At 45.6% G+C, this 72,089-nt stretch overlaps 3 protein-coding genes across 3 annotated transcripts; 1 reads left to right on the plus strand and 2 right to left on the minus strand.

Moving 5' to 3' along the window:
- Positions 1 to 22,265: 22,265 nt before the first annotated feature.
- Positions 22,266 to 26,957, plus strand: LOC109758537 (uncharacterized). The gene is made up of 2 exons (XM_020317397.4): positions 22,266 to 26,240; positions 26,367 to 26,957. Exons 1-2 carry the CDS (start codon positions 22,799 to 22,801, stop codon positions 26,720 to 26,722), a joined length of 3,798 nt encoding a protein of 1,265 aa, XP_020172986.1. The 5' UTR covers positions 22,266 to 22,798; the 3' UTR covers positions 26,723 to 26,957.
- A 115-nt stretch (positions 26,958 to 27,072) lies between these two features.
- On the minus strand, positions 27,073 to 30,378 carry LOC109758538 (uncharacterized). Its single transcript, XM_020317398.4, has 3 exons — positions 30,154 to 30,378; positions 29,536 to 29,673; positions 27,073 to 27,300 (listed from the first exon to the last, which is right to left on the minus strand). Exons 1-3 carry the CDS (start codon positions 30,242 to 30,244, stop codon positions 27,284 to 27,286), a joined length of 246 nt encoding a protein of 81 aa, XP_020172987.1. The 5' UTR covers positions 30,245 to 30,378; the 3' UTR covers positions 27,073 to 27,283.
- A 30,099-nt stretch (positions 30,379 to 60,477) lies between these two features.
- Positions 60,478 to 65,268, minus strand: LOC120973867 (protein FAR1-RELATED SEQUENCE 5-like). Its single transcript, XM_040400138.1, has 3 exons — positions 65,144 to 65,268; positions 60,786 to 61,168; positions 60,478 to 60,671 (listed from the first exon to the last, which is right to left on the minus strand). The coding sequence occupies exons 1-3, from the start codon at positions 65,266 to 65,268 to the stop codon at positions 60,478 to 60,480; spliced, it is 702 nt and encodes a 233-aa protein (XP_040256072.1).
- Positions 65,269 to 72,089: the final 6,821 nt, after the last annotated feature.

Below are 72,089 nucleotides of genomic sequence, written 5' to 3' on the forward strand. Positions count from 1 at the left end.
CTTGTCTATCCCACCATGGCCATCCCCCATGAAGGACTTGCCTCACTTGGGTAGATCTTCACGAAGTAGGCGATCTCCTTGCCCTTACAAACTCCTTGGTTCAACTCCACAATCTTGAAGGAGGCTCCCAAGTGACACCTAACCAATCTAGGAGACACCACTCTCCAAAAGGTAATAGATGGTGTGTTGATGATGAACCCCTTGCTCTTGTGCTTCAAATGATAGTCTCCCCAACATTCAACTCTCTCTCACAGATTTGGATATGGTGGAAAGATGATTTGAGTGGAAAGCAACTTGGGGAAGGCTAGAGATAAAGATTCTTGTGGTTGGATTGGAATGTCTTAGTCTCAACACATGAGTAGGTGGTTCTCTCTCAGAAAATGAGTAGTGGAAGTGTAGGCACGTTCTGATGGCTCTCTCCACGAATGGAGGAAGGGTGGAGGGGTATATATAGCCTCCACGTAAAATCTAACCGTTACACACAATTTACCAAACTCGGTGGGACCGAATAGTGAAACTCGGTCAGACCGATTCAGTTCAAAGTGTGAACGTTAGGCTTTTCGGTGGGACCGACATGATCAACTCGGTGGGACCAATGTGCTAGGATTAGGGCATAACTTGATCTCGGTGAGACTGATCACATGAACTCGGTGGGACCGATTTCAGTAATAGGCAAACAGAGAGTTGGTTAGGCAAACTCGGTGGGACCGATCGCACATTTCGGTGAGACCGAAACGTTATGAAAAGGAAACAGAGAGATTGCATTGCGAACTCGGTGGGACCGATCGCTCATTTTGGTTAGACCAAAACATTACGAAGGGAAACAGAGAGTTTGCAATCCCATCTCGGTGAGACCGAGATCCCTATCAGTGAGACCGAACTGATTTGGGTTTCTGGCTATGGCTATGTCAAATGAACTCAGTGGCGCCGGATAGAACAAATCAGTGGGGCGGAGTTTGACTTTAGGTTTAGGACATATGTGGAAATGAGAAAGTGGTTGAGGGCTTTTGGAGCATATCACTAAGCATTTTGAGAAAGCAAGCCATTAAGCAACACCTCATCCCCTTTTAATAGTATTGGCTTTTCCTATGGACTCAATGTGATCTTGGATCACTAAAATGAAAATGTAGAGTCTTGAGCTTTTGCCAATATGTGTCCTTAGCATTTTGAGGGGTCCACATCTCTAGTCCATGCCATGCTAATCATTGAAATTTCTGAAATGATCATTTTGAAAGAGTATTAGTTCAATGAGCTATATGTTGTTAAGAATTACCAAAACCACACAGGGATTAGTTGCACTTTCACCCTTGCGCTTCACGTCCTTGACCTTGGCCTTCTTATCTTCTAGATCTGTCCCCGGGAGCTCCAGGAGGGAGAGGCGACCCTCCTCAGCTCTCGCGCACTTGGTTGCCATGTTGAACATATCCAGAGCCATGCATAGGTCCTTGTGTATGGCGAGCTCTTCCTTCGTCTTGACGTCACGGACGTCATCAGAAAACGCTGAGATGATGGCCTCGTTTGAAACCTTGGGGATCTTGAGGCGAACACTATTAAAGCGTTGGATGTACTTCTGCAAGGTTTCCCCTGGCTGCTGCTTGATGCGTCGCAGGTCACTCGCAGCCGGTGGGCGGTCGCGACTTCCCTAGAAGTTGGCGACGAAACACTCGCGCATCTCGCCCCCTAGGAAGAGATCGATCCCACGGGCAGGTTCAGGAGACACGAGCGCGCGCCATCTTTGAGGGCCATGGGAAACCAGTTTGCCATGACCTTCTCGCCGCCGTTGGCCGCCTTGATGCTCAACTTGTAGAGCTGTAGGAACTTAGCAGGGTCGGGGGTGCCGTCGTAGCGTGGAGGCAGGTCAGGCTTGAACTACCCCGGCCAGACGACGTTGTGAAGCTCCGGAGTGAAGGCTCAGCAGCCCACGGTAGTCACGGGAGCCCGCCGTGGAGGTGGAGCCTGATCTTGGCGCTCACGCGCCACAACCACAGGCGGTGCGCGGTCTTGACATGGTGGTGCAGGGAGCGTAGGAGCATCTTCTTGTGGCCGTTGTACCTCCTGATAGCTTTCTTCTTCACGCGTGGGCGCCCTGCGCGGCAGGTCACGCCGCAGGGCCGCGCGCCTTGGTCCGAGGGCGACATCTTGACGGGGAGGTGGAGGAGGTGCTCTGTGAGCTACGTCGCCCACTGCAGACGGCGGGCGAGGCAGCAAGAGAGACACTGCAGGAGAGCCCCCAGCGGCGCCGACAAGCTCGGCGATGCGGTCCAGCCAGTCTTCGTAGAAGTCGTCGACGGGGCGGTAGTGCAAGAGCTCGCGCGCCATGAGCAGCGCAGCCTGCGCGTCCGCCAGCCCGCGGCGAGGGTGAGATGACGAACCAGCCGGAGTCGGCGATGGGGTGGCCGTGCGTCCATCACGCCGCACGGTGGGGTGCAGCGACGAAGCTTGCTGCTCGTGCCCCGCTGGGCCGGTGGCAGCGTTGGCGGCAGGCGATGGAGAACGATAGGGAGGCCCACCCACAGGCGCCGTCTGGGCGACGCGAGCGGCGAGGGCGGCCCGACACTCAGCATGGGCTCGACGGGCGTCAGCCATGGAAGCGGTGGAGCGGTGGCGGGTCGACCGGCGGAAGAGAGGCTCCGACGCACCCCTAACTGGCGTGCCAAATGTCGGATTTCGGGTTCTGCGGACCCTTGAGAGGTTCGAACTCTGGGGTGCGTGTGAAGAACTCGTCCTCCCTATTCTGCCCGCTCGCTAATCCCACGGCCTAGCTCGACGAACCGAATGGACAAGGGATACAGCAGTTTACCCAGGTTCGGGCCACCTTGCGGTGTAAAACCCTACTCCTGCTTTGTGGTGGATTGGCCTCGAGGGGCTGAGGATGAACTAGTACAGTGGAGAACAGGCTCAGGAGGAGAGGTGTTCTTGAGCTCGACGAGCTGGTGGGTGTGTGGATGATCTAAATGATCTGTCCCCCGCTATGGTGGTGGCTAAGTCCTATTTATAGTGGCATTGGTCCTCTTCCCAAATGTAAGGCGGGAAGGGATCCCACAACGGCCAAATTTGAAGGGAGACAACTAGTACATGCTATCCAGACAAAAGTAGTCTTCGCCTGCCAAAAGCTTCTGGTTGTGACGCCGTGGTGGGCTCGATGATGACCTCCGCTCTGCCGTCCTGGCGGTCTTGGTCTTGTTGCACCGGAATGGAAACCTTTGCTTGATTCCTCGGGACTCCGCGCCTGTGCTTGCCTCCTTAGGGCCAAAGAGGAAACTGGTACACTGCGCCCACTGGCGCTCGCCTGGCCTTGGTCGTCACGGCTCACGTCATCTGAACCTCGCGAGGTGCACCTTGCATAGATATCTCCGCTCCTCGGGGGCCAGCCTGGGGAGGCCGCCCTTCGAGGAGGTCTTGGTGTCGTCCGCCTCGCGAGGCTTGGCCCCTCGCGAGGGTCTTGAGCTGTTGATGTTGAAGCTGGGCTGTACCAGGCCGTTGATGGAGCCACGCCATGGGCCGCAGGCAGGCAATTCTGGGTACCCCCAGTCCCAGGACACCGGCACAACCCAACAAACACCTTCGGAGATACTTGTAGAGCATCTTTATAATCACCCAGTTGAGTTGTGACATTTGATAGCACACAAGGTATTCCTCCGGTATTCCGGAGTTGCAAAATCTCATAGTCACAGGAATATGTATATGACATGAAGAAAGCAATAGCAATAAAATTTATCGATCATCATGCTAAGCTAACGGATGGGTCTAGTCCATCACATCATTCTCCTAATGATGTGATCCCATTCATCAAATGACAACATATGTCTATGGTTAGGAAACTTAACCATCTTTGATCAACGAGCTAGTCTAGTAGAGGCTTACTAGGGACACTGTGTTTTGTCTATGTATCCACACATGTATCAGGTTTCCGGTTAATACAATTCTAGCATGAATAATAAACATTTATCATGATATAAGGAAATATAAATAACAACTTTATTATTGCCTCTAGGGCATATTTCCTTCAGTAACAAGTGTAGAAAAGGTGCAGCAAGGTGGCCTAATCCTTTTTATAGCAAAGGATAAGCTTGGACGAAGTCTTGTATAAAGCAAAGCGCTCCCAAGGACACATGGGAATTACTCTCAAGTTAGTTTTCATCATGCTCATATGATTCGCGTTCGTTACTTTGATAATTTGATATGTGGGTGGACAAGTGCTTGTGTGATGTCCTTACTTGGACAAACCTCCCACTTATGATTAACTCCTCTCGCAAGCATCCACAACTACGAAAGAAGAATTAAGATAAATCTAACCATAGCATGAAACATGTGGATCCAAATCATCCCCTTACGAAGCAACGCATAAACTAGGGTTTAAGCTTCTTTCACTCTAGCAACATATCATCTACTTATTACTTCCCAATGCCTTCCCCTAGGCCCAAATCATGGTGCAGTGTCATGTAGTCGATGTTCACACAACACCACTAGAGGAAAGACAACATACATCTCATCAAAATATCGAGCGAATACCAAATTCACATAATTACTTATAACAAGACTTCTGCCATGTCCTCAGGAACAAACGTAACTACTCACAAAGCATGTTCATGTTCAAGATCAGAGGGGTATTGAATATCATTAAGGATGTGGACATATGATCTTCCACCAAATAAACCAACTAGCATCAACTATGAGGAGTAATCAACACTACTAGCAACCCACAGGTACCAATCTGAGGTTCTGAGGCAAAGATTGAATACAAGAGATGAACTAGGGTTTGAGAGGAGATGGTGCTGGTGAAGATGTTGATGAAGATTGACCCTCCCTCGATGAGAGGATCGTTGGTGATGACGATGGCTTCGATTTCCCCCTCCCAGAGGGAAGTTTCCCCGGCAGAACAGCTTCACCGGAGCCTTAGATTGCTTCTGCCCAGGTTCCGCCTCGAGACGGCGGCGCTTCGTCCCAAAATCTTCCTTATGATTTTTTTCTAGGTCAAAACTTTTCATATAGCAGGAGATGGGCACGAGACGATGGTCAGGGGGCCCAAAAGCCCTAGGGGCGCACCCTGTAGGCCGCGCCCCCCAGGCTTGTGGCCACCTGGTGGGTCCCCTTCTTTAAGTTCTTCGCCCAATATTTTTTATATATTCCAAAATAATTCTCCGTAAAGTTTCAGGAAATTTGGAGTTGTGCATAATAGGTATCTCAGATTTGCTCCTTTCTGGTCCAGAATCCAGCTGCCGGCATTCTCCCTCTTCATGTAAATCTTGTAAAATAAGAGAGAAAAGGCATAAGTATTGTACCATAATGTGAAATAACAATCCATAATGCAATAAATATCAACATAAAAGCATGATGCAAAATGGACATATCAAGGGGGTAGCTAGAAGGAGATGGTTAAGTGTGAGTGTGTGTTTTAAAGAAACCCATCCAGATGGAGGTCATGTGCACACAAGAGGAGAAAGATTCGATGTGGGGTGAGGGTTGAAGGTAATTAACTACATATGGAGACATATGAGACCTTTGAACGTGCATGTGCGAGAGATATACATACATGGGGTGTGTGTGTGTGCATGCATGATAGAGATAACAGAAAGGAGACATAAGTCATAAGATCAACGGGATGGGAGATATGGATCGGTATGAGTATGACAATATGCATTCATGTGAGAGTGGAGGGAAGAAGGCCCGGTGATTGAGCATGTGTTTTTTCTTTAAGAGAGAGTGTCGTGGGCTAGAGCATGCATCTATGGCGAGGAGAGAGAGCGAAACACAACGTGTGTGCAAAACAGATTGACATATAGATGCATGTATAGAGAAACACATATAGTGTGCGTGATAGGAAGCAAGAGTGCGTGCGAGAAAGAAAGGTTGACAGAGAAACATATAGATAGAGAGATAGAGATGCTAGCTAGAGGGATATCGGCTAGTTTGTGTGTTAGAGATAACAGTCGAGTGGTTCAAAGGGGTGAGTTATGTGTGTGAGAGAGAAAGATAAAAAGAGGGTGCATGAATGCATGTAGAGAGAAACAGATATAGTGTGTGTGATAGGAAGCAAGAGTGCGGGCGAGAAAGAAGGTTCGTGGAGAAACAGATAAATAGAAAGATAGAGATGCTAGCTAGAGGGAGATCGGATAGTGTGTGTGTAACGCCCCGGATTCGATGCACCAGGTGTCTTCCAGTTATTCCCCATCGTTGCCATGTTGTGTGCTTGCGTGTTGCATTTTGCCATGTCATCATCTGCATTGCATCCTCAAGTTTTCGAAACTTGCATCCGGTCCTTTTCCCCGTTGTCCGTTTCGCGATCCGACACCCCCACACGTGCCTGTCGCCCCTCTCCGACCTTGTTTCGTGAGCGGGAGAAAAACGTTCTCGGAATGGGCCGAGATTTTCCGAGTGGCCTTGGTATAGAACCGACAGACCGCCCGTCAAATTTCGTTCCATTTGGAGGTCGTTTGATGCCCCAACGGTTAACCGGGTAACCGTAAAACCCCTCTCTTTGCAGCCCAGCTCCCCTCCACCATAGCCCATGAGCCCATACAAACCCCCTCCATGCTCTCGGCGTTCGATCATGATCGTGTGGCCGAAAACCGCACCTCATTTGGACACTCCTAGCTCCCTCTACCTATAAATATGCCATTCTCCCCCGAAATTGCGGATGAAACCCTAGCCCATCTTCTCCAACCGCGCCGGACATGTCCGCCGCCCACGGGACACATCGCCGCCGCCGCCCGCAACCAACGGGGGCTTGCCACGTGGCACGCCCGCCGCCCCCGCGCCGCCGGCCTGCCAGGCCCGGTACGGGCCCCCGAAGCCCGCAGCGCCCCACGCCACCCATCGCCTCCCCCGCCGCCCGTAACCGCCGCGGCGCCTCGCCGCCGGTCGCCGCCTTGCCTCTCCGCCGGACCTCGCCGCCGCCCCGAGCCAGCGCGCCTCGTCGCCGCTGCGGCCCCGCCGCCATGCGCCGCCGCCGGCCGGCGCGCCTCCAGCGCCGACCCCGCCGCCTCGGACCTCGCCACCCTTCGTCGGCCCCGCCCCCGACCTCCGCCGTCGCCACCGCCCACCGGAGCCTCGCCGCCCCTGCCCTAGCTCGCCGGCCCGATCTGGATCCAGATCCAGATCCGCAGGTCGCCCCCCCCCCCCCCCCCCCCGAATTTTCCCCAAGTCCTTTTTTTAACCTTCTGGTGCATTATTCATCATGCTATAACTCCATGTGTGCTGCTTCTTTTCATGCATATAATATGTAAAAATATTCATCATGAGATACTCTTCATTTTGTTCCATTGTGTCATGTTCATTTGAGTCCATCTTGATGCCCAAATCATCATTGCAAGAGTGCTATATGATGTTATCTACTGCCTGTTAACAGAACTTGATGATTTGTCTTTTTCATTGCATTTTGTGTGTGCATCCTATGAGCATGAGCTCTACATGTGTTTTGTACGACATCATGTCATCTTTACAGAGGTTCTTATCTTGTATTTTTGTGATCTATATGGTGACTAGCACAAGCATGCAAAGTAGCCTCCATGATGTTGTTGTTTTCTGTGACTAGGTAATTTCTGCTAAGTCTGTCTGTTATATTTTGTTGTCATGTAAACCTGCTGCTACCATGCGTTCTATGCATAATCTGGAGATGTTCACTAAGGTTGTTTTGTTATAATTGTTATATATCCATCCATGCCTTGGTTTGCATTTATAGCCTGCTGTAGCTTGTTGTTATCATGCTCTAAACTTGCTAAATAATGTTGCTGTCAGCCTGTTAACATGAAGTTCAGTATTGCCATGTCTTTTGCTAGTGATACATGCACCCTATAACTATGCTATTGCCATTCTTAGCTTCATATTTATTCCATCTTACTGTTGGTCACCTTGTCATTCCTTGTATTTCTCTGTGGTGGGTGGTTTAAGCTCACTTACATGCCTACTTATCGTTGTTTCTGCCATGTACTGTTATTTTCACTGTCTGAATCTGTCATATTACTTGCCATGGTTGCATGGATGCTACCATATTTTCTGTTGATCTTTAGAATTATATCAGTAAGTGAGTTTTGTTATCTGTCTGTAGTACTAGCATGCCATGCTTAAGTTTGCCATGATAGCTTGCTGTAACATGTTGTTTGATAGCTCTAAACATTGCAACCTGATGTTATTTCTGTCATGTCCAGACATTTTCTGCCAAGTCTATGAACTGTTATTATTTGTAAGCTTGCCATGTCCTTTTGAGCATGTTCTAGTGATTTCTGGAGATAGCTCAGTGTTCATGTTTTGTCATGCTTTACCTGTACCTCATGTCCATGCCTTTTGTTATCATGTTGGGGTGTTGTAGCATATTGTTTTGATGCTTTCAAGATGCCTAGTTGCTGTTTTGGACAGATTGTTGTTATGTCTTGTTTGGAGTGTATGTGTTGCACCGTTGCACCGTTTTGAGCATGCTATATATGGAACTTGCTTAGAATTGCATGCAGCTTCCTATTATCATGTTGCATCCTTGCTTTGAGGTGTTTGCTTGATGTTTGGATGCATTTTGCATCAATGCCATGTTTAACTTGTTTTGCTCATATCTTCTAGGCCGTAGCTCCGAACTAAATGAACTTTATATGTAACTTGACTAGAATTTCGTGTAGATCATCTTGGTGCAACTTAACTTGCTGTTTAACAACTTGAACATAAGGTTTATTCAGATCTGAACCAAATTCTAAATTTGCATATGGGGTCTTTCCGGATTTGTTATATGTTGTTTCCGGCCTCATTTAAACTTGCTTTGATGTGTTGCTCTTGTATGCATCATCTCTTGCCATGAGTAGCTTCATGTAGCCTTGTCATGCATCATACTTGGTTGAGCATCATTCCTTGTTCATGTGTGGTGTGTTTACCATGTGGTGTGATTCTTCTCGATAGTTCCCGTTTCGTTGCGATCGTGAGGATTCGTTCGTCTACGCTTGGTTCGTCTTCGTGGCTTCATCTTCTTCATGTACTCGTTCTTCTTCCTAGCGGGATTTCAGGCAAGATGACCGTCACCTTGGATCTCATTACTATCATTGCTATGCTAGTTGCTTCGTTCTATCGCTATGAAGCGTTACCTATCACTTGCTTATCAAGCCTCCCAAATTGCCATGTCAACCTCTAACCTTTTCACCCTTCCTAGAAAACCGTTGTTTGGCTATGTTACCGCTTTGCTTAGCCCCTCTTATAGCGTTGCTAGTTGCAGGTGAAGATGAAGTTTGTTCCATGTTGGAACATGGATATCATGAACTTTGTTGGGATATCACAATATCTCTTATTTAATTAATGCATCTATATACTTGGTAACGGGTGGATGGCTCGGCCTTATGCCTGGTGTTTTGTTCCACTCTTGCCGCCCTAGTTTCCATCATACCGGTGTTATGTTCCTTGATTTTGCGTCTCTTACGCGGTTGGGTGATTTATGGGACCCCCTTGACAGTTCGCTTTGAATAAAAAAATTCCAGCAAGGCCCAACCTTGGTTTTACATTTTCCTCACCTAGCCTTTTTTCCCTTGAGAGTCGCGCATCCCGAGGGTCATCTTTATTTTAACCCCCCCCCCCCCCCGGGGCCAGCGCTTCTCTAAGTGTTGGCCCGAACCGGGCAGCCTGCGGGGCCACCTCGGGGCAACTTGAGGGCTGGTTTTACTCGTAGCTTGACCTATTCGGTGTTGCCCTGAGAACGAGATATGTGCAGCTCCTATCGGGATTGTCGGCGCATCGGGCGGCTTTGCTGGTCTTGTTTTACAATTGTCGAAATGTCTTGTAAACCGGGATTCCGAGACTGATCGGGTCTTCCCGGGAGAAGGAATATCCTTCGTTGACCGTGAGAGCTTATAATGGGCTAAGTTGGGACACCCCTGTAGGGTATTATCTTTCGAAAGTCGTGCCCGCGGTTATGTGGCAGATGGGAATTTGTTAATGTCCGGTTGTAGAGAACTTGACACTTGACTTAATTAAAACGCATCAACCGCGTGTGTAACCGTGATGGTCTCTTTTCGGCGGAGTCCGGGAAGTGAACACGGTTTGTGGGTTATGTTTGACGTAAGTAGAAGTTCAGGATCACTTCTTGATCATTACTAGTTGACGACCGTTCCGTTGCTTCTCTTCTCACTCTTATTTGCGTATGTTAGCCACCATACATGCTTAGTCGCTGCTGCAACCTCACCACTTTGCCCCTTCCTTACCCATTAAGCTTTGCTAGTCTTGATACCCATGATAATGGGATTGCTGAGTCCTCATGGCTCACAGATTACTACAACAACAGTTGCAGGTACAGGTTATGCGATGATCATGACGCGAGAGTGATTTTGCTTGTTTTGGAGTTCTTCTTTTGCTTCTTCTTCGATCAGGGGATAGGTTCCAGGTCGGCAGCCTGGGCTAGCAGGGTGGATGTCGTTTGAGCTTCTGTTTGTGTTCCATCCGTAGTCGGATGTTAATCTTATGTATGAAGTATTGATGTATTCTTGCGGCATTTGTATGCCTTATGTATGTATCCCCATCTATTATGTAATGTTGATGTAATGATATCCACCTTGCAAAAGCGTTTCAATATGCGGGTCTTTCCTTGGTGGGACCTTCGAGTTCCTCTCGGATAGGGTCGCATATTGGGCGTGACAGTGTGTGTTAGAGATAAGAGTCGAGTGGATCAGAAGGCTGAGTTATGTGTGTGGGTGTGAGAGAGACAGAGAGAGGGTGCATGTGAGTGACATACAAACGAATATTAGAGAGAAATGAGATCCCGAGAGACGGGGTTTGTGTTTGCGAGAGAAAGATATTTAAGAGGGAGAGTTGTAGCTACTGAGACATAGGTGGCGGAGACATCTATGTGTGAGAGGGTGTGTGTGAGCGGCATACATGGGAATAGTAGAGTGAACTGAGACCCGGGAGACAAAGTTTGTGTTTGTGTGAGAGAAAGAGATTTCACAAGGAGAATCATAGTTAGAGACACATAGCAGTGAGCGAGATATACTTCAAGAGAGATATAGTGAAGGTCGAGGGAGAGAGTACGGTCAGTGTGTTACGAAGATAAAAGACTGTTGTCGACATACAAGTAGCACGAGAGATACCCGAGAGATGGTGAAGGTGTATAGGTCTAGAAAGATATATAAGCATGAGTGATAGCTATATGAGACGAATATCTGGATTAAAGGGGATTCAAATATTTAAACTAGAGATCAGGACATCGATAATATCATAACGAAAATTGGTCTATCAAGCATGCATATTCATTTGAGTTTGGGGACACATGTAATGTTATTTAGTTTATCAATATTAGTGATTCATAGATTTTTTTAATTAGAGGCAATTGCATGGTTTATAAGCAATTAATGTCTAAACGGGATCACACTATATGTTGCGTGTGTCAAACACATTATATGTGTTTGAGAAGTAAAAAAACCGCATGAAACACACATTAATTGGAGACAGTTAGCGAGGATTTCAACATAAAGTGGTTTCAAATATTTGAAAAGTCAAATTAAGATGGATTCGGCCTTATGAATCTGAGATCATGCCATTTGTAAATCATATTTATGTATAAAAGGTGTTGTGCTTTTGAAAGTATACATAAAAAATGATGTATATAGATTTGTATTTGAATACAAAATGGATCCTGCCCGGAAAACAAAAGAATACACAATGGATTCGAATTGAGTAGGACAGTAAATGTGCAATCTTTTTCTGCAAAAATTTGAACGAAGCGGGGAAACTCGTAGTAACCGCCCGAAACAAAAATCCGCGAGATGGAAATTACTACCTATCCCTAACATGCAAAGCCTGTCGGCTCGATTTCTAGAGGTTTCAAAAGGGGTAGGCTTGTAATTTCACTCAAACATGACATAACCGCCTCTGCCTCTCACCTCCCCGGATTCATACACGGTGGGCGTCAAAACACAGTTTCTCCTCGGCCGAAATCGCCTCTCACCCCGATTCATACACGGTGGGCGCCAAAATAAACTCTCCTCGGCCGAATCTCCATCGGCAAATATTCGGTGTATGCGAGATTACCGTCCTATCCCCAACCGACTAATATTGCTGTGATGTAGGAAATTTTAAAAGGGGGGCTAAATTTGTAAATTTCCTCGCATTTGAGACAAGCGCGTCCTCAAGACATGGTTCCCCTACCTCTCTTCCTCTGTTTCCCCATTCGTACTCTATGGGCGCCAAAACACCCCCTCCAACCTAGTCTCCTCCGTCTGCCACCCCATCCACCACCGTCCTCCTCCACCATGCCGGAGCTGATACCCCGACGCCGTCGTCCATTACAAGAGATCGACCTCTCTCATCCACGGCTTCAGACCAGGATCCTTGCATCACGTCTTCTTGCTTCATCTGCGCCGTCGTCCACCTTGCCGAAGCCGCTCCTACGAACATCTCGTCCACCGCGCCGGGATATTTCCCTCGCTGCCACCATCTGCCCTCCTAGATCTGCTTCCACGCCACCGATGGCCATCTTTACCGCGGCACCCTCAACGTCTCAGCAGATGCTTACACGGCGCCACACCAGAGGCGGTACTCTTTCGTATCTGCTCAAGTTACTTATCTCAGCAAGAAATTAGATCGTCGCTGCTTTACTGTGATTTCTTGTCCATCACTTAGAATCTTACTTGTTAGTTGAAACCAAACATTGGTTGCGAAGTTGTCTTTGTCCGGTTTGCACCTTCAGATCCGCCATGGCACGCTCACCACTATGCTCGCAATGCTTATGGTTTTCCCCTTTTATATTCCGCATTAGCTTAAATGACAGTTGGCTGAATTTCAATTTGGGTCAGTCCATTTTTGGGAGTTCGCCGGAGGGAAGGAAGGGGCTCGCCAGAGGGCTGCCCCGTTATCTATCTTAGCGTTTCGGGTGGGGACAGTGGTTGTGGGGGCGGTCGTCGGGCTATGGTGGGGCCTCGCCGGAGGCAAAACTCGACGCAGGTGGGCGGGTAGGGGTGGGGTTGGCTAGAGGGATGGCCGAGGGTGCCGGAAGACCGGAGGTGGTGGGCGGTTCAGCAGAGGGCGGGGGTCGGTGGTTCCGCCGGCGGCCCGTACGGTGGTCTGTAGGGGAAGAATAAGAGGCGAGGAAGAAGAAGTATTAGGAGAGATAGGATCTTCATCCCACCGCCTGAAATGGTCGACTGACCAAAATGACGAAAGTCAGGCGACTTGCATGTAGCCATTCCCATATATTCAGTACCATCATCGTAGGTGCTTCAAGATGTGCAAGCAGTGCTCCTCAACCCATCAAGCTAAACAATATGCCACTCATAATTCCAAACTTAGTTGCTCAAATACGAATCTGATGTGGTCCTGACATGTACTAAAACAGAGAATGTTTAATTGGTCAGCTAATGTTCCTACTTTACTTCCAAAAAGCATGTGCGCCACATATCGAGGGACAACAGGGAGTAGCATTCTTTATGCACTCTGGTTCATCATGTGTGGGCAACGAGCATTTCATTATCCAAATCTGCTTGCTCTTCTTTAGCATGCTCCTCTTCTGCTCTTCTTTAATAAGTACTCTCTCCATTCCTAAATATAAGTCTTTGTAGAGATTCCTCCATGGACTACATACGGAGCAAAATGAGTGAATCTACTCTCTAAAATGCATCTATATACATCCGTATGTGATCCATAGTGGAATCTCTACAAAGACTTGTATTTAGGAGTATAACAGTAGTATAGTATGTTCCTTGTAGTGAGAGGAGCAGGGACATTTGAAGTGTATAGGTCTATTCGGTCGCTTGTCATGGACGCTTTCAACTCTTCGTGTTGGTCTGCCGTAATATCCAGTAAATGCTGGTAGTTGCATCGCCTTTGAGAGTTAGACTGATAGTAACAGTAATGTGCCTTCAGTTGTAGAGCGCTGGTATCCGAAGCCTTTTTCTAGCCGTTCTGCCAATACTAGCACATATTTTCGAGCAAGTTACACTTTCCTGATTTTACTCGTGATGCTTAGGGTTTTCCCATTATATATACACTATGATCTGTGTAGGTGCTTTGTGTCGTACTAGAAGCAGTCCACTCTTGAAGCTAAACAACACACCAATCATACGCCCAAAGCATACTTCTTCAAATATGAATGTGATATGATACTGACATTAGTTAACAGACACACATTTAATTGGTCAGCTAATGCTCTCACTTGAGTTTCCAAATGCATGTGGCCACATATAGAGAGACATCATGGAATGGCATTTATTTGGGCGCTCTAATTCATCATGGGTGGGCAACCAACATCGTAGAGAAAGAAGCGGAATCTCAATAATATACTTCCCCTTCTATTTGTTAACATGTTCCTCTTCTGTTCTTCTTTAGTAAGTACAATATGTTCTTTGTGAAGAAGGGGAGGAGGGACATCTGCAGTCGACAGCTCTATTGGGCCGCTTGTGCTACATGATTTCAGCACTTCTAGTTGGTCTGCCATAATATCTAGGAAATGGTGGGAGATGTGCAGTCTTTGATAGACTAGACTGATAGTAACAGTAGTGCGCCTTCAGATGAATAGAGCTGGCATGTAGGTGATCGATAGGCTTTATATTAGTAGCGGTAATACAACCCCGTATTTTCCAGCCAGTTCTGCTTTCCTGATTTATTTATGATTGTTATGGTGTACCCCTTTTATCTACACTCCAATCTGCATAGTGGCTGTGCGCACTCGTTATCATGGTTTGGCAATAAACTTTCTATACAGTATATTACGAACCTATCATCTTCCAACTATCCTTACATCTTCAGCTCCCAACAGGGAGCCTATTTTTTGTGTAGTTGTGCCAGATTATATTAATCTACGCACCATATTACAACACACATGGGCTATCTCATCAGAATCCAGTGATAGCACAAAGGGTTTACAGGGAGCCCCTGTTATATTAGAATATCCTATGCATTACAAAGATAATCTCACTACTATTTATGTTTTCATGCTTCTCAGATATTGTATGTAATCACAATGAATATAAGAATGTGCACATCAGAAGAATATTGCAGACCAGTTCAATGGCTAACAAACTTGGCATCAAAGGTTTGAGATCCAATCTGGATGCAATGAAACCCACATGCTCCCGACCTAAGGATTTGTATTCAGCATATGATCCTAATGACTATTCTGATCTCAAGGAGTCAAAGGCATATGGCATATCATGTTCACCCAATAAGGTGCATGTTCTAATCTGGCAAGGTTTTATTGGTTGCACGTATCTTGCATAAGGTGTTTTACATTTCTTCTATTTTATTGCACCGCCATCTGCTTGGTTTACTCATGATATATGTGAAGATGCCATGTCCATCCATTATGAATACCTATTCCATTTGTCATCATAATTTTTTCATTCAAATGTTGTTCTTGTGTTTCAGACATCCAAAGGAAGAGGGTGATTGCAAAACCTAAGGGAGTACAAGAAAAGTCCTTGAAAATGGTGGTGGTATCGGAGAAATCAGATAGCACCCCACTTATGGTGATAGAACCAGCGTCGCAAAACCTAGGATATCGCAACTATGTTGCTCGCTGCTTTGCTCTTGTTAGTACATGTTGTCCTATCGTTGTACTTACATTCATACCTGGTGGATTATGTGACATCATTGTGCATTATAGCTTGCTTATCCGCTGTTCGCTCCAAATTATCAGATCTATATTAATGCTTACATTAATGTAGAATAAACCCAATGCTTATGAAGAAGTTTGGCTCTGCATTGTTCTTGTAAGTATCTTTTTTCCTTCATCACTATACTTATATTGTCAGCTAGTTGCTCGTGTACACTTTGCAGCTTATTCCCTTGCCCTCCATTTTCTACACATCACATCTATATTTACTATTGCCAAAATATTGAATAAAACCAATGCTACTGAAGAAGTTTAGCTCTGCATTGCTCTTGTTAGTGCCTTTTGCATGTATGTTGTACTTACATTTATAGTCCGCATCTTAGCTTTAATAATCGCCATTTGTTCCTATATTATCACATCTATATTTACTCTTACCAAAATGTAGAATAAAGGCAATGCTCTTGAAGAAGAGTATGTGGTAAAGTTCTTAAATTGCCCCCCCCCCATCAATATGGACAAGGGCTTTATAGAGCCGATCTTCACTATTAACGTAAGTTTGTCCTCCTCGAGCCTTCAAACTTTGTTGTGTATAATTTGATAGCTATGACTATGAATACTGTTTATTTTTGTCATATGCATCAAATTGCATGTTCAAAGTTTATTACGAAGAAGTACATAAACATAAGTTTGTCCTTCTCAATTTCAGTTTTTAGTTGCACAACCTAGTTCATTATTCATACCATGTAAATTAAACTAAACATAGCAAGTTATCTTCTTTAGCACTACAAGTATGCTTGTGTTCTTGACTGTAAGCTAGTGGTGTGGTGGAACTACCAACTCTAGCACAATGTCATATCCCGCTATGTCTTAACTATGAACAATGCCATATTATGTTAATGTTATTTAAATCATGTCTCTTTATTTACCAATCTGAAATGGTATAAATTGATAGTACACTCACCATTCATGCTTATACGTTGTTTAGCACTACATGTATGCCTGCGTTCTTGATCTGTAATCCAGTGGTGTGGTGAAGCTGGCCGCTCATGCACAATGTCATTTTCTGCCGTCTTAACTATGAACAATGCCTATTATGTTAATGCTATTTTAAACCGTGTCTCTTTATTTCTAACTAACAAATGAGATGAATTGACAGCACTGATGCTTATACATGCAAAACATGTTATCTACCTAGTTGTTTCTCTTTCAGGGTGACATCACTGGTGCTAGGAAGAATTGCACAATGATAGCTTGTCCCTCCAACATATATTCCAGAGAAGAAGGCAACACATCTTGAGGATAGCGATACAACCCCAAAGTCATGTCTTGATGTAGTGTCGAACTTACTCGCTAATAGCAGCGACACAAGGTCGATGAAGTCGCCGCCTGAATCTGTTCGACTTCTTCAATCTGAAATTCAAGCAGAAAGACATGCTTCCGCTCAAATCCGACTGGAACTCCAATCTCTATGCAAGATTAACCATAAGTACATGACGTCTATTGATGTTATGCAGCTTGAGTTGGTGGATATAAGCATCAAACAAGGGCAGTCTCAACAGGTTGCTAAGCTACTTGCGCTGCAGCTCCTGAGTAGGGCTAACCTTTCTTGACTGTGTTGCAGTGTTATCAGTTATGTCTATTATTTTGTCGATGTGTTTACTTCCACTGGTGGCAACCCGCCCAGTGTATGGAATATGCTGTCTTGTTGCCTTTTATTATCACTGGCGGCGAACTTTGATGCCCAGGGGATGTAATATGCTGTAATTTCTTTGTTGTATAGTCTAGGTTTATTCTCCGTCACGATGTTGTAATTTATTTGTTGTATATGTTGTCTTCACTCTGAGAAAAAGGCGTAATCTTTGAACGAAGCTCAATTAGCCAATACGTTAGGTTTATATAAAAAATTGGTACTAAAACTAGCCGGCCGCCAATCGCTATGAATGGGCCGAACCGTTGGCCTACAATCATCTTGGGCCTTTAGTTGGCCTAGACTTAATCTGGCCCATTATTAATTTCGGGCTTTAAAATGTCGAGTAAACCGCTTGCCTTAATTGGGCCAGAAAATAAAATGGGCTTTTAACAGGCTGAGATGTAGATTGAGCATGAATTGTGTTGAACAAATCACGGGCCGACAACAGGCTGGAATATACATCGGCCCATTATTGGCCCAGTGATATGACGGGCCATTAACAGGCCAAAATGTTGTTTGGCCTTGGTGGGGCCAATTTCAAGATGGGTTGGAACCAGGCCGAATGCATAGCGGGCTGAAATTAGGCCCAACACTATCAAGGGCCTTTAACGGGCCGACAGTCAGTTTGGGCTAAAATGTATCCATGAAGGCTACGGGCCATTCAGAGGCCGAAAGTCACTACGGACCAGAATTAGGCCCAGATGCAGCTCGGGCCTTTAAATTGTCGAAAGTGAAACCGGGCCGAAAGAGTTCCATATGTACACAGGGCCGCTGACAGGCCGAAACTAATATTGGGCCAAACTGTTAAACGGGCCATTAAGAGGTCGAAGAGCAAAGCAACCCCCCAACGGGCCCAAAGGCAGAGTAGCTGTTAAAGGGGCGTATCTGTTATGGGCCATAATTTGGCCCAAGATATGGAAGTTAGTTAACAGATCAAATCAAATACGGGTCGTAATTTGTCCCAAACTATTGCAGGTTGTTAACGGGCCGGACCTGATATGGACTGTAAACTGGCCCAGAATATTGCAGGCTTTTAACGGGCTGCATCTGATGTGGGCCATAATTTGGTCCAGAAAATGAATGGGCCGGCTCATTAGATTTGACAAAATCTTGTGGGCCTTTTCCTGGACCGGCTTTTAAACCTATATGGGCCTCTATTGGGTCGTCCCATGTGTCAACGTTTCATTGTCGACTCCTGTCCAGAGGACGGTTGACATCTGTCACAACGAGGAGCTGACATGTGGATCCTCCGGTGAATGAGAATTTTACACATGGAAAATCCCCATTGGTCAGGGCTGTTAACGGGTTATCGAATCCAAACTGGAACCCGATAGCTTAAGGGAGACCCGCTATAGTGGATGCCACCTGTCGGTTATCCTTCACGAAAACACTTCCATGACGCGCCATTTATCGTCATGGAAGTGGACACTTCTACCACAACGCAGGTATAACTATCTTAATTCTGTCATAAAATCGTCATGGATGTACATGCATGACAGAAAATGTGACCTACTATGACAAACACGTATCATCACGGAAGTGTTTTTTGTAGTGTTATTTGTGTGCAGGTACTGTTTACATAGTATTGCTTGGTTCTCCTACTGGATTGATAACCATGGTTTCATAACTGAGGAAAATACTTACCGTTGTTGTGCTGCATCATCCTCTCCTCTTTGAGGAAATACCAACGCAGATACAAGCAATCAACCATTTCTTTATGTTAAGATTTATGGATGCATTTATGTTTGGTGTATAGATGCACATTTGTCTCTAGTTGCTTGTTTACTTTTGGTCACTTTAGATCAGTAGCTAGTAGAGGGAAGGTGTGTGTTAGTCCTATTCAATATTACAGGTAAATTAGCACAGTGAAAGAAAGTGAAAAAAAATGCAATGTATTGTTGCCATTAAGTATTAATGTTTATAGGAGGAATAAAATGAGTCATATAGACAATAGTATGCCATCATGATCAATGAAATTATCTGTGTTTAAACTCCATGTCTGGACAGAGAAAATCTTGACCTACAAATGGATTATTAGCCATAAGATGCAGAGGGTATCTCGGTCTATTGAATTTGTACATACTACCTATAAAGACAAAAACACATCTCATATGTTTGGCATGAGCATGAAATATTCCATTGTGCACTTTTTCACATGACTTTGTTACTTACCGCACTTCCATGTACTGGAGAGTTACACTTGGTGAAACTATGAACCCTAGTCTAGTTTTTAGCATAAGAATGACCTTATAGCAACTTTTACACACACTTTTATTTTTAGTTTGTTTTATTCCTAGAATACAAAAATATACCACTTTATCTTTCAATTATCTTGTGCAACTAGCAACACTTGCAGGGTTAACACACTTGTCAGAACTATTGGGAATACAGGTGAAGTTTTATTTATGTTGTAGACGTTACCAGTATTGCAGGGTACATCAGCTCCACGGATTGATAACTTAGTTTCTCACTGAGAGAAAAACTGGTTGCTTGCTACAAACTCTTACACTGGGGAGAGACCCAGAAGCTTTTTCTGTAGGCTCTAGGCGCCCCCTTGGGAGCCCTGGGCCTTGGGGTGCCCCAAGGGGTTCCTAGTGCCCATTGGCACCTCCAGGATAACTGCATGACACACCTATTCAACAGATGATATGCAGTACCTCTTGATAGTAAGATATAAGTGAAGACCACAAAATAAGTAGAGACACTGACTAGGAATAAACTCCAATTAGGATACTCCGAAGCTTCTCTATGCAACTTTCCTTTGAATTGTTTTTATCATTTTTTGATAGTTTTTCATGATACCTATCGCCTTAACTTCAAACTAAAAAATAATCACTCAAGTTTGTGTTCGGATGAGGGGTAAATAATCTCGGTCTGAAAAACTATGAAGAACGGTGTTCTAGAACTTCGAAGGTCAAAATATCCCACTTAGAGGACGATTTTAAGGGTCCAGATTTGTTTCAACACTTGCTTTACTATTTTTAGATGTGGCTCATCGATAGCTTTGAATTTAGTGGTTGAACAACCAAAACATACTTCACATGAAGAAGTTAAAAAATGTAAACTCGTTGATGGGTTCTAGTCTAGTCGAATCCAAAAAAATATGCTTATTTTCCTTTTTCGAATCAAAACCATTCAAAATCGGATGGGTTGAGGGAAGATGCAAGCAACTTCAAATATCATAATTATAGAGGGAGGTGGTGGCGATGCGGTGGAAATTGATGGATGTTGGTTGTCGACAGCGGATTGGATGATGGTGCAGAGATGTAGCGTGAACAGAACTCAGAACTCTAAAGGATTATACTCTAGAACCATCAATTCGACATGATGATGCAGACGTAAAGTCAACGGTGCAATGCACCACAAAGAAAAATTGCGATGATTTAGACTGGCTTGGACAGGATGATCTATTCCTATTTGTTTTGGCTTTTTCGTGGACTATATGTTTGAAGAACAGATGCAATCAATACTAGGGAAACTGAAAAAATTATCAAGGAACCGGGAACCTTATACCACGTGATAGGTACAGGTGGCATGGTGTTTTGATGAGTTAATATCAATTTTTAAGAAACTTTGATGATCCGACTACATCAGACACTCGACGACGCGCTAAAAGAACTCAAATATGGTTATTGACGGTGTTCGAAACACGGTCAACCTTATCATGAAGATCTACTCCTACATGCAACTGAAGAACATGCAAGAATTTAAGATATGCAATCTGAGTTCCAGATATAAGATGAAATATTTGATTAACACAGTGAGGTTTCAATCACACATGGTACATGACTTGTGACGTGTCACCAACTCGTGTCTACAACAAAAAGTAGCAAACGCTAAAATTGAATGAAAAAAACACAAGCCCTAATTCCGCCGGTATTTATTGACGGACGAAGAGTAATTCCGCCGGCCTTGGGAGGGGATCATAAATCAATCATAAGTTTGATTCCTCTGCTAATACAGGCTCTAAAAACTACCTATTGACTTGTATTTCAAAAAATACATGGGTCGGGACAAAAGTGAGGTGGTGCAACAACTATAGATGGTCATGGACGAAATTGTGAAGTGTTATCTTGTATATTTGGTCCATGCCTTCATGCGTCATTATGGCAGCCTAACTCCGATTGAAACACCATCTTTGTTCCATGTATGATTGTTGCCATCTCCATGCTTGCTTGTGCATGTCCCTCTTATCCATGCTAGGTCATTCACTCCTCATAATACAAATATATTTGATTTAGGCACCATCATATTCTCATAAATATTAAAGCAAGATCATAAAACCGAGTTACCTGTTTTTTTAGTTGATGTGCACGAACTCTGGTGATTGTTCCTTATCTTTCTGTTATTTGAACATGTGTGGCTCTAGGCACCGTGGATGTAACTGAATTATGGATGTTCACCCCCGAACCTTCATATAATTCATATGTCATCTTAGTCATTGGTCATGTGAGCCGCATGCCGTATCAACTTTGCTAGAGATACCCCTAAAAAACCAAGCAGAAGAGCGGTGGGAGTGGAGGATGTTAAAACATGGCATATCATGTTAATTCGGTGTTTAAATTGGGTACATTGATGAGAAAACCTCTAAATTTGGTATGTTTTCATTCATGCCATCCTTGACTAGGTGGAAATGAAATTCGTTCTATATTTATGGCCTAAAATCCTGCAATATATTGCAGGATTCAAAGTTTATAAATACATTTAGTATTCACCTGTGTAATTCTTTGGTAGTACTAAATATATATGAATTAAAACCGTACGATGTATTTATCGGAAAGAAAAAATAAGTCCTTGAGCCTTCACCTTGTCGCACGACGCACGGTCCATGTTCCATATAGCGTAGCGCAACATGAAGAATGTTAAAAGGAGACAAGATAACGTACACTAGAGGCGCTCAGTCTTGGCAATGGCTGCGCGACAGCGCCGTTGCAAGCGTGCGTAGCGTAGGCCTACCAGTCGGGAGGCGCTCGCTGCTAACTCCATCCGCTGCACGTCAACCTTAACCATTCCATTGAAGCCCCGACAGGCGAGCAACAAAACCTTTCGACCCAAGCCACCCCACCCCGCCCCACCTCGGCCCGAGCCAGTTTTGCTTTCGTACCAACAAGTAAAAATCCACGGCCATGGCGGATCCTGAACCGCATCGCCCATAAAAGGGACGCCAACCACTCTCTTTCTACGAACTCCATCCTCCTCTCTCTCTCTCTGCCTTTCCTTGGCCTGGCCCAGCCTACTCTGCTCTACTCACTCCGGTCCCAACTGCCAAATCCCCTCGCCCCTCTCTCTCTCTCCAACCAAATTGCAATTGGAGAGCTCTGATCTCCTCCATTAGTCCATTTCCCGAGCAGAGCAGAGCAAGCGCAACAACTCCTTCTAGAGGTGGACGCGGTCGGCGCCATTCAATGCCATGCACTGACACGGCACAGATTACCGCCACCTCTTAACTCCCCTCTTTCTCCCTCCACTTCCCAAGCACAGAGGCGCGCGAGAACCCATGCATGCGCCCATGCACATATCCACCGCCGCCGCCCGGATGCATACGTGCTCTCTTCCTGCGCTCCCCACAACTTGACGCCTAGTAGCGGCAAGAAGCGCAGATGACGGGCGCACGAGTAATGGCGCGGGCCGTGCGGCGCTTCTCGGTGATTCCGGCCGCGTGGCTGCTGCTGCTGGTTCTGGTTTCACGTGTGGCGCCGGCGGCGGGTGATGATGGCGACGTGCTGTTGGAGGTGAAGAGCGCGTTCGCGGAAGACCCGGAGGGAGTTTTGGAGGGCTGGTCCGCCGATGGCGGCGGCTCGTCCGACTTCTGTTCCTGGGCCGGCGTCACGTGCGACCCGGCGGGGCTCAGGGTGGCCGGCCTCAACCTGTCCGGCGCGGGGTTTGCCGGGCCGGTGCCCGGGACGCTCGCGCGGCTCGACGCGCTCGAGGTCATCGACCTGTCGTCCAATCGCCTCACGGGCCCCATCCCGGCGGCTCTCGGGCGCCTCAGAAGGCTCCAGCTTCTCATGCTCTACTCCAACCAGCTCGCCGGCGGGATCCCGGCGTCGCTGGGCAGACTCGCCGCGCTCCAGGTGCTGCGCCTCGGCGACAACCTCGGCTTGTCGGGGTCAATCCCCAAAGCGCTCGGGGAGCTGCGGAACCTCACCGTCATCGGGCTCGCGTCGTGCAACCTCACCGGAGCGATACCGGGGGGGCTTGGGAGGCTCGCTGCGCTCACGGCCTTGAACCTGCAAGAGAACTCCCTGTCCGGGCCGATACCAGCGGACATCGGCGCCATGGCAAGCCTCGAGGCGCTTGCTCTCGCTGGGAATCAACTCACCGGCGAGATACCGCCGGAGCTTGGGAAGCTCTCCTATCTCCAGAAGCTCAACCTCGGGAACAATTCATTGGAGGGCGCCATACCGCCGGAGCTCGGAGCTCTGGGCGAGCTCCTGTACCTCAACCTCATGAACAACCGCCTCTCTGGGCGCGTGCCGCGCGCTCTCGCCGCGCTCTCTCGCGTGCACACGATTGACCTGTCCGGTAACATGCTCACTGGTGGGCTCCCCGCCGAGCTCGGCCGGCTGCCGCAGCTCAACTTCCTTGTGCTCGCCGACAACCACCTCAGCGGCCGGCTTCCGGGCAACCTGTGCAGCGGCAGCAATGAAGCAGAGTCATCAAGTAGCCTCGAGCACCTCCTGCTCTCCACCAACAACTTCACCGGGGAGATACCGGACGGGCTGTCGCGGTGCCGTGCGCTGACGCAGCTCGACCTGGCGAACAACAGTCTCTCTGGCGCCATCCCGCCGGGCCTCGGCGAGCTCGGGAACCTGACGGGTCTGCTGCTCAACAACAACAGCCTCTCTGGCGAGCTGCCGCCGGAGATCTTTAACCTCACTGAGCTCACTAGCCTTGCATTGTACCACAATCAGCTCACTGGCCAGCTGCCGGACGCCATCGGCAATCTTAAGAACCTCCAGGAACTGTACTTGTACGAGAACCAGTTCTCCGGCGAGATACCGGAGAGCATCGGGGAGTGCTCGAGCTTGCAGATGATCGACTTCTTTGGGAACCAGTTCAACGGGAGCATACCGGCGTCCATCGGGAATCTGTCCGAGCTGATCTTTCTTCACCTCCGGCAGAACGAGCTGTCGGGCCTGATTCCGCCGGAGCTCGGCGATTGCCATCAGCTCCAGGTTCTTGACTTGGCGGACAATGCTCTATCCGGTGAAATCCCGGCGACGTTTGAGAAGCTCGAAGCGCTCCAGCAGTTTATGCTGTACAACAACTCGCTGTCCGGCGCAGTCCCGGATGGCATGTTCGAGTGCCGGAACATCACGAGGGTGAACATCGCGCACAACCGGCTCGGCGGCAGCCTCCTGCCGCTCTGCGGGTCGGCGAGCCTGCTCTCGTTCGACGCCACCAACAACTCGTTCGAGGGCGGGATCCCGGCGCAGCTCGGGCGGTCCTCGTCGCTCCAGCGCGTTCGCCTCGGGAGCAACGCCCTCTCCGGGCCGATCCCGCCGTCGCTGGGCGGCATCGCCGCGCTGACGCTGCTGGATGTGTCGAACAATGCGCTCACCGGCGTCATCCCGGACGCGCTCTCGCGGTGCACGCAGCTCAGCCACATCGTCCTCAACCACAACCGGCTGTCAGGCCCCGTGCCGGCCTGGCTGGGCACGCTGCCGCAGCTGGGCGAGCTGACGCTCTCCGCCAACGAATTCACCGGCGCATTGCCGGTCCAGCTCACCAAGTGCTCCAAGCTCCTGAAGCTGTCGATCGACGGCAACCAGATCAATGGAACGGTGCCGCCTGAAATCGGTAGGTTGGCTTCTCTCAACGTGCTGAATCTGGCGCAGAACCAGCTCTCAGGTCCGGTACCGGCGACCGTGGCAAGACTGAGCAACCTGTATGAGCTGAATTTGTCGCAGAATCAGCTGTCGGGCGCGATTCCACCTGACATCGGCAAGATGCAAGAGTTGCAGAGCTTGCTGGATTTGAGCAGCAACAATCTGGTGGGCATAATCCCTGCATCAATTGGGTCTCTCTCCAAGCTGGAAGATTTGAACCTCTCTCACAATGCTCTGGTGGGAACAGTGCCGTCGCAGCTCGCCAGGATGAGCAGTTTGGTGGAGCTGGACTTGTCTAGCAATCGGCTGGATGGTAGGCTGGGGGACGAGTTCTCCCGGTGGCCGCAGGACGCCTTCTCCGGCAATGCTGCGCTCTGCGGCAGCCATCTGAGAGGCTGCGGCAGCGGCGGGCGTGGCCGGTCCACGATGCACTCCGCGTCGATCGCGCTGGTGTCCGCGGCGGTGACACTGACGATTGTGATCCTGGTGATTGTGCTTGTGCTGCTGGCAGTGCGGCGGCGCGGGCGGCACTCCGGGGAGGTGAACTGCACGGTGTTCTCGTCGAGCCAGGGCAACACGAACCGGCAGCTGATTATCAAGGGCTCGGCGCGGCGGGAGTTCCGGTGGGATGCGATCATGGAGGCGACGGCGAACTTGAGCGACCAGTTCGCCGTCGGCTCCGGGGGCTCGGGGACGGTGTACAGGGCAGAGCTGCCCACCGGCGAGACGGTGGCCGTGAAGAGGTTCGTGCACATGGACAGCGACATGCTGCTGCAGGACAAGAGCTTCGCGAGGGAGGTGAAGATCCTGGGCCGGGTCCGGCACCGCCACCTGGTGAAGCTCCTCGGGTTCGTCGGCCAAGGCGAGCATGGCGGCAGCATGCTCATCTACGAGTACATGGAGAACGGCAGCCTGTACGACTGGCTTCACGGCGGCGCCGGCGAGGGCAAGAAGCGGGTGCTGAGCTGGGACGCGCGGCTCAAGGTGGCGGCGGGCCTGGTGCAGGGCGTGGAGTACCTCCACCACGACTGCGTGCCGCGGGTGGTGCACAGGGACATCAAATCCAGCAACGTTCTCCTGGACGGCGACATGGAGGCGCACCTCGGCGACTTCGGCCTGGCCAAGGCCATCGCCGAGAACCGCAACGGCGGCAAGGAGTGCACCGAGTCAGCCTCTCTCTTCGCTGGATCATACGGCTACATGGCACCAGGTACCTGACACTCAAATGGTTGACTTGCACGCACCTTATATTTTGGAACACTGACACTCAAATAGGTCTGCACATAGGCCCCAGTCATATATCAACTGCTGACCATCTGCCTGCATGTTCGTGCAGAGTGTGCTTACAGCCTCAAGGCGACGGAGAAGAGCGACGTCTACAGCACGGGCATCGTGCTCATGGAGCTCGTCACCGGCCTCCTGCCCACCGACAAGACCTTCCGCGGCGACATGGACATGGTGCGATGGGTGCAGTCCCGGGTTGACGCACCGTCGCCGGGCAGGGACCAGGTGTTCGACCCGGCGCTCAAGCCGCTGGCGCCGCGCGAGGAGTCGTCGATGGCGGAGGTCCTCTTGGTGGCGCTCCGGTGCACCAGGCCGGCGCCAGGGGAGAGGCCGACGGCGCGCCAGATCTCTGATCTGCTGCTCCACGTTACGCTCGACTACTACCGAGCCGGCGAGCAGAAGCGCTAGGAACTTCTTTTATCAACTGTTTCTTGTTTCATCTAATTTGGGTTGGTTTTCTGGCATGAAAAGAGGCAACAAAAGTTGGCGTTTATTATATTAGGAATATGGTCACTGGATCAGGGGAAGAAGAATCCCCTTGGATCGGATTGGATTGTTTAACTTTCAATTTGACTGGGCTTGGAGATTGTTTGTACAAGCGATGCAAATTTCTAAGAAATAAAAATAGTTCGAAAACAAAAAATTTCAGTCATCATTCAGACCCCTGAGGAGCATCCTGCAGATTAAGTTCTGTCAGCGACCCCCAGAAGGAAGGATGAGGTAGATAAGTTGATCATTTGCTTTGCACAATCAACAGGTACTATAAGTCATCATTTGAACTTGAATAACGATGATTCAGAGAAGGTAATCAATCAGATTCAAGTACCATAAAAAGGTCTCCCGTACAAGTACAACCCAAGTACTGTGAAACATCAGTTTATTACACTACCGCAGATGAAATGCGGAGCCAGTTTTTCTGACCAAAGCAAACTGCAAAAACCCTGGTAGCCGCCAAACAAATTTGAATAGCTAATCGTCGTCTTCGTCTGTAGAAAATTTGAACAAAAGTCTATGAGCACAAGAATATCAAATAGAGTATCATATAAGTAGCTTTTGATGTGCACAAAATTCTCAAATTACATAGCATATGTTAGATTACTTGCGCGCACTATAAACCATCGTACAAACATTTATTCAATATTCAGCATTATAACTGTTGGTATCAAACATATTGAACTGCTCTGGTCATTTCTACAGGAAGAGTTCATACAGTCAGGCAGTTTTAAGAAGAAAAAAAACCAAATCTCTTCATACTGATCTTCCAGGCCTCCACTAAAAGTCAGATGTCATGGTTATAACATATAATTTTGTGTTTAATTCCCGCCTTACCAGCACTAGAAGATAAAGAAAGGCAAGAGTGGAGACAAGCAAATGGAGATGCCCTACACATATGTCATGTGTAGTTCAGTAAAACTACAACTGGAGATTGGTCATATCACGTGCAGCCATCTCTCTCTCTCTTTCTCCCTCTTTGCTTTAGCACCAAGTCACTAAACAGTGTATAACTTGATAAAAAGGCAGTCACAAAATCAATCAAGTTTTGATCTGATATGTTCACAGATTTCTGTTTTATTATTACACCCTAACATTTCCAGCATATTGCCTTGTTTCCGCATAATCTCCGTTTCTCGATCCATGATTTTTCCCTCCATATCTGAAATGATAGGAGGGAAACTACCACCTATCTGGTTGTTTTACCTCCAAAAAAGGTAATGGCAATATTGATTCTTGTTACGGTATTCGCTTTGTGGGTACATATGATAGGTATTTCTTATGTGCCGTGAGCCTCATTACAGAGCAACGGCGGCACACGGCATATGGTGATTCATAGTAAATTATGCTCTAAAAAATGTGATGACTATTAGTTCTTTAATTGAAGTTTTAAAGTAGTCAATAATTTAATAAACACTGCAAAAAACAATAGTCCAGTAAGAATTAAAATGCATGCAAGGAGCAGAAATATTAAGCTTGAGAGTAGAAATTAAGGACTATCACAGGTGATGGCAGATATAATCAAGTTTTACGGCTTGATTAAACATAAGAAAAAAAGAAAACTGGAAATAAAATGGCTAACATATCAATGAAGCAAAATCTTCACCAATACACAATCAGGAGACAAGTTTAGTTCAAACTTGAAACTTGCATATATGCATGCTAACGCACTAGATTAGAATGAAAATCGAGATGGAAGGTAGCAGAGAGCAAAATCCACACCTCTGCAAGGTACTAATAGCCAGGGGAATAGTAGTAAGGGTTATGTTTGTGCGTGTTTTGGGGGGGGGGGGGGGGGGGGGGGGGGCTGATTTATTTGCTAGAAGCTTCTTAATATGAAATAACGACTATGCGCAGCATGTCCTATACAAGGACGAACATAGGTATATCCCCATCAGAAGAAATGAATTTAGGACTTAAAGTAATGCACCGGGCTCCATCTGGATAAGTTTCCAAAAACCCTCGCCCTCTGTGGTTCGCGGCTATCTACTAAATTCAGGTGAAAACAGTGTAGCAGGTTGGGTGAAATTGGATTTCGACAGAGGAGGCCTATAGTTTCAGGGAAAGTGATCTGGATGTTTCTCAGAAAGCTAGTTCAACCTACATCCCGGATGTCATATGAAAAAATCCCAGAGTTTTGAAACCCTTCGAATTCATATACCATTCACAGTTTAAACAAGGGCAAGAGTGAATTTTGCGAATCTACCTCATAAGCTACCAACTTTCATTCGAAAAATCAACACAAAATGAAGAAAAGACCTCCATGTTTAATTAGTGATATGTGTATGCCGCTCAGTCATTCTGCAAATCTAGTACCATTACTGTGAGCAACACTGGTTGAATCAATAGTGCACAGTTTACCAAGCTGATTGGTAAAAAGATCACTAGTTCACCACAATAGATTTCATGAAGGCATATAAAAGCTATTACTGTGATAACGTAACAATTCTTCAAACAGCACTAATCATCCTAAGAGCCCCTTGACCAACAACAATACTACTAGTATAAGGTTTCCGTGACAGAAAAGTGATGCCATGGATCCGTATTGAAGAATGTTTCGTAATGGCATAACTTTTGTGCAGATAAACCAAATATCATTTGCGCAAACATTGGTCAAAGTTTACCATAAAATTGTGTGCGCGCCTCGGGACTTATAAACAATTAAACATGGAAGGAGGGAGTAGCATATAATCAGGATTCCAAAATGTTGGGAGCAAATAAGCACAAACCAAAGTAGCGCTGCTCATTGGCGTGTTTCGCACGCTCAAGCATCTTGTCAAGGTCCACCTTGACCTTCTCATCAAACTTCACCAGTTGGTTTACAAACACAACACCCAGACCCATTCCCAGCACATGCTCCCAGGGATCTGAAACAAAAAGGGGAATCACATGAGAAGGAATCAAACCTGCAACTAGAATGTTACAAAGCCAGATAATAAAAGCAAGGAAATGAGGGGATCAGAACAAAAGGAACTAATATTTGGACAGTATGTGTTCAGAAATCAAGTCAAACAGTAAACACTGTAATACTGCAACCGAAAATTACGGGAACTTTCTACAGAAAATCCAACCATTCGGTCTTGCCAAGGCCAAGGTAGTGACTGAATCCCAATCTATGAACCCACTAAACATAAATCAAGAACCACATCCTAAATCTACCGCTCTTACGGCCAACAAAGGCGCCCAAACCAACACATACTTGCAGGCATATAAAGGGTTACAGATCAGACGAAATAAGGAACCGGGAGTGCGGATGGATGGCAGGATGCATCGTGAGGACAGATCAAGAAATCAACAAAGGAAAGGGGAAGGCGGAAAGGGAGGGATGGATGGGAAAGGGGCTATACGGCGCATGTAGGGGAGCTTCCGGAGGGCGTTGGAGTACATCTGGGTGCCCAGCCCCAGCAGGGCACCGATGATGGTCGGCGTCGCCGGCATGTCGCTGCGCTCTCCTCTCGGGGTGGACCGGACGGCGTGGTTCGGGTTCGGCGATGCTGGAACAAGAGGAGATGTGTACCTATTACTGACTGAATCTTGGTGGCTGGGGCAAAAGAGTGTGAGCGGAAAGAGAAGCCCATGGGCCGCCTCAATCCAGCAAGTTCGTGCACAAGAGGACACCTCTTTTCCTTCTACCCCTAAAACAAACCTCTTTCCCTTCTTTTTACCGGTATAAGAGCATCTCTAGCACATCCCGCAACCCGCCGTCTCGCAAAAATCATTTAAGGCATCCCGAAAATGATTTTTGTAGGACGTCGGACGCGCATCCAAAACAGATCCTGCAACTAATATCGCATATTCAAACTTAGTTCGTACGGAAACATAGATCACTGGAGTTCATCAAACATAGCATAAGACAGTTCATCTACTAGATAGCATAGGGGAGGTCAATACAAACCAAAATTAAAACATCTACCGAAACTAAACGGAAAGCATACTACATCTACATCCACATTTGGCAAATCCGCCCCCCCTAAAAATCCGTGAACGCGTCCGAACACAACCACGGACAGCGTAAAATACCGTTGGACAGCTACGCTCCTCGTATCTAAACCCTTAAATCCACGCATGTCCATCATATAGCTCAAATTTATCACAATTCAACAAAGCAACAAAGCAAACTAAATCACAATTCAACAATCCAGACATGCCATAATGAAATTAAATGTCCGGACCACGGCTGGCCGACGTGATGAATCACTTGTCGGACGCTATCCGTGTCGCATGCTCTATCATGGCTACCATCCTTGTCTTGTCCGCTGCTTCGATGGCCGCTCTCGTCGTCCCGTACTCATTACGCGAGTTGATCTCCTTCTTCTTTCCCTCAAGCCACTTCTTACCTTCCGCATCCAAGAGACTTGCATCCACCAACATTATTCTTGACTCGTCGATGTCTCGAGCAAGTTGCAACCTCTCCTTCTCAAAATCTATTGATCCAAAAATCCGGGCCTTCTCGATCTCCCATTTGACACACGTCTATTCCTTCTCCAGCTCTATCTTCTCCCTCTTAATTTGCAACTTGTGGTTCGCCCTCTCTCGGTCCCAATCCATTCTCTCTTTTTCGCATTCAACATGACTTTGTACATCTCCTCTTTCTTCTCCTCCCTTGTAACGCCCACGATGCGGCTATATCTCCCACGTGTCGAGGCACGACTTAGAGGCATAACCGCATTGTGGTATTGTCGCAAGAAGGGTTATCTTCACACAATCCCATGTAATGAAACAAGAATGGGATAACGAGAGTTGGCTTACAATCGCCACTTCACACAATACATAAATATAATTCATACATCATCCAAAATCCACACATAGACCGACTACGGTCAAAATCCAAATGAAAATAGGATAACCCCAAATGCTAGATCCCCGATCGTCCCAACTGGGCTCCACTACTGAACATCAGGAAAAGAAACATAGTAACGACCACGTTCCTCGTCGAACTCCCACTTGAGCTCGGTTGCGTCATCTGCACTGGCATCGTCGGCACCTGCAACTGTTTTGGTAGAATCTGTGAGTCACGAGGACTCAGCAATCTCACACCCGCGAGATCAAGACTATTTAAGCTTATATGAAAGGATGGTGTAATGAGGTGGAGCTGCAGCAGGCACTAAGCATATATGGTGGCTAACATACGCAAATGAGAGCGAGAAGAGAAGCAACGCAACGGTCGCGAAGCTAGAAATGATCAAGAAGTGATCCTGAAACTACTTACGTTCATGCATAACTCAAACCGTGTTCAGTTCCCGGACTCCGCCGAGAAGAGACCATCACGGCTACACACGCGGTTGATGTATTTTTAATTAAGTCAAGTGACAAGTTCTCTACAACCGGACATTAACAAATTCCCATCTGTCTCATAACCGCGGGCACGACTTTCGAAAGATAATACCCTGCAGGGGTGTCCCAACTTAGCCCATTATAATCTCTCACGGTCAACGTAGGATAAAACTTCTCCCAGGCAGACCCAATCAGTCTCGGAATCCCGGTTTACAAGACATTTCGACAATGGTAAAACAAGACCAGCAAAGCCACCCGAATGTGCCGACAAATCCCGATAGGAGCTGCACATATCTCGTTCTCAGGGCACACCGGATAAGTCAAGCTACGAGTAAAACCAGACCTCAAGTTTCCCCGAGGTGGCCCCGCAGGCTGCTCGGTTCGGACCAACACTCGAAGGAGCACTGGCCCGGGGGGGTTAAAATAAAGATGACCCTCGGGCTCGCGAAAACCCAAGGGAAAAGGCTTAGGTGGCAAATGGTAAAACCAAGGTTGGGCCTTGCTGGAGGAGTTTTATTCAAGGCGAACTGTCAAGGGGGTCCCATAAATCACCCAACCGCATAAGGAACGCAAACTCAAGGAACATAATACCGGTATGACGGAAACTAGGGCGGCAAGAGTGAAAAAAACACCAGGCATAAGGCCGAGCCTTCCACCCTTTACCAAATATATAGATGCATTAATTAAATAAGAGATATTGTGATATTCCAAAATATCCATGTTCCAACATGGAACCAACTTCAACTTCACCTGCAACTAGCAACGCTATAAGAAGGGCTGGGCAAAAGCGGTAACTTAGCCAAACAATGGTTTGCTAGGAAAGGATGGTTAGAGGCTTGACATGGCAATTACGGGAGGCATGATATAGCAAGTGGTAGGTAGCGCAGCATGGCAACAGAATGAATAACTAGCAAAGCAAAGATAGAAGTGATTTCGAGGGTATGGTCATCTTGCCTGCAAGGTTCTCAGAGTTGTCGAAAGCTTGATCCTCGTAAGCGTACTCAACAGGTTCCTCGTTCACGAACTCGTCTCCCGGCTCTACCCACAGCAAGAACACAAACAATGGAACCACAATCAATCACGGGAAATGCACAAGCAACATGATGCAAAACATGTATGATATGCGAGATGTGGTGTGCGATGCGTATGCGTGCTCTGGAGGAAAAAGAATGAACAAGGCAGTAACTTGGCAAACCAAGCATGCCACTGGAAAGATGAGATGATTTCGGTCGAAATCAATATAAAGATCACTGGAAACGGATGCACGGTTTGCAAATGGCAAGCAAAACAAGAATGACACGAATCTGTGATTAACAGCATGATAGCACTTAGAATACATCAAGTAACTATGCCAAAGCACTCCAACATAGAAACAAAGCATATGGCGGTAATCTAAAGAGAATGCTTGACAAAAGATGAACACTGAGCTACGGCTAGATCACAACATAACAGGTTCAAACAAGCATGGCAAAAGTGCAAAACATATCAGGATCACAGACTTAGTGAAATTACTGGACATGACTGAAACAGCATCAGGTAGCAATGTTCAGAGCAAGAAATCAACATGCTACAGGAACTTAACATGGCAAAACAAGGCATGGCATGCATCTGCTAAATGGAAAGAACAAAAGTCCCTTCCTGACCATAAGACAAAAAGGACCAGAAGATATGATGGCACCCATGTAAACATAGCAAGTTTCGTTAACAGGTTCCAGACTTGGCAGAAAACAGAGCATGGCAGAAACAGTATTATGAAGGCATCTTTGTGAGCTTGATTCACTCACCACAAAGCAATGCATGACAAAACAAGCATACCTACAGCAAGATGTCATGTTTATGAAGCTATCCATGGAAAGAGAAAGTACATAGCATGTATGTAACAACTACGACAACCTTGGCAAAATTGAATATCATGTTAACAATCTGCCAGAAATATTTTATAGCAAAAATAGAGCAAGATTAGGACATGCTACGGCACACCATAATCTCAAAAAGGGGCATGGATGGATAGAGCACAACTGTATCTACAAAACATCCTTACTGATCATCACCAAAAGGAGCACGGATTTCTCTGTACCCACATGGATACGTAGCAACAAAATAACAGCAGTCACAGACAGTAAAATTACTGTCCCTGAAATCAGAAACATCACGAAGCCTAGGTTGCATGCTTGTGCTAGTCACCACAGAGATCACAAAAATACATGGCATACACCTCTGTAAATATGGCATGGCATACATCAAAACACATGTAGAGCTCATGCCCATACGATGCACACATCAAATGCAACAAAAATAACAAATCCTCAAGTTCTGATAAGTAACAGCAGGTAACAGCATATATCACTCTTACACCAGAGATTTGGGCATGAAGATGGACTCAAATGAACATGGCACAATGGAACAAAATGAAGATCATCTCGAGGCGAACATTTCGATATATTACACGCACGAAACGGACCTATATGCAGAGAGTTATGATGCAATGAACGGGAGCATATAATGTAAAAATCCACGGGACTTGGCAGAAAAACAAGGGGATCTCGGGGTCAACCTCCAGATCCGATCTGGCGCGTCCTTCGAGGTTCACCGGGGCGGCTCGCCGGAGCTCGGGGGGAGGACGAGGCCGGAGACGGAGAAGCTCGGGGAGGACGCCCGCGACCGGAGCTTGGGCGGAGGGCGTGGCGTCGGGGCACTCCGGCGCGGGGCGCGCGGTTCCCGGCGACCGGGGCGGCGAGGCGCGGCACGGTCGAGGTGGCGGCGGTCAGCGGCGGACGGCGGAAGGCGGCGGCGGCCGCCGCGGAGGAGCGGAGACGGCGGCGACCGCGGGAGGGCTCGGGCGCCCGCGGGGCAGCGGCGGCGGCATCCCGGGCCGGGGAGGGCCCCGCACGGGCCGAGCGGGCCGGCGGCGGCGCGGGGGCCACGTGGCGGCCTCCCGTTGGACGTGGCGGCGGCGGGGATTTCGTCCGGCCGGACCGGACGTGTCCGGCGGCGCGGGATGGAAGAAGACTAGGGTTAGGGTGGAATTGATCCGGAATTTCGGAGGGGGAGGTGTTTTTATAGGTAGAGGGAGCTAGGAGACTCCAAATGGAGCACGTTTTTCGCCCACACGATCGTGATCGAACGACCTAGAGCATGGAAGTGACATAGATGGGTTTTGGGCTGTTTAGAGGGGGGGTTTGCTGCAACACACAAAAGGACTTTGCGGTTACCCGGTTAACCGTTGGAGCATCAAACGACCTCCAAATGGAATGAAACTTGACAGGTGGTCTACCGGTGGTATACCAAGGCCACTTGGCAAGCCTCGGTCCATTCCAAGAATGTTTAACACCCGCTCACGAAAAGAAATAAGAGGGGTGCGCCGGTGCATGTGGGAGTGCCGGATTGCACAACGGACAACGGGGAAAATGCTCGGATGCATGAGACGAACACGTATGCAAATGAGATGCACATGATGACATGATATGAGATGCATGACATGAACAAAATGCAAAACAAAAAAACAAAACCCGACCACGAATGGAATATTATAACACATAGCCGAAAATGGCAAGAGTCGGAGTTACAAATATGGAAAGTTACAACCGGGGTGTTACATCCCTCGTGAAAAAATGCTTGTCCATGTGGTGCACATTTTTGTCGCCGCAGCATCACGGGTGACTCTGCCCTTCTCCCACTTGTTTCACATCACTTGCCAGTTATTCATTGACACGGTAGCTCATCCATTCTCCCCAACAACTTCTTCCTCTTCGTCATCCAATACAATGGATTGATTTGGAGCTTGAGCCATCAATTTCCTTCAACATCTCGTTGCCGATTTTGAGATCCTTCATAAGTTGTATCCACTTTAGTTTGCCATTCAATTTATCCAACGATCGCGAAAAACCAAATGGCTTATTTTCAGTTTGTTGGTACAAAGTGGCCACCACCACCATCAATCAAACAATAAAGTAATCATGAGAATGTAACATAAAAAACTAGGAAAGAAAATTATGGCAAAATGAAGCAATTCAACTTACAGGGCTTTTGACTACAATCCCACATTGATTCTGTTATAGCACGGAAGCATAGTGGCCAACAAACATATTTACATTGTTTTGGATGGTGGACCATCTATGTTGGAGAGAGGTCACGTTCCGGGGTGGTATTGATAGGATGCGGCTCCACATATTCCTTGTGTTCATGATAGTGCTTGTCGATATTCTCCCAATACATGTTGCCCTTTTGCTCTGTGACACATATAGGGTCCATGCTTGTGGCCAACCAAGATTCAACCAATAAAACATCCTCAAATGTTGTGAATGTCAGACATCTTGCCGTGGGTATCTTTGCCTTCTTTTTCTTGGTAGTGCCTGATGTTCCCCCAACATCAAACATAGGACAATTTGGACCCCCAAGTCATATTCCATAGGGTTCATAAGCTCTTGACCCTCATTGATCATGCCCAACATCATATTGTCATAAAATGATTATGATTCCAAATAAACCAACGACATATGCAACTAATTGGTGTAATGACATATGCAACTAATTGATCTAATGACATATGCAACTAATTGATAAAATGACATAGTGAATAATGAATGAAGCGATACGAAATGGATCAAAAAAGTATTGTGTCCTGCTGCGACATTTTGTGGAACAAGACCTGGACAGAGCGGGTGCCGGTGCTGCCCACTTGCCTGCACCCATTTCAGTTGCGACGAGTCGCATACCATCTCTGCCACCTCCATTTGTGTAAATCTATCCGAAATCGCCCATCCGGACGCCAGATCATCGTCGATTGCGAGTGGAGCGGGTGGCGGCTTTCCCCGTTGGTGGCAGGCCAGATGCGCGCGGGGCGACCGGGCGCAACAGAGGGGACACATCCTCCTCGATGTCCACAACCTCCTTAGCTGAAACTTCCTTCACCGCTGGCCCACTCGTGTTGCTTCCTTCTCTGCTCCCTCCGGGCAACGTTCTTCGCCTTACACCTCACCCCCACGGACGACACCAATGCATCATCCATGCTGGCAGTGGGGGACGGGGTACCCGATGTTGACATCTAGGGGGCGGCATGGATGGGGGAGGAAGGGTGGAGGATGGCGACGGCTCGGACAGGGGAAATGAAGGATGAACGCATGAGGAGGGAGGTGGATGTGGTGGACTTGGTCAATTTGGTGGAATCTGAGGTGGTCCTGTTCTATCTGATTTGACATGGCGGATGCATCGGGGTGTGTCCAGGCCGGCCCATATCTGTCGAAGATATGAGGGGTGTCGGTCTGTCCAAACGTACATGGCCGATTTTGAGGAGCCTATCTAGGTCGCGATTTTGTGACCGGTCACTGGCCTGACCGTCCGATCGGACGTATAGAGGGCATTTGCGGAGCCCGACTGTGGCTACTCTAAGAGCATCTTCAGTCAGACCCATTTCCAATACAAAGAAGCTATTGAACACATTGACCATGATTGTGTACTTAGCAAACATCCATAACTACTAAGAATAACTAGATGATGCCCCATGTGTTGATGCGGGAATCATGTTAAAACAAATGCATTAATAAGTGCTTAAAACAACTAAACTACACAAATGTAAAATTGCACTTAGTTTACATTTTTTTAAACAATAAAACATGCAATGTATGTGATATAATGATGTATAAAAAGAGAAAACATTTTGAATTAAACATAATGTAACACCATCTTTTAACAAAAATGTGGAACACGAACTATATACTTTTGCTCCAAGCGTCCAACACATATACCGTACATGTCCACATCTCTACTATTAAAGGGTGATCGAACGTCGTGATGGTTCGACCTCGTTCGATCCCCACCTCCCTTCTACGACAACCATTTGTGGGATGGGCCACGCCCGCAGAAAAAAATCGATGATAGAAAAACCTCGCGATCTATAGAAGCGAAAACCAGAAGAAAAAACCCCGCACGTCCTCCACTTCTCCCACGATCTCCATCCACAGATCTCTCTCCTGAGTCCCGAACCACCCAGCCGGCAACCCTGCACTCTCCCTCTCATGCGTCGCGTATCTCATCTAGGCCTTGATCTCAACCTGCCCTCTCCATTGTTGGTGGCTCGTGTGGATGGTTGCGGGCGTCATGCGAGCGGAAGAGCGCCCTTGGAGGTGGTGGCAGTATCGGCCTTGTCCTGGGAGGATAGGTCTTTCTTGGAAGATGACCTCGATGACGGCCCAGCACGTGGTGTCGTGATCTCGCAGGAGTGTGTGTCAATAGCATCAGCGGCTCGGGGGTAGCTGGACCGCGCAGCAGTCGATCAGGGCGGCGATGATGGCCTCGTCCCGGGACATCGACCGATCTGGCAGTGGGATCATGGGCCATCTGTGACACCCAAAATTTTATTTGGCTTTTTCAAAACTTTTTCTTGTTTTGAGGGAAGTGATTTGAATTTTTCTTATAAAAGAACTTTCCCTCTCAACATATTTTCTTTTGTGACTAGTACTTCATTTTTGGTTTCACTCAAAACTTGATTTTGGTCTTGAGGGTTTTATTTATTTTGGACTCAAACCAAAATGTTTTTCTCTTGGAAAAATGCCTTTTGAAAATTTCTTTGAAAAAGGCCCTAGAGCTTTTGGAAAGATCCTTTGCCACTTTCAAAAATTCCTCTTGCCATGGCCCAAGGGTAAATTCCCTCCCTTAAACCTCTCCTCACCTTTGGATCATGACTTACTTCAAATCCAGCAAGTTGAACCTCCCCATGTGATTATTTTCCATTTAAATCTTATCAAAACAATTTCTGTCTCCTATTCTAGCCCTTGGAGATTTACAAAGGAGCTACCTTTTCTGTTTTGATTTTTGCCCCCAAACCTTTTTCCCTTCCTAGTCCTTTGAACCCTCAACCAAGATCCATGAAGATCCACTGGTCTTCAGTTCAAATTTTTCAAACTATACTTGCTGCAAGTTTGGACCAGATTTGTCAAATTTGGTGAAATTCATTCAAATCCTTCTCCATAAATTCTGAGAAAAATCAGGCAGCCTCTGGGTGCATTGAGAGGTCACCTCACCAAGTCCCAGCTCCAGGAAAATTTTTCTGCATGCCAAATCATTCTGTCGAACACCTGCAGGGCATTGTCAATGTCAAGTTCAGTAAATTCAGAGTGCAGTTCAGAAGCTGCTGTCGTTTTCTTCAGAACATCTCCTCGATCTCGCCAGTAAGCGCGTTGGCACCTTGCTCCCCGTCCCCTCCCCCTTGTCCCTGCACCGCACGAACGCCTGGACGCTTGCGGGCGTCGGCGACGAGTTGGAGGAGGTGCGCCGCCCCGTGACCGACGCCAGCGGCGGCTTTGCGGCCGCCAGAGAGAGGCGCGGCGCAGACGGCGCCACCCAGCGCCGCCCAAGTCACCGGAGATCGTCGCGTGGCCGCCCACTCCCCAGAACGCGCTGCCACTCTCCTCGTGAACCGCTGGGCGCGGAGCGCGCTCTCTGCCGCCGTCGAGCCCGTGCGGCCACCCACCATGGACCAGCGCCATTACGCCAAGACCGACCAGGATTAGCGGGGGAACGGCACCAGTACACCTCACTGATGCTGCCTGGCCACTCAAACCCCCTGCTCAACCACTGCCTCGCCGTAATCGCTCGCCGGAGCAACCCCGTTCACGGCCACCCCCTCGATCCGCCTATAAATAGAGGCCCCGAGCTTCAACTCGAACACACACCATCTCTGCACTCCACCTAGACCGCGCCAAGCCACTGGAAGAGCCCCGAGGGAGCTTTCTTCCCCAGCTCCGGCCGCCGCGACCCGCCACGGGATCCAGCTCGATTCGCTCCCGTGCGTGCACCTCTGCCTCCCATCTCTTGCCAGTAGCTCTCTAGTGCATCCCTCTTTCTGACCCGCGCTTCAATTCGAGGTTTGCAGCACCCACCGGAGTTCTCCACCATCGCCCGAGCCGCCGTCCGCCGGAGAAAGTGTCGCCGTCGACGTGGTGCTCTCCGACGGTCGAGACCACCACCCACCGACGCGGAAGGACACGCTGAAGCTCTTGGTACACTCCGATCTCCCTATCTCGCCATGGTTCGACGCCGGCGACCACCGCAGTCTTCGGGCGCCGGCGAGCTTTTTAAACCTGACATGTGGACCCCCCCTGTCAGCCTCTATTCTCCTCTCCCTCGAAACGTTTTCTGTTGGCGCCTTCGGGCAAATACGTCTTCCTTTTGAGCTGGCGCGTTTCTTTCCGAAGCGTTTTCTGTTTTCTCAGTTAAACCCCTGGAACTTTTCTGTTTCATTACAGACGAGTCCCTGGACAGAAACCTTTATAACTTTTTAATAAAAAGTGATTTTTGAGTGATTCTTTTTTTGTCAGTCTTGTATTTTTGTCTAGTTTTTTATAGTATTTATTTGGAAAAAATTTGGAGAAGTTTTTATGCACGCGTTGGTTTTCACGTTAGTGCCCGTTTTCGTTATGCCGTAGGTTCCGGAAGAGGTGACGGAGCCGCGAAATTCGCCGAGCTAGACTCCGACTTCTCCGAACCAGGCAAGCATGTTTGAACCTTTGATATGATAGGTGTTTTTACATGTTTGCGTGAGAGGTTGTGCGTGGCATATGAGTATCGGTGAGTACCTCGTTGCTTGTGAAGCAACTACCCGCATGTTCCAAAGTTGCGATGATCTCTGGTGAGAGATGGCCTAATCATGTGGTGACATGAAGGGCAGCAAGGTGGTACTATTGTAGCATACCAGCCTCGCGTCATCCGACAAATTCCGACGTTAACGTGGACGGAGTCACGTTATCGTTCTTCCACCTTCCATGCTACCACATGTTTTCTGCCAGAATGCGGTTTAGTAAGTTGGTAACCTCTTTCCGTGTACACACCAAACAGAGGGGCCGGGATGATGGTTCCATGGCCCTGGATTAAAGCCAGTCATCCGGTCAGGGGGCATGGGTGTTTCCGGTTGGGACCGAGAGGGGGGCACCCCTTAGAGCGCGCGTATAGAAATTTGATCCCATGCTACGCGAGGTTGTAGCCTCCCCGTCTCAAGGTTTTTCTTGAACGTTGCCGAGGGTGATCCCTGGCTTCGGAATGTTGAATGGGTGTGTACTGGTTAGACGTGTTTCTTCCAAAACACCGTAAACGGAACTAGTCCCCGTGACTACTGAAATCCGTTGGCTGTGGTTAAAGTACAAACTCTGCAGAGTCAAATCCTTCCGAGTCATCGTATCCATAGTCAAGTATCGTGATCAGCGTATCCATGTCTATGTCGTAACCTCGTGGTATATCCTTCGTTCCGGTAAGTAAGCTTGAGTAGTAGACTTGGCGGAACGTTACTCCTGTGGATGGACTAACCCTGTTGTTTATCTCATGTCTGATTATTCTCGTGATATGATTTAAAAATTCATGAGCTACTAAGTTACGAAAATAAGCCCTTTATGTGATGTCGCTCAGACGTCCAACTGTGGCACGTTTGTCTCTTACTTTCAATATAAGCCCTGTATGTGATGTCGCTCAGACGTTCGACTGTGGCACGCACTGCCTTCATTTTCTGTTATAAGCCCTTTATGTGGTGTCGCCCCGACGCCCGACTGTGGCATTATTATCCTTGCAGTTTCCTCTCGAGGAGTCATTCAGACCCTCGTTTGGCACCAGTATTACTATTCTTGCAGTTTCCTCTCGAGGAGTCATTCAGACCCTCGTTTGGCACCCAGTATTTACTTTCGGATTTCGGGAGGACTACCGCCCGACTTCTCTGTTATTTTCCCATGCATTATTGTCTCTATGTCTGAACGCACTTGTTATTCCATCCTTACGCTTCATGTTTACATTTGTTATATCTTATGTCCGAACTGTCTTGCGAGTACTTTCATAGTACTCACCTGGCTTGTTGATTTGGCCAGATGTTGACGAAGGCGATCTCTTGGATGAAGAATGTGATAGTGCGTCCGACGCCTAGAGGAGTCCCAGTCAGTCCTGTGCGATCCCGTATGTTGGTCACTTGTATTATATACGCTTCCACCACCCGCAATAAGTCTCCTCGAGCCTCACTCCGACGCTCGAAGAGCTGTAGTTTTCAGGAGTCATATCACCCACTTCGCGGTGATATTTCCACCATCGTTGTTATCGTGAGTTAGTAGTTATGCCACCCTATCCGCCGTTATGTTTTATCGGCATTCATGTAGTAAATTGTTGAGCAGTCCCCGCTCAACCTTGTATTATATTTAGTACTCCTGGTATTTTTCTTCTGTGACCAAGATATTGTCTACCAGTGAGAAGGAATTCTTCTTTACTGGTCCGTAAAAGGGATTGGTCTCTCAATAAATATTTTATTGAAAAACCGGTCGTGACAAGCTTGGTATCAGAGCCAGGCTGACTGTAGGAAGCCACTAGGTGCGATCGCTAATCGGTTATTAGCATCTTTTGTGCTTTTTCAGCATTTTGCAATTGTAGCTATTTTCTGTTAGTCATCATAAATTTATGACATGACTACTCAGAATTTTTGCCTACTTTTGTAGATGGCTGGCAGCAGCTGCGAGACTCGAGTGTTCATGAACGTGCCCGAGGGGTTTGTCAAACTCCTCGTCTCCATCACCAAGCTCGCGATCGGGCCATCGACTCGCCCGGAGTTCACGCTTTACCAGCACAAGCTTAGCGACGACGTGTCTATGCACCAAGCTGTGGTGCAATTCAAGGGAGGACGTTCTGCAGCTCGCCACTTCCGTTTTGTGGGAAGGGCCATGCCTACGGAGAGGCATGTCATGCAGATGGCTGCCCGTGAGGCGATAGCTCGTCTTCGGGACATCCTTCCTATGATGAAGACTCGCCGCTACCGCTACCTCCCATGCCACGTGCCATATACCAGTCACTATGCATTCGCCTGCCATCGGGGAGAACGAGATGAAGCCATCGAGATGGTTGTGGAGTATCTCAAGGCTCTGGAGGAGACTTTCGACAACCTCGTGGACGATCTTGTGGCTGCCCGCATGGACTTAGTCCGGGGCGGTCCTGCCAGCAGGAAGGAGCTTCTTCACACAGCACCGCCTCTGACATTCGTTTCGTCCTCAGCATCTTATGCACCGGCCGTTTTGGCCACTGCTCGCCGTCTGCCTACCACTGAGGAGTTCGACAGAGTCATCGCTCCTATTCCAGTCAGAGCTGCACCGCCTACCACTCCCGCACTACCGCCAGTCGCCCCCGCGCCATCACGGCAGCGCAGCGTTACGCGCCAGGAGCCTGCTAGAGAGGAGGTGGAGGTTGAATCTCCTGGACCGCTGAGTCTTGCCCTCGGCAAGGGGAAGGACATCGTCACCATCTCCGACTGAGAGCGCCGAGTAGCCGCGCGTTATGTCTGCTTGTATGATGTGTTTTATCTGTACGCTAGTTTATTAGTGTGTTCGCTGCTTTCCGGAGGAGTACGCTAGTCTAAATAACATGTCAGGATTGTGTACGCACATCCTGAGTGCTGTATCGTGTGTTTGCTTTTCGCGTGTAAGATATATGCTAAGCAGTTCTTCTCCGTGTAAAATCGTTTATGTTTTCTTAAAAACCTTGAGGTCTTTTAAATTGTTGCCTTTGCAAGATTTTCGTTGTGCTACACAGTTCTTCTCATGGGTTTTGCAAAATACTACCCCAGACTGGAAAAATGTCTCGCCCGTGGACTCGCTCCATGCCCAATCAGCCAGAAGAAGTTTATGGGACACAGACTAGCAACAACTTCACTCAGGGACAGTCCAGTCAACAAGACAGCGAAGCAGCCTTGTCTCAAGTATGCCGTCTCTTCGAACAAAGCCAGCAACAGCACCAAGAGATGATGAATCACGTCATCAATATGGGAAACCACCGTGAACCGTATCAACCTCATTCCAAGTTATCTGAGTTACAGAAGACTCGCCCTTCAACGTTTGCTCACACTGATAAGCCGCTGGAAGCCGATGATTGGCTTCGTGACATCGAAAGGAAGCTGATTATTGCTCAGTGTTCAGATCATGAGAAGGTGCTTTATGCACCACACTACCTTACTGGAGCAGCTGCAGCATGGTGGGAAAACTTCCTACACATGCATCCCAGTGAACACAACATCACCTGGGAAGAGTTCAAGGAAGGCTTTCGTGGGGCACATATCCCCAGGAGCATCATAAAAATCAAGAAGAGAGAATTTGACGACCTCAAGCAAAGAGGCATGTCAGTGACAGAATACAACAGTCAGTTTGCCCAGCTATCTCGTTACGCCTACGACGAACATATGACAGAGAGCAAGAAGATGGAAAAATTCCTGGACGGCCTGGCACCGGCACTGAAATGCCAATTGGTTGTACACACTTTCCCGGATTTTAAAACTCTGGTTGACAAGGCCATTACCTTGGAGAATGAGCGCCGTAGTCTGGAAGATATCCGTAAGCGAAAGAGGGACAAGATGGCTCTTGCTCGCAACAACCGAAGCAAGACTGAGGTTCCAAGGACAGAAGCAAGGAAATCCACGACTACTGATCTAAGGCCCGCCAGACAGTTTCATGCCAGGGACAAGGAGTTCACGTACCGTCCAGGGGTCACCTGCTATGCTTGTGGTGAAGAAGGGCACTATGCTAAACAATGCCCAAAGCCGAGGAACTCGGCCCCCAAGCCAAACAATGGTGGAAACAATCCAGCCCCCAAGCGCAACAATTTCAATCCCAACAACAACCACAGGAAGGGTCACCTGAACCATGTGACCAGGGAAGAAGCGCAGAATGCCCCAGACATCGTGCTCGGTACGTTCCCTGTCAACACAGTACCTGCCACGGTTTTGTTTGATTCTGGAGCTTCCCATTCGTTCGTTTCGAAGAGTTTTGTTTTGCAACATGGTTTTCCGATACTTCCCTTGGAAAAATCTATGATCATCAAGTCCCCCGGAAATAAGCAAATCGCTCAGAGCTACTGCCAAGGAGTAATCATTGAGTTCGAAGGACTACAGTTCCAAGCAAATCTTATCGTGTTGGAAAATAAAGGACTGGATGTCATTTTAGGGATGGACTGGTTGACCACCAACAAAGGATTCATTGACTGTTTCAATCGGACCGTGATTCTCACTCACCATCATGGCAAGAAAATTAAGGTTACAGCTCAAGAAAGGCCACGGTCACGGCAACCAAAACTAAACAAAGTGGACATTTCAGAACTGAGAAAAGTTCCAGTGGTATGCGAATTTCCTGATGTGTTCCCTGAAGAACTGCCAGGCATGCCACCAGACCGAGAGATAGAATTCAGCATCGAACTAGCACCTGGCACCGCTCCCATCTATAAGAAACCTTATAGAATGGCACCCTCAAAATTGGTGGAGTTGAAGAAGCAGATAAAGGAATTATTGGACAAAGGATTTATTCGAGCCAGCTCCTCACCATGGGGTTCGCCAGTTTTATTCGCCAAGAAAAAGGATGGGACACTGAGACTGTGTATAGAGTATCGAGCCCTCAATATGGTCACCATCAAAAACAAATATCCGATGCCACGGATAAATGATTTGTTTGACCAGCTCGCACAAGCCAAGGTGTTCTCAAAAATTGATTTGAGATCGGGATATCATCAATTGAAAGTACGGACAGAGGATATCCCTAAAACAGCATTCACCTCCAGATACGGACTATATGAATTCACAGTGATGCCTTTTGGTCTAAAAAACACCCCCGCATATTTCGTCCACCTCATGAACAAAGTGTTCATGAAATTCATGGACAAATTTGTTGTGGTGTTCATCGACGATATTCTGGTATACTCGAGGACACCGGAAGAGCATGCTGAGCATCTCAGAATTGTTTTGGGAGAATTAAGGAAACATCAGTTGTACGCCAAGTTTAGCAAGTGTGAATTTTGGCTAAGGCAGGTTGGTTTCCTAGGCCATATATTGAACCAAGAGGGCGTGGCTGTAGACCCGGAAAAAGTCAAAGCCATACTTGACTGGAAGCCACCCGCCAACGTTACAGATGTGCGAAGTTTCCTGGGAATGGCCGGATATTACAGAAGATTTATTGAAGGATTCTCCACTGTGGCAAAACCAATAACATAGTTGCTCAAGAAAGACAAGAAATTTGTATGGACGGAAGCGTGCAAGAAAAGCTTCCAAGAACTCAAGAAGAAGTTAACAACCGCACCAGTATTAACCGTGCCAGACATACACAAGAGTTTTGAAGTATATTGTGACGCGTCCCGAAAAGGCCTCGGATGTGTACTAATGCAGGATGGCAAAGTTGTCGCGTATGCCTCCAGGCAGCTGCGAAAACATGAGGAAAATTACCCAACACATGACTTGGAGCTAGCAGCAGTCATACATGCACTCAAGGGGTGGAGGCACTTTCTGTTGGGAAATTGCTGTGAAATATATACGGACCATAAGAGCCTCAAATATATTTTCACACAGCCAGAGCTAAATTTACGCCAACGACGCTGGTTGGAATTGGTCAAGGACTATGATGTCGGCATTCACTACCATATAGAGAAAGCAAATGTAGTGGCTGATGCCCTTAGTCGAAACCCCAGCCCGGACAACGACGGTCCGCAAAACTTGAGGCCTGAGTTTCAGCAAGAGTTCGCTAGGCTCAACATGATGTTAGTCTCTGAGGGCACCGTATCAAATCTGGAGATACAACCCACCCTAGTGGAAAAAATTAAGAAGGCTCAACAGGGACATCCCAGCATCGAAGGTATAAAGAAGAAAATGAACCTTGGTAAGGCTTCAGAGTTCGTCACAGACAGTGAAGGAATATTATGGTACGGAGACAGACTTTGCGTACCTAACATTGAGGAACTCAAGCAACAAATCCTAACCGAAAGCCACACCGCTTCATACTCGATCCATCCTGGAGGAACCAAAATGTACAAAGACATTCAGGAAAGATTTTGGTGGCACGGTATGAAAAGGGATATAGCCGCATTTATTGCTTGTTGCGATTCATGTCAGCGCATCAAGGCCGAGCATCAAAAGCCAGCAGGGCTACTCCAGCCAAACAGGATACCGGAGTGGAAATGGGATGAAATAGGAATGGACTTCATCGTCGGACTACCACGATCACAACGCGGAAATGATGCCATATGGGTCATCACAGACCGACTAACCAAGGTTGCTCATTTCATTCCCGTGAAGACTACCTACTCCACACAGAGACTGGCCAAACTTTATCTCTCCCGTATAGTTTGTTTGCATGGACTCCCAAAGACTATAATATCCGACCGAGGCACACAATTTGTCTCCAAATTTTGGGATCACCTACAACAAGCTCTAGGCACGCAGCTAGCTTTCAGTACAGCGTACCACCCTCAGACTGATGGACAAACGGAACGTGTAAACCAAATCCTAGAGGATATGCTGAGGGCCTGTGTGCTCACCTATGGATCCAGTTGGGAAGAAAGTTTGCCGTATGCCGAGTTTGCTTACAACAACAGTTACCAAGCCAGCTTGCAAATGGCACTCTTTGAAGCATTGTACGGACGGAGGTGTCGTACCCCGCTGAATTGGTCGGAAACAGGTGACAGCCGTATCTTCAGCCCAGACATGCTTAAATAGGCCAAGGAGAAAGTTAAGCAGATCAGGGACAGACTCAAGACAGCGCAGAGGCTACTACGATCAAAAACATCGTGAAGTCAGCTTTGAACCCGTGATTCCGTATACCTACGAGTGTCTCCTATGAGGGGCATGCAACGGTTCAAAATTAAGGGGAAGCTAGCCCCGAGATTTATTGGACCATTCCGTATAGTCGCACGAAGAGGCACAGTAGCCTACAAACTAGACCTACCCAAGGAGCTGTCAGACGTCCATGACGTGTTCCACGTCTCTCAACTGAGAAAATGTGTAAGTAACCCGGAGAAGCATGTACCTCATGAAAACATTGATGTGCAACCAGACCTCACCTACAGGGAGAGGCCAGTAAGGATTTTGGAAGAGTCTGAAAGGAGGACCCGTCAGAAAACAACAAAAAATTTCAGGGTTCAGTGGAGCAACCACACTGAGGATGAAGCTACATGGGAAAGGGAAGATTTCCTTCAGGCAGAATACCCATACCTATTTGAGGATCAGCTGAAATCTCGAGGACGAGATTTTTCCTAAGGGGGTAGGTGTTGTGACACCCAAAATTTTATTTGGCTTTTTCAAAACTTTTTCTTGTTTTGAGGGAAGTGATTTGAATTTTTCTTCTAAAAGAACTTTCCCTCTCAACATATTTTCTTTTATGACTAGTACTTCATTTTTGGTTTCACTCAAAACTTGATTTTGGTCTTGAGGGTTTTCCACTTTATTTTGGACTCAAACCAAAATGTTTTTCTCTTGGAAAAATGCCTTTTGAAAATTTCTTTGAAAAAGGCCCTAGAGCTTTTGGAAAGATCCTTTGCCACTTTCAAAAATTCCTCTTGCCATGGCCCAAGGGTAAATTCCCTCCCTTAAACCTCTCCTCACCTTTGGATCATGACTTACTTCAAATCCAGCAAGTTGAACCTCCCCATGTGATTATTTTCCATTTAAATCTTATCAAAACAATTTATGTCTCCTATTCTAGCCCTTGGAGATTTACAAAGGAGCTACCTTTTCTGTTTTGATTTTTGCCCCCAAACCTTTTTCCCTTCCTAGTCCTTTGAACCCTCAACCAAGATCCATGAAGATCCACTGGTCTTCAGTTCAAATTTTTCAAACTATACTTGCTGCAAGTTTGGACCAGATTTGTCAAATTTGGTGAAATTCATTCAAATCCTTCTCCATAAATTCTGAGAAAAATCAGGCAGCCTCTGGGTTCATTGAGAGGTCACCTCACCAAGTCCCAGCTCCAGGAAAATTTTTCTGCTTGCCAAATCATTCTGTCGAACACCTGCAGGGCATTGTCAATGTCAAGTTCAGTAAATTCAGAGTGCAGTTCAGAAGCTGCTGTCATTTTCTTCAGAACATCTCCTCCATCTCGCCAGTAACCGCGTTGGCACCTTGCTTCCCGTCCCCTCCCCCTTGTCCCTGCACCGCACGAACGCCTGGGCGCTTGCGGGCGTCGGCGACGAGCTGGAGGAGGTGCGCCGCCCCGTGACCGACGCCAGCGGCGGCTTTGCGGCCGCCAAAGAGAGGCGCGGCGCAGACGGCACCACCCAGCACCGCCCAAGCCACCGGAGATCGCCGCGTGGCCGCCCACTCCCCAGAACGCGCTGCCACTCTCGTCGTGAACCGCTGGGCGCGGAGCGCGCTCTCTGCCGCCGTCGAGCCCGTGCGGCCACCCCACCATGGACCAGCGCCATTACGCCAAGACCGACCAGGATTAGCGGGGGAGCGACACCAGTACACCTCACTGATGCTGCCTGGCCACTCAAACCCCCTGCTCAACCACTGCCTCGCCGTAATCGCTCGCCGGAGCAACCCCGTTCACGGCCACCCCCTCGATCCGCCTATAAATAGAGGCCCCGAGCTTCAACTCGAACACACACCATCTCTGCACTCCACCTAGACCGCGCCAAGCCACTGGAAGAGCCCCGAGGGAGCTTTCTTCCCCAGCTCCGGCCGCCGCGACCCGCCACGGGATCCAGCTCGATTCGCTCCCGTGCGTGCACCTCTGCCTCCCATCTCTTGCCAGTAGCTCTCTAGTGCATCCCTCTTTCTGACCCGCGCTTCAATTCGAGGTTTGCAGCACCCACCGGAGTTCTCCACCATCGCCCGAGCCGCCGTCCGCCGGAGAAAGTGTCGCCGTCGACGTGGTGCTCTCCGACGGTCGAGACCACCACCCACCGACGCGGAAGGACACGCTGAAGCTCTTGGTACACTCCGATCTCCCTATCTCGCCGTGGTTCGACGCCGGCGACCACCGCAGTCTTCGGGCGCCGGCGAGCTTTTTAAACCTGACATGTGGACCCCCCCTGTCAGCCTCTATTCTCCTCTCCCTCGAAACGTTTTCTGTTGGCGCCTTCGGGCAAATACGTCTTCCTTTTGAGCTGGCGCGTTTCTTTCCGAAGCGTTTTCTGTTTTCTCAGTTAAACCCCTGGAACTTTTCTGTTTCATTACAGACGAGTCCCTGGACAGAAACCTTTATAACTTTTCAATAAAAAGTGATTTTTGAGTGATTCTTTTTTGTCAGTCTTGTATTTTTGTCTAGTTTTTTATAGTATTTATTTTGAAAAAATTTGGAGAAGTTTTTATGCACGCGTTGGTTTTCACGTTAGTGCCCGTTTTCGTTATGCCGTAGGTTCCGGAAGAGGTGACGGAGCCGCGAACTTCGCCGAGCTAGACTCCGACTTCTCCGAACCAGGCAAGCATGTTTGAACCTTTGATATGATAGGTGTTTTTACATGTTTGCGTGAGAGGTTGTGCGTGGCATATGAGTATCGGTGAGTACCTCGTTGCTTGTGAAGCAACTACCCACATGTTCCAAAGTTGCGATGATCTCTGGTGAGAGATGGCTTAATCATGTGGTGACATGAAGGGCAGCAAGGTGGTACTATTGTAGCATACCAGCCTTGCGTCATCCGACAAATTCCGACGTTAACGTGGACGGAGTCACGTTATCGTTCTTCCACCTTCCATGCTACCACATGTTTTCTGCCAGAATGCGGTTTAGTAAGTTGGTAACCTCTTTCCGTGTACACACCAAACAGAGGGGCCGGGATGATGGTTCCATGGCCCTGGATTAAAGCCAGTCATCCGGTCAGGGGGCATGGGTGTTTCCGGTTGGGACCGAGAGGGGGGCACCCCTTAGAGCGCGCGTATAGAAATTTGATCCCATGCTACGCGAGGTTGTAGCCTCCCCGTCTCAAGGTTTTTCTTGAACGTTGCCGAGGGTGATCCCTGGCTTCGGAATGTTGAATGGGTGTGTACTGGTTAGACGTGTTTCTTCCAAAACACCGTAAACGGAACTAGTCCCCGTGACTACTGAAATCCGTTGGCTGTGGTTAAAGTACAAACTCTGCAGAGTCAAATCCTTCCGAGTCATCGTATCCATAGTCAAGTATCGTGATCAGCGTATCCATGTCTATGTCGTAACCTCGTGGTATATCCTTCGTTCCGGTAAGTAAGCTTGAGTAGTAGACTTGGCGGAACGTTACTCCTGTGGATGGACTAACCCTGTTGTTTATCTCATGTCTGATTATTCTCGTGATATGATTTAAAAATTCATGAGCTACTAAGTTACGAAAATAAGCCCTGTATGTGATGTCGCTCAGACGTCCGACTGTGGCACGTTTGTCTCTTACTTTCAATATAAGCCCTGTATGTGATGTCGCTCAGACGTCCGACTATGGCACGCACTGCCTTTATTTTCTGTTATAAGCCCTTTATGTGGTGTCGCCCCGACGCCCGACTGTGGCATTATTATCCTTGCAGTTTCCTCTCGAGGAGTCATTCAGGCCCTCGTTTGGCACCAGTATTACTATTCTTGCAGTTTCCTCTCGAGGAGTCATTCAGACCCTCGTTTGGCACCCAGTATTTACTTTCGGATTTCGGGAGGACTACCGCCCGACTTCTCTGTTATTTTCCCATGCATTATTGTCTCTATGTCTGAACGCACTTGTTATTCCATCCTTACGCTTCATGTTTACATTTGTTATATCTTATGTCCGAACTGTCTTGCGAGTACTTTCATAGTACTCACCTGGCTTGTTGATTTGGCCAGATGTTGACGAAGGCGATCTCTTGGATGAAGAATTTGATAGTGCGTCCGACGCCTAGAGGAGTCCCAGTCAGTCCTGTGCGATCCCGGATATTGGTCACTTGTATTATATACGCTTCCGCCACCCGCAATAAGTCTCCTCGAGCCTCGCTCCGACGCTCGAAGAGCTGTAGTTTTCAGGAGTCATATCACCCACTTCGCGGTGATATTTCCACCATCGTTGTTATCGTGAGTTAGTAGTTATGCCACCCTATCCGCTATTATGTTTTATCGGCATTCATGTAGTAAATTGTTGAGCAGTCCCCGCTCAACCTTGTATTATATTCAGTACTCCTGGTATTTTTCTTCTGTGACCAAGATATTGTCTACCAGTGAGAAGGAATTCTTCTTTACTGGTCCGTAAAAGGGATTGGTCTCTCAATAAATATTTTATTGAAAAACCGGTCGTGACACCATCGCTGGTGGTGAGGACAAGCTCAAAAGAACCACTGTGAGGACCTTGTTCAGCGGCACTCCTTCGGCAAGGGTAGGTTGGAGATATTTGAGATGTGTCTTCTCCGCCTCCAAGAAAGATTTTGTGATGTGCTTGGTGATTCCCTCTCTGCCTCCAAGAAAGATTTTGTGATGTGCTTCTTGGTGATTAAGTATGTGATTCTTTGTTTTGCAATATATTCAGCACTGTTATTTGTTCATGTTATTAGCTGCCAATCTGAGACATGGGCAAAAGAAACAGCGGCGATGCAAACAACCCTACACAGCGCCACACGTTGTCGGTCAAGTATGCAACAGCGGCTGCTCCACCATGGAATCAAATGAGTGAGGTCTTTTTCCCCTTTCCAAATTCTGGAATCTTCCACTTCTATAGAATCCGACCAGCTGTTCTTACTTGTTAATAAAATGTTTGAATCAGTAAGGGTGCAGCAACTGTTCTATACATTAGTTCATCCATCTAATATAGAATCAATACTTTATACCCCCTTCTCATATCCCACTCTTTTCATCACACAATTCAGTAGAAATCCTCTTCGCGTGTATCTTGCCAAACTGGCCTCATAAATTCAAGCCAAAGACTGTACTGGCAACAATTGTAAATTCATAAAATGGGAAGAAAACAAACCTGCTGATACGACAATCAGAACAGAGAGTTATGCACATGTTTCTTTACTTTTCGAGTACTTTTGCACCATCAATTATCAGTTGTGATCACTCAGTTCTCTAATGAAGTTGCTTGTTGATTTTGGTCGTCCTTTCCAATTTGCCCTGTCATCTTGCTAATATTTGCCCTGTCATCTTGCTAATAATGCAGTCAACTTTATTTCGCTTTAAGCATCATCGATCATTCAATCCCGGGAGTGAACGGTATCACGATTTAAAATTTTAAACAAATTCAAAAAATTCCAATTTTTTTGTGATGAAATATACTTGAGTGTGTGATGTCCGTGCCAAATTTGGAGAAGTTTGAACATTCGAGGTGCTCATGCCAAAAAAATCAAACTTGGGGCTGAGAGAAACCTTTGGAAAACAACACTATTCATGCCTGGATTTGTCTTTTTTGCTGCGCGCTACTCGAATGCCCAAACATCACCAAATTTTGCATGAACATCACGCACATGCGCATCTTGCTTGCACAAAAAATTCGGATTTTTTGACACTTTTTCTATTTTTAATCATGGTACTGTTCCCCGGGCTCATTTGAGCCCGGGGATCAAAGGGAATTTCCTGGACTTCATGCGCTAATGTGCTTCCTTTGTTTCCTGTGGGGTTCTAAGTCAAAACATGAGGCAAATGCTGATAAATAATAATGTTGGTGTAATGCCTTTCTCGGAAACATAAAAATGTACTTGTCAGGTTCTACAAACAATAAAGATTCTTATTTTTTGCTATACAAGCGCTTATGTGCCATATTCTTTTATTAGCATACAAGGGGAAAGCATAAGGGAGAAGGGGACTCCATAAAGAAAGAACAAGAAGGTGACCCTGAAAAATAAGCAGCTGGAGAACACCAAGCTTATTGTGGAATTTGTAAACAAAATGTTGTCAATACCTGAGAAAATTGCTGGAGCATACAAGGGGAAAGCATAAGGGAGAAGGGGACTCCATAAAGAAAGAACAAGAAGGTGACCCTGGAAAATAAGCAGCTGGAGAACACCAAGCTTATTGTGGAATTTGTAAACAAAATGTTGTCAGTACCTGAGAAAATTGCTGGTGAGAACATCACGCATGATCTCCTTATAGTTTTTAAATGAACTTGTATGTTTATCTTTTTTCACTAGAATACTAGATAATGGGGCATAGATATTTGAGAAGGCTTAGTGCAATTAATCTCTTTATCTTGTAGTACTTTACACATGGATTCCATTATCGGAACAGGAGATCCTAGCAATAGAAAATCATAGATGTGTACTATATTGTTGGCCAAAGGTTAACCATATGTACTATGCTGACTTCTTTATATTTATAGCATTTGAGATGGTTGTCTTGTCAATGCTACAAATTGGTATTTCTACTTCTAGAAAAATACATATTAGTTTTCCAAATAACTGCTATTGACCTTACATGATTCTTTGAGGTCTTACTAATTTATATTTGTTAGGACATACACTTGAACATTTATAGTAAGTATCTTACTTTGTTTGTTGGAAAGTGATACAAACCAACGTGGATAGTGCTATTGTTCCTATGCATAGGCCAAATTAGTCATGGCTATTATAGACTTCCAATTCTTATAGCACTACACTAAATGAATGGGGTTACTCACTGTTTCAGAGGAGTTTGTCAATAATTTGGCTATGTGGTGTCGAAGTATTCCCCCATGAGGCTACACCTTCAAGGGTGACACTAAGCAAGCATTCAGATGCACATATATAAGAGAAGCTCAATCAGTACGTAGAAGTTGTGTTGCAGACGACGAGGCCATGGGGTTAAATTTGTCTCCTCAAGTTGAGCAAGAAGCATGGTGTCATTAATGAGATGTTCACAACATTTCTTAAAAGTTTATTTGATGGTGTGGCATATTTGTTTCTTGGCAAGTTTTCTGTATATTTTTATAGTTATTTGTACAAAATGGAAGCTCCAGATGAACTCCATATACTCTTCCAACTTCATTCAATAAGATTAAAGTATGCAATATGTTTTTGAATAGTACATGTACTATATATTTTGAATAGTGTATATATATATTCAAATGGTATTAAAATTCTTTCCTTATAGAGGAATAAATTCATTTGCATGGTAAAAATATTCCAAAGCAATATCATTGTCATTGGATTCACTAAGTCATGCATTATCAACGGTGGCAGAGGCGGAGAAAATGTTGTTATGAGATTACAAGAGTTTAAGTTGTGCTAGCACTGCCTAAATTTGTGGTGTGGAGCCATGAGGTCTACATGACATCAGTAGGTTGCTAGCACTGCCTAAATTTGTTGTTCTGTGGCAACGCACGGGTATTCAGCTAGTAAAAATTAATGGCAAAATTTAAATTATAAGTGGCATGCATGACTTTATTCCCTAGGGAAAAATATATGCATGATGTAATGAGATGGCATGGTTTGCATGGATTGATTAATGCAAGGAGTGTAACTTATGAGTATATGCATGTCATCTAATGTCACACGATTTTGATTGGATGGCTATAAATAATTGAGGTGATGGAAGCATGCATGTTATTTAGATATAGTAGATTAAGACATAAAGTGCAATGATAGGCTTAACTTCCTCTAGGGTTCCTCTCGAATCCGTCGGTCATTTTTTGTCACTCCGGCCTCCCATCATTAACTTATTGTAACACAGTGCTTACTGCAGTATGATCCAACATATCATGAGAAGTAGTAGGAAAAATTAACTCCGATCATAAAATCAAGGGAGATTTTCTTCTAGCATTGTGGTAGGCGAAATCCCCGAATCCGATGCAGGTCGCTCATTGGGAATATATCATGGTGTGCTACCTTACCGCGTGACTCATCCTCAACCGGTCCCTTCAGCTCCCCATCCTGGTCATTCGGATCCTCCGTCGGCGCCTGCTCCCTTTACTTTGATGAGCCTCTGAGGGGGGGGGGGTTGATCACCCAGGGCAACGACAAGGTCATGCGAAGCGCTGGTACCGCTCAGTGAAGTGGGCCTATCCTCCTTTTATGTTTTTTTTGTTTTGGGTTAGAGAAACCCCTGTAACGATCTTCATCTTCGAGATATGCGTACTTTTGTGTACTTGCATGTTTGCCCAAACGCTTGGCGCGAGGGCAGTTGCCATGTTTAATAGTTAATGAATGTTTCGAAATGACGTTGATGCATGCTTTTATAACAAAACTGTAGCATCCCAAAATTCTAAATTTTAGAATGTTACTTATTTAAATATGATTATTTAAAACTTGCTTGTGTTGCTTGAGTTTAGCTCATTTTGACTAGGATTCAAAACTTTTGAAGTTTAAATGAATATTAAATTGGGAAGAAATAAAAGGACTTTCTCGAATCTTCGTTCTTGATTTTTAACCGGAACTTTAAAATATTCAAAGCAACCATGACGAAAGATAATACGAGTTCTTCAAAATGATAGGTTAAAAATACTTTGAACATTATTTGGATATTTATTTGGAGTTCAAAAATATTTTGGAAATTATTTAGAAATTAGAACCCTAATTAATTTTTGGGGAATATTTATAAAGCCTAAAATAGAGTTTATAAAAATAGTATATGCATTTTACTTAATATGTGGTCATAAGTATTATTTTGAATCTCTAAATATTATATTGGAATTTTTTAGAATTTTCCAAATTGAAATGGTTTGATTTCAGAGTAAAAATTATTTCAAGGGTAGACACCAAAAAGAAAAAGGAAAAGGAAAATGTACAACTTCTCCTCCTTTAGGAGCTCGTGGAGGCGCTTGGGCCTGCAAGGGGATAGACATATTGAAGATTAGTCTTTTTTTCATTATTTCTTCAATTTTGGTTTACATGTGATGAATCCATGAAGTAGATGCTTATATAGTATAATTCATGGATGAATGTAGTAGTTCAGAAACTAGTACACAAAGTTCAGAAATTAAATTTAAGTACACCATGTTATTTTTCTTTTGGAATCTAGAGTTGAGTCAATGATATATCTGCTGCTTAGTATTAGTTTAGTTTTCTTTGTTGAATAAAAAACATATACTTGTGGTTCACCAAGTTCTTGCTTTTTTGCTGATGAAAATAACATAAGACCAAGTTCAAAAACTACTTTATTACATCAAGTTCAGAAACTACTTTTACTACATCAAGTCCAGAAGCTACACTAGTGCATCAAGATCAGAAACTACACTAGTACATCAAGTTCAGAAATTAATCTGTTGCAGGAATTTCAGATACTAATCTAATGCATCAGGTTCAACATCTAGTCTAGTGCATCTACTTGAGAAATTGCACTAGTACATCTAGTTCAGAAACTGCACTGGTAGATCTAATTCAGAAACTGCACTAGTACATCTAGTTTAGAAACTACAGTAGTACTAGTTTAATGAAATTTCAGGATGCAGTACTAATTAAATAGATGCATGAAGAGGTTCAATGAGTAGGATGGTTCACCATTCTTTGGCCGTGGTGATGTGGTATACCAGACGGATTTCCTCCACGCATAATTGCATAACTGCTGCCCTCTGCGGAGGTTTGTCTTCCCTTGTAAACTCCACATCAACGCCGATGAAGCTAGGATACAAGTCGCCGCCCCTCATCCTCAGCCTCCTGATCATATCGTCGGCTTCGTCTGGATTGCTAGTGCAGACGACCTCCAGCGTCTCCTTGCCGTGGAGCTCAACCCGTTTGAGCTTGGTGGTGTAGTTGTACTTCTCACCGGGGACCTGAACATTGTCGACCTTGCTGGTCTGGTCGGACGTCTCACCATGCTGACGCTTGGCAGACGGTTGCTCCACCATTGCCCTCCTCCAACAATGGCGGTGTTGAGATAGATGTTTTAGGGAGTTGCTAGTGCAGATGGAGCGGCAATGGTGGTTTTCGGAGTGAGGCAGAGATGGAGGCGGTGGGGGAGTTTTATGGCATGGTTTGGGACGTGGGGGAGGCGGTTGGACACGAGCTAGCCGTGCTAGTGGGGGTAGTGGATGTGTGCTCTGTTTGTAGTGGCAACTGCCCAGTGGGTGGCGCTGGTGATGGCCTCGAAAAACCAACCGTCCAAACCTCATTTTTTGCACGGGGAATTAACTGACAGCATTGACCCGTCGTGTCAAGGTGTACTTAGTTGCTTGTCCCACTTGCACATCGGAGAGTCATTAATGATGGAATTTCGTACCGCGCCATTGTAGATACTTGTACTGGTAATTGACGTGAAGCTGAACTTATCAACACATATTTTTTGTCAAATAATGGCAGTGTGGTGACGAGGTTTTTATTAGTCCCACCTCGCTAATTTAGTTTTTCCTCTTTTTTCTCCACTTATTTTAAAGTAGTACTGTACAACCAACATTTCTGGAACTTTTTTTACTTTAGTTTTAGTTGGACATTTGTTTTTTTTTTGAAATTACATTTCTATATATTTTTAAATTTTGACTCGTGTAACATGTAATAAATATTTTCTGTTTACTTGAGCTCATTCTTTCTGTACTGATGGGCGTTCTGCACTAGGACCGGAAACCAATCATAGTTTTTGAAAAAAATTATGAGGTGTTCACGAGTGTGCTTGGTTTCTCTGCCTTGGACTGACGTGACAGACTTTGTAGTGCTGATGTACTATGAGAGTTTCAATTTTTGTTTTAAAATTACTACATTACTAGTCGACAGTGGTGTTGATGATACAAAAATCCAGTTCATTTCAAATGTTTTTGTCAGTGCATTCAAAAGGTTTATGAAATGGTTTACATAATAATCACTGGTCCAGCAGGCGCAAAACACAAATGGTATCTTAACTATAGTACTAATCCAGAAATTGATATTAAAGCGAAATAAGTTTGGTAACGACAGTGTTTTTGATACGATTCTTCAGTGTGTACCGAGGGGATCGACACTATGGATTCTATGGATTCTTCAGCCTTGAGCTCCTTCTAACTGGCTGCAAATGCTATCCCTTGGCGACGTCCTTTCCTGTTTGAGCCTTGGTAGCTTCATCGTCAGTTTCAGGTTCCTTGTCCCCAATACTGTCATCTTCATTGTCTTTGTCTGATTGGTCGTCATTCTTGTCAAATTCTTCTTCATCATCATCTTCTTTTGATTTTGGAACTCTTGACCTTGCCCTATCTCTGTTCAGCGACATTGGCCTTGTCCAGTTTGCATGTGCGGGCATTATGTCCATTAGTCCCCCCACTTGACACAAATGCAGCTTTTACGTGTGTCGTTTGCAGTGGTAGAATCTTGGGTGGCTCCGACCTGCTTCTGTAGCTTTTGCTTGTCGACGATGGCATTTGTGCAGTGTGGGCATGTGTGTGCATTATGATTGGTCACCACATTGCAGACACCGCATGCCCTTATCCCGAGAGGTTTGCCGTCCGGGACGAATTCCACGCATTTAACGAGGCGCGGTGGCTTGTTGGCTACTGCTTTTGCTGCTTGTGTCTTATTCTTCCCGCCCTTTGTGGATGAGAATATGGGCGGTTGAATTACCCTTTGCTGCTGGTGGTGGTAGGATCTCCTGTTGACATATTGTTCACCTACAACACCATCAAGCTCATGATCTTGCACGTGTCCATGCTGCTACTCTTGAGTCTGCACATGGCCAGGCTCTTGTTGTTGTTGCTGCTCCTCCTCCTCATCGTAACTGCTAATAGCTCCCAGATGGTTCATTTTAGATAATATTGTAGTGACATCGTGCTCAATATTTTCTGCTTTGTCGTCCGCATCATCTTCGTTCGTAGCAGATTGCATGGCATCCAGTTCTTATTCAAGACTTCCCATAACAAACCGTGACCTCGCCATTTGCTCTTGGCTTCTCAAGCTTTTTCTGTGTACCCTCATGTTCAGCTACAACAGTGCGCTTTCAAGGCAGTAGTGGGAGGCCTTGTTCGACGCTACCATCCTTAAGTCATTTATGTTGAAGGTTGGCTGCGTGTTCGGGCGTTTGGTGTATCTCCCGAGGATGTATTTCTCCAGAATGCTGCCAGCCTTCTTTGTCTCCATCATGCACTGGACATGCAGGCAGAAAATACCCGTTTGTTGGAAGAGGTGCATGGTTTGTGTCATTTTAATCGAGCAAAAACTAACAATATAATTTACTATAGCTTGTAACATCTTTTTAGTCCTCACCTGTGTGGTCCCACAGCTTGCATTCAAAGTCGCATATTTCTCCCACGGGGTCTGCAACCACCTGGAACACGTGTTGTGACCATGCAAACTGTTTCTCTGGGTTGTTGTAACGCACAAGGTACTTTGTATTCTCATCCGTCTCCGTCACCGTGAAGAGGGTGCTCAACTTTAGCCTCTTTCGGATCTCGCTGTACACACCTCGTGAGTAAGCCTTTTCCATCTAAGTGTCGAACCCATAGAGAGTCAGCATGTTTCGTTCTTTCAGCGCAAGCAAGAGTGATGAACAAAATATTAGTTTTCTTGAGGCAAAAACTTCACTAAGTAAGAAAGAATTACTTTAGTAAGCACATTCTGGTCTTACGACACATGATAGAGCTATACCCGGTTTCCCATTGTCTCCTCGTTCTCTTTCTACCTCCTGGTTTTGACGCAGGGGTTTACCTAGCTGACAAACTGGTGCAGGTTTTGTCTCCTTTATGAAGTTCTTCTTGAGCACATAGTTCATGCTCTCACCGCGCCGTGTCATTGTCATTTTGGCATAGAAATTTTCTTTGAAGTAAGCTGATACCCATCTCTCCAGCTCGTTCAACAGTGACACCATCGTGGCATCATCATGAAGGTTGTATTTAACCATGAGTGCTTTCTAGGCAGCCTCAAACTCAGTTGGCGGGAGGGGCCAGTTGAGAATTGCTGTGAACTCACCCTTGAAGGTTGAGTGGAGGTTGTACAGGTACGCGAGGTGTTCCTTGTACTTGTTCATTATGTGCCAATGACATAGCTTGTGTATTGTGTTTCTAAAAACATCTGGGATGGCCAAAGCCATTGTCGGGCACTGGTCTGGTAACAAGAAAGAGACATGGAGTAATCAGGGGATCCTAGTGCATGTATACAAACATAACTGACACAACAATTTTATTGTCTTTTTTCCTTTTTTGTGGTTGGTGGTGGTACCTGTGAGGATGCATGTTGGACCCTTCCCTCTCATGCACTTTAAAAATGTTCTGAATAGCCACCTAAATGAATCTGGATTCTCATCTCTTATCAGGGCAAAAGCAAAGAATGTGGTCTGCAAGTGGTTGTTATTACCCACAAACACCCCAAGTGCCATATGGTACTTGTTGGTCTTATACGTGGTGCCAAATGTCACGAAGTCACCAAAGTCTTGGTAGGCCCCTCGGCAGCTTGCGTTCGCCCAGAATATGTTTTTCACCCTTTCAGACTCGTCAAGCTGTATGTCGCAGAAGAATTCCTTGTTTATCGCTTTCATCTCCCTAAAGAAGTTTATAGTCTTGAGGACATCATCCACATCATCCATCCTTGAATTCTTTGCTTTCCTGCAGATTAAATATGAAAGGTCAGTGAAAATGCATGTTGAACTGGCATCAGGTCATGCCTTGCGTAATCGGTTTGAACTGACAAAGGAAAAAGAGGGGAGGTGGTCTAGGAGGAAAACAAGTCTGTACTAACGCAATAATCAAGTCTTGGGCATTCATTTCGAGGAAGTAGCCATCAAGGTCATCACCACTCAGTATGTCATGCTTTTCACGTGATCAATGCCTTTGAACTGCAGGAACTTAACATACTCCATGATTGTGGTGTCGAAGTTTTTGTGGGAGTGCAAGAAGATGAGCATTTGTGGGTTGACCACTAGCCCGTGGTTTGTGTTCCCAACATATCTCCTTTAAAACAAGTGTTCCATCCGTTTACTTCTTAAACCTCAATTTAACCTTGCAGTTAGTCCTGGCAGTGGTCTTGTTCCTCTGTCGATTGGCCTGAGAAACTGTTAACCCACAAGTATAGAGGATCGCAATAGTTTTCGAGGGTAGAGCATTCAACCCAAATTTATTGATTCGACACAAGGGGAGCCAAAGAATATTTGTAAGTATTAGCAGCTGAGTTGTCAATTCAACCACAGCTGGAGATTAATTATCTGCAGCAAAGTGATCAGTAGCAAAGTAGTATGATAGTTTTGATAGTAGTAGCAACGACAATAGTAACAGTAATAGTGATAGCAGTGATTTTATAGCAAGTGCAACAGTAACAATAGCAGTAGTACTTTAGCACGAACAATATGTAGGAAAATCATAGGCATTGGATCGGCGATTTGTTGGATGATATTCATCATATGACAGTTACAACCTAGGGCGATACGACACTAGCTCTAGTTCATAAATCTAATGTAGGCATGTATTCCGTAAATAGTAATACGTGCTTATGGAAAGAACTTGCATGCCATCTTTTGTCCTACACGTCCATGGCAGCGGGGTCCTATTGGAAACTAAGGGATATTAAGGCCTCCTTTTAATAGAGAACCGGAACAAAGCATTGACACACGGTGAATACATTAACTCCTCAAACTACGGTCATCACCAGGAAGTGTCCCGACTATTGTCACTCTAGGGTTGCCGGATCATAACATGTAGTAGGTGACTATAACTCGCAAGATCAGATCTAGAACATAGATATAATGGTGATAACATAAACGGTTCAGATCTGAAATCATGGCACCCGGGCCCAAAGTGACAAGCATTAAGCATGGCAAAGTCATAGCAACATCAATCTCAGAACATAATGGATACTAGGGATCAAGCCCTAACAAAACTAACTCGATTACATGATGAATCTCATCCAACTCCTCACTGACCAGCGAGCCTACGAAGGAATTACTCACTCCCGGTGGGGAGCATCATGGAATTGGCGATGGAGAAGGGTTGGTGATGACGAAGATCGAAGATCCCCCTCTCTGGAGCCCCAAACGGACTCTAGATCTAACCTCCCGATGAAGAATAGGAGGCGGCGGCGGCTCCGTCTCGTGAAACGCGATAATTCTTTCTCCCTGATTTTTTCTAGAAATATGTGATTTTATAGCGTCGGTTTCAGGGTCTGCAGGGCCACCAGGTGGGGACAACCCACCTGGACGCGCCTGGAGGGGGTGGTGCGCCATGGCGAGTTGTGCCCACCCAGGCGCCCCCTCCGGTGGTTCTTGGCTCCAGAAATTATCTTTATTCATATAAAATTCCTTGCAAAGTTTCGTTCCAACCCGATAACTTTTATTTCTGCACAAAAACAACACCATGGTTGTTCTGCTGAAAACAGCGTCAGTCCGGGTTAGTTTCATTCAAATCACGCAAATTAGAGTCCAAAACAAGAGGAAAAGTGTTAGGAAAAGTAGATACGATGGAGACGTATCAACTCCCCAAGCTTAAACCTTTGCTTGTCCTCAAGCAATTCAGTTGATAAACTGAAAGTGAAAAATAAAAACTTTTACGAACTCTTTTGCTCTTGTTTGCATAAATAAGCTTAAACAACACCCAGATTTTCAGCCAAGATTATAACTAACCATGTCGACAATAACTCTTAAAAATTATATTAACTCATATCAATGACATAATCAGCTAGCGAGCAATAATAAGATATCTCAAACAACAACACTTTATCAAAACAACCATGATATAATATGACAATAGTGGTATCTCGCTAGCCCTTTCTGAGACCGCAAAACAAAAATGCAGAGCACCTCCAAAGTTCAAGCATCGACTAAACATTGTAATTCATGGAAGAAAAGATCCGGTCATGATGCACCCAACATTAGCTACACAAAATGCATGAGCATGATAGTAGTGTTCTCAGGTTCTGGCGCTTATTTGAGAAGGTGATGACACAACATAAAAGTAAATAGATATTCCCTTCGCAGAGGGAAGCAGTGATTTGCAGCGGTGCCAGAGCTCAAGTTTTTAAAACAGAGGTAAATGAAATTTTGAGAAATGCACCCTTCTTGTTTACTTCGTGACCATCAGTTGTCGGTATCTTCCATGCTAAACACATTAGTGGTGGTTCCCAAGCGATAAAAGTAAAGGTTGACTCCCCCTCCACCAACAGTCACACTCCATGGCTTGTCCGAAACAACAGGTGCCGTCCATACCAACAATATTCCCGGGGGAGTTTTGTTTAATTATTTGCAATTTGAGTTCGGGACTGGGAATCCCTATTACCGCCCCTCTCGTGCAAGGTCGAGTGAATAAACACTCATCATGAGAATAACCCGCTTAGCATGGAAGATACTGACTACCTCCTGTCACTCTGTAAACAATCCAAGCACACAAAAATGGATATTCATTTGAAGTTTTTAGAGGTGCCACATGCAAATTTGCTAAGGACGGCAGGGTAATACCGCATATAGGTAGGTATGGTGGACTCATCTAGAATAACTTGGGTTTAAGGTTTTTGATGCACAAGTAGAATTCCCACTTAGTACAGGTGAAGGCTAGCAAATAGGTTGAGAAGCGGCCAGCTAGAGAGCAACAACGGTCATGAACATGCATTATGCATAAGTAACATTGGATACTAGCATGAGTAGGATATGAACACCATGAAAATAAATATCATAGAGGCTATGTTGGTTTTGATTCAACTACATGTATGAACATATGCCAAGTCAAGCCACTCGAACATTCAGAGGAGGATACCATATCATCATACCACATCACAATCATTTTAACGCAATGTTGACATCCAAGATAAATCATTATCCACTCTTAGCTACTTATGCATGGCATGAGAAACTATAATATCTAATTGTCATTGAAAACATGTTTGATCATAATAGGCTGAATCATGGATACTAGGTTAAACATATTTACAAAAATAGAATAAGTCAAGTTCATACCCGTTTCTCTCTGCCACGACTAGTTCATTAAATATCGTCATTATTGCCTTTCACTTGCACGATGGAACGATATGAAAAAAAATAGTGCAAGAGTGCCGTGGACTAAGCTGGAATCTGCAAACATTTTATTCAAGAAGGAGAAGACAAGGTAATATGGGCTCTCTGTTAGATCAACAATAATGCATATGAGAGCCACTCAACATTTTCATCGTGGTCTTCTCCTCGGTATGACTCAATAAAAAGAAAAGAAATTCAGAGAAACACACTGAAATATTTTTTGGAGCTTTTGGTTTTCTGAAACAAGCAAATAAAAGGGAAAAGCAAAAATGAGAAAAACTATTTACACGGGAAAGCTCCCAACAAGCAAAAGAAGAACAAAGAAATCTTTTTGGGTTTTCTTTTTTAGTACTACAACAATTTAAACTAGGAAGAAAAACCGAAAAGAAGCAGGAAATATATTTTTGGATTTTCTCAAAGTTTTTCAAACACACAAGAAGAAAACAAGAAAACAAATTTAGCATGGATAATACAATCAAAGAGTGTGCACACCGACAACTGAAATGAAATGTGTAAACATGAATGTAATGTCGGTGGCAATACGTACTCCCCCAAGCTTAGGCTTTTGGACTAACTTGGTATTCACCAGTCGAAGAAACCATGGGGTCCTATGTTGAAATGCTGAGGAGCGGGCACCTCAAGATCCCACAGCTGAGGCTCCGCCTGTGCTGCAGTTAGGTTGCTTCGGTAGGCGACGATGTCCTCAGGCATAATCCTGTATCCACCCCTAGCAATAGGATCAAACAAAGAAGGTGCATGCAATGGAATAACATCACGAGTGTCCACACAAAAACTAAGTTATAAGGAACATCCATAGTGGTGTTCTCGCTATCAATAAAGTGGTGGTCTGCCATAGCCGCGCAATCTAGGTAAACCTTGGGCAAAGGATAATCATGTTGGCGTATCTGAATGTTAAAGTGAGTCGCCAAGCGGGTAGCCTAAATACCACCATGTATTTTTCCCTTGGATCTGTTAATGTGGAGGCGACGTGCCACAATAGCTCCCAAGGTATAAGTGATGTCGCCGTAAAGTGCACGGCATAAAACAACAAAATCTAGAGCACTGAGTGCACCTACCTTTTCTCTAGCAAGTAAACACTTCACAATAAATAGAGCAAAATAATGCACAACAGGAAAGTGCAAGCTAGTGGCGGTGACACCTGATACCCCTCTGTCAGAGTACGATATAAACCATCAAACTCCGTGGGCCTAGGCTCTACTAAACTCCCGTCAGAAGGGATCATGCATATGTCACAAAACTCAGTAAGTGGTATCTGATGGGTTTCAACATATAAATTAAACTGCACCAAAGGAGGATTATTCCTAGGAAGGAAATGAAAACATTGCACAAAGGAGTTTGTGAGGAGATGACACTATTCACATTAAGTTGCGATGAAGTCGGTGAGGCCGACATTAGCAGCATATTGTGCAAACTCTTGAAGGATTCCGGCCCCTTCCATGAACGGGTTATGCGGCCATTCGCACGGCCGTACCTTCGCCATTCTCCGGGTATGGAGATCACTGTCAGATGACTCCCCAATAACTCCCTTGGAGTTCTTCTTGGAAGCAAACTTCCTAAAGATACTCATCTTTTTCCTATGAACAAAATTCTGAAATTTTTAGTCCACAAAATTTTTCTCAACAAAACTTCACAAGATTGAAAGCAACTACTCATAGGGATGCATAGAGGCCATAGCAAGCATTCAAACTACTTAGAACTCTAAGAATTCAACACGCAAGCTCATCTACAGCAGCACCAAGAGTAACTAATTAATCAAAATATAAACCACTAAAGAAAAAAACTAATTGGACCACCGGAGGAGTCACATACCAAGCAACAATCCCCCGAAACAGTTTCAGAAACGGAGCTTCAAGCAAAGAGATCGAAATCCGCGGGTTTGAGAGCAAGAACACGAGAGAGAGCAATGGTGATTTTTCTGGAGGTAGGTGGTGATGTGGGATGAAGAGATAAGTGAGGGGCCCCACGTGGGGACCACAACCCACCAGGGCGTGCCTGGGGGTCCTGGCGCGCCCAGGTGGGTTGTGCCCACCTGGTGCACCTCCCTCTGATGTTATTTTCACCAAAAATTCTTAAATATTCAGAAAAAATCGTATTAAATTTTCAGAGCATTCTGAGAACTTTAATTTTTGGGTCATTTTTTATTGCACAGGAAATTCAGGAAGCAGAGGTAGTTGAAAACTTCCAATAGTGATTGTTGGAGATTTTTCAATAACATTAATACCATTCACTTGGAATTGTTTCTTCGGAAAGTGCACCGTATGCTCATTACCATTGATATGAAAAGTGACCTTGCTTTTATTGCAATCAATAACAGCCCCTGCAGTATTCAACAAGGGTTTACCAAGGATAATTGACATGTTGTCGTCCTCGGGCATCTCAAGTATAACAAAGTCAGTCAAAATAGTAACATTAGCAACAACAATGGGCACATCCTCACAAATACCGATAGGTATGGCATTTGATTTGTCAGCCATTTGTAAAGATATTTCAGCAGGTGTGAGTTTATTCAAATCAAGTCTTGTATATAAATAGAAAGGCATAACACTAACACTAACTCCCAAATCACATAAAGCAGTTTTCACATAATTTCTTTTGATGGAGCAAGGTATAGTTGGTATTCCCGGATCTCCAAGTTTTTTAGGTACTCCATCTTTAAAAGTATAATTAGCAAGCATGGTGGAGATTTCAGCTTCCGGTATTTTTCTCTTATTGGTGATGATGTCTTTCATGTACTTTGCATAAGGAGGCCTTTTTAGGATATCAGTCAAGCGAGTACGCATAAAGACTGGCCGAATCATTTCAGCAATGCATTCAAATTCTTCATCATCTTTCTTTTTAGTTGACTTAGGTGGAAAGGGCATAGGTTTTTGAACCCATGGTTCTCTTTCCTCACCGCGTTGTCTAGCAACAAAGTCTCTTTTATCATATCTTTTATTCTTGGGTTGTGGGTTATCAAGATCAACTGCAGGTTCTATCTCAACATCATTGTCTGGCTCTTTATTATTTCTTTGAGTATCTTTATGGACCTCATCATTATCTTTTCATTATCAGAGGGTGAGTGTTCACTACCAGATTGAGTTTCAGCATCAGAGATAGAAACTCCATTATCATTATCAGGAGGTTTTACTACTTCAGGTTCACTAGAGGCATGCAAAGTCCTATCATTTTTCTTCTTCTTTTTCTTTTTAGAAGGACTATGTGCATCAGTGTTAACTCTTTGAGAGTCTTGTTCAATTCTTTTTGGGTGTCCCTCAGGATAAAGTGGTTCCTGAGTCATCCTACCTCCTCTAGTCCTTACTCTAACATCATGATCATTGATATTATTATTCATTTCGTCTAACAACTCTTTCTGAGATTTAGAAACTTGTTCTAACTGAGTTTGAACCATAGAAGCATGCTTCGCCACACCTCTCACATCATTTGAGATTATAAATAACAAGTCACTCAAGCGAGCAATCATATCAGAATTGTATTTCAATTGTTTCATAACATTTTGCATTGAAGTGATCTTGCTTTCTAATGTAATTTTCAAACTCATAAATGCATTGGCTAGGGTGCATATTATGAGGATTGTCATTATCATTGAATTTCATTAGAGAATTGACCTCTACCACCTTAGGTGGTGGTGGTGTTTCAAGCCCATGTATTTCTTCAATAGGAGGTAATTTTTTGACATCCTCAGATTTAATACCTTTTTCTCTCATAGATTTCTTTGCCTCTTGCATATCTTCAGGACTAAGATATAAGATACCCCTCTTCTTCAGAGTGGGTTTAGGCGGTGGTTCAGGAAGAGTACAATCATCATAATTTTTCAATATGTTATTCAATAATTCTTCAGCTTGCCCAATAGTTCGTTCCCTGAAAACTCAACCAGCACAACTATCTAGGAAATCCCTAGAAGCATCGGTTAGTCCATTATAGAAGATATCAAGTATTTCATTTTTCTTAAGAGGATGATCAGGCAAAGCATTAAGCAATTGGAGAAGCCTCCCCCAAGCTTGTGGGAGACTCTCTTCTTCAATTTGCACAAAGTTAAATATTTCCTCTAAGGCAGCTTGTTTCTTATGAGCAGGAAAATATTTTTCAGAGAAGTAATAAATCATGTCCTGGGGACTACGCACACAACCAGGAGCAAGAGTATTGTACCAAGCTTTAGCATCACCCATTAATGAGAACGAAAATAATTTGAGAATATAATAATAGCAAATTTTCTCATCATGAGCAAAAAGGGTGGCTATGTCATTCAACTTAGTAGGATGTGTCGCAACAGTTTCAGTTTCATAACCATGGAAAGGATCAGATTCAACCAAAGTAATTAACTCTGGGTCGACAGAGAATTCATAATCCTTATCATTAAGTTGTCATATTTTGTTCTAAGTATTGAGTTGTAAGTAAATAAAAGTGTAATGATCATCATTATTAGAGCATTGTCCCAAGTGAGGAAAGGATGATGGAGACTATGATTCCCCCACAAGTCGGGATGAGACTCCGGACGAAAAGAAAAAAAAGAGGCCATAAAAAGAAGAAGAGAAAAAGGCCCAAAAAAAAGGAGAAATAAAAAAAATGAGAGAAAAAGAGAGAAGGGACAATGTTACTATCCTTTTGCCACACTTGTGCTTCAAAGTAGCACCATGATCTTCATGATAGAGAGTCTCTTATGTTGTCACTTTCATATACTAGTGGGAATTTTACGTTATAGAACTTGGCTTGTATATTCCAATGATGGGCTTCCTCAAAATACCCTAGGTCTTCGTGAGCAAGCGAGTTGGATGCACACCCACTTAGTTTCTTTTGTTGAGCTTTCATACACTTATAGCTCTAGTGCATCCATTGCATGGCAATCCCTACTCACTCACATTGATATCTATTGATGGGCATCTCCATAGCCCGTTGATACACCTATTTGATGTGAGACTATCTTCTCCTTTTTGTCTTCTCCACAACCACCATTCTATTCCACATATAGTGCTAGGTCCATGGCTCGCGCTCATGTATTGCGTGAAGATTGAAAAAGTTTGTGAACATCAAAAGTATGAAACAATTGCTTGGCTTGTCATCGGGGTTGTGCATGATTAAATACTTTGTGTGATGAAGATAGAGCATAGCTAGACTATATGATTTTGTTGGGATAACTTTCTTTGGCCATGTTATTTTGAGAAGACATGATTGCTTTGCTAGTATGCTTGAAGTATTATTATTTTCATGTCAATATTAAACTTTTGTCTTGAATCTTTCGGATCTAAACATTCATGCCACAATAAAGGAAATTACATTGAGAAATATGCTAGGTAGCATTTCACATCAAAAATTCTGTTTTTATCAGTTACCTTCTCGAGGACGAGCAGGAATTAAGCTTGGGGATGCTTGATACATCTCCAACGTATCTATAATTTTTGATTGTTCCATGCTATTATATTATCTGTTTTGGATGTTTAATGGGCTTTACTAAGCACTTTTATATTATTTTTGGGACCAACCTATTAACCGAAGGGCCAGTGCAAATTGCTGTTTTTTTGCCTATTTCAGTGTTTCGTAGAAAAGGAATATCAAACGGAGTCCAAACGGAATGAAACCTTCGGGAGAGTTATTTTTGGAACAAACGTGATCCAGAGGACTTGGAGAGGACGTCAAGAAAGAAGCGAGGAGGCCACGAGGCAGGGAGGCGCGCCCCCACCCTCGTGGGCCCCTCGTAGCTCCACCGACCTACTTCTTCCTCCTATATATATATCCATATAGCCCAAAAACATCCAGGAGCACCACGAAACCCTATTTCCACCGCCGCAACCTTCTGTACCTGTGAGATCCCATCTTGGGGCCTTTTCCGGTGCTCCGCCGGAGGGGGAATCGATCATGGAGGGCTTCTACATCAACACCATAGCCTCTCCGATGATGTGTGTGTAGTTTACCACAGACCTTCGGGTCCATAGTTATTAGCTAGATGGCTTCTTATCTCTCTTTGGATCTCAATACAAAGTTCTCCTCGATCTTCTTGGAGATCTATTCGATGTAATTCTTTTTGCGGTGTGTTTGTCGAGATCCGATGAATTGTGGGTTTATGATCAAGATTATCTATGAATAATATTTGAATATCCTCTGAATCCTTTTATGTATGATTTGTTATCTTTGCAAGTCTCTTCGAATTATCAGTTTGGTTTGGCCTACTAGATTGATCTTTCTTGCAATGGGAGAAGTGCTTAGCTTTGGGTTCAATCTTGCGGTGTCCTTTCCCAGTGACAGTAGGGGCAGCAAGGCACGTATTGTATTGTTGCCATCGAGGATAAAAAGATGGGGTTTATATCATATTGCTTGAGTTTATCCCTCTACATCATGTCATCTTGCCTAATGCGTTACTCTATTCTTATGAACTTAATACTCTCGATGCATGCTGGATAGCGGTCGATGTGTGGAGTAATAGTAGTAGATGCAGAATCATTTCGGTCTACTTGTCGCGGACGTGATGCCTATATACATGATCATGCCTAGATATCATAATTATGCACTTTTCTATCAATTGCTCGACAGTAATTTGTTCACCCACCGTAATACTTATGCTCTCTTGAGAGAAGCCACTAGTGAAACCTATGGCCCCCGGGTCTATCTTCCATCATATTAATCTCTCGCCAACGTGCTATTTCCGTCGCTATTTATTTTTGCAATCTTTACTTTTCAATCTATATCATAAAAATACCAAAAATATTTATCTTATTATCTCTATCAGATATCACTTTTGCAAGTGGCCATGAAGGGATTGACAACCCCTTTATCGCGTTGGTTGCAAGGTTCTTATTTGTTTGTGTAGGTACGAGGCGACTTGTGTGTAGTCTCCTACTGGATTGATACCTTGGTTCTCAAAAACTGAGGGAAATACTTACGCTACTTTGCTGCATCACCCTTTCCTCTTCAAGGGAAAAACCAATGCAAGCTCAAGAGGTAGCAGTACCCAACAGTTTCTTTTGGGTATCCTTTGAAGACGCACTTCTCCGATCTGGGTTTGAGCTTATCAGGCTGAAGCTTTTTCACAGAAGCATCGCAACCCCAAACTTTAAGAAAGACATCTTAGGTTTCTTGCAAAATCATAGTTCATACGGTGTCGTCTCAACGGATTTAGATGGTGCCCTATTTAACGTCAATGCAGCTGTCTCTAATGCATAACCCCAAAAGTATAGTGGTAAATCGGTAAGAGACATCATAGATCGCACCATATCTAATAAAGTACGGTTACAATTTTCGAACACACTATTACGCTGTGGTATTCCAGGTGGCGTGAGTTGTGAAACTATTCCACATTGTTTTAAATGACGGCCAAACTCGTAACTCAAATATTCGCCTCCGCGATCAGATCGTAGAAACTTCATTTTATTGTTACGATGATTCTCCACTTCACTCTGAAATTCTTTGAACTCTTCAAATGTTTCAGACTCGTGTTCCATTAAGTAGATATACCCATATCTGCTTAAATCATCTGTGAAGGTTAGAAAATAGCGATACCCGCCGCGAGCCTCAACACTCAT

The sequence above is a fragment of the Aegilops tauschii genome, chromosome 2 (genome assembly GCF_002575655.3).
Source record: "Aegilops tauschii subsp. strangulata cultivar AL8/78 chromosome 2, Aet v6.0, whole genome shotgun sequence".
NCBI classification, from domain to species: Eukaryota; Viridiplantae; Streptophyta; class Magnoliopsida; order Poales; family Poaceae; genus Aegilops; species Aegilops tauschii.

Excerpts from the sequence above, each read along its gene's own strand:
- LOC120973867 (XM_040400138.1), bottom strand. The coding sequence starts at position 65,268 with ATGCCTGAGGACATCGTCGCCTACCGAAGCAACCTAACTGCAGCACAG. Across the intron at positions 61,169-65,143 it reads CCCCATGGTTTCTTCGACTG|GAAAGCAAAGAATTCAAGGA; the intron begins GTGAATACCAAG and ends TTTAATCTGCAG. Across the intron at positions 60,672-60,785 it reads TCCAACATGCATCCTCACAG|ACCAGTGCCCGACAATGGCT; the intron begins GTACCACCACCA and ends TCTTGTTACCAG.
- LOC109758537 (XM_020317397.4), top strand. The coding sequence starts at position 22,799 with ATGACGGGCGCACGAGTAATGGCGCGGGCCGTGCGGCGCTTCTCGGTG. Across the intron at positions 26,241-26,366 it reads ATACGGCTACATGGCACCAG|AGTGTGCTTACAGCCTCAAG; the intron begins GTACCTGACACT and ends ATGTTCGTGCAG.
- LOC109758538 (XM_020317398.4), bottom strand. The coding sequence starts at position 30,244 with ATGCCGGCGACGCCGACCATCATCGGTGCCCTGCTGGGGCTGGGCACC. Across the intron at positions 29,674-30,153 it reads GAAGCTCCCCTACATGCGCC|ATCCCTGGGAGCATGTGCTG; the intron begins GTATAGCCCCTT and ends TTTTTGTTTCAG.